The 72,089-nt window shown below is 37.0% G+C and overlaps 2 protein-coding genes across 3 annotated transcripts; one reads left to right on the top strand and one right to left on the bottom strand.

Moving 5' to 3' along the window:
* The first annotated feature begins 44,254 nt into the window (after window positions 1-44,254).
* Window positions 44,255-47,755, top strand: LOC134538243 (AP-2 complex subunit sigma). Its single transcript, XM_063379393.1, has 4 exons — window positions 44,255-44,379; window positions 44,644-44,793; window positions 45,644-45,817; window positions 47,456-47,755. Exons 1-4 carry the CDS (start codon window positions 44,377-44,379, stop codon window positions 47,555-47,557), a joined length of 429 nt encoding a protein of 142 aa, XP_063235463.1. The 5' UTR covers window positions 44,255-44,376; the 3' UTR covers window positions 47,558-47,755.
* A 2,487-nt stretch (window positions 47,756-50,242) lies between these two features.
* On the bottom strand, window positions 50,243-66,614 carry LOC134538242 (DNA-directed RNA polymerases I and III subunit RPAC1). 2 transcript variants are annotated; one of them, XM_063379391.1, is made up of 9 exons: window positions 66,477-66,614; window positions 63,799-63,867; window positions 60,689-60,796; window positions 59,639-59,771; window positions 58,075-58,194; window positions 55,793-55,975; window positions 54,353-54,472; window positions 52,911-53,027; window positions 50,243-50,361 (listed from the first exon to the last, which is right to left on the bottom strand). In XM_063379391.1, the coding sequence occupies exons 1-9, from the start codon at window positions 66,534-66,536 to the stop codon at window positions 50,249-50,251; spliced, it is 1,023 nt and encodes a 340-aa protein (XP_063235461.1). In that variant the 5' UTR covers window positions 66,537-66,614; the 3' UTR covers window positions 50,243-50,248. The 2 variants fall into 2 exon arrangements, with proteins under 2 accessions (XP_063235461.1, XP_063235462.1); XM_063379392.1 differs by lacking the exon at window positions 55,793-55,975.
* Window positions 66,615-72,089: the final 5,475 nt, after the last annotated feature.

Here is a 72,089-nt window from a genome sequence, read left to right as displayed (position 1 = left end):
TTTGGATGGGGATCATAGATATGCAGCTGCAACACCAATCTGTATCCCCCCGATTTTTGTTACCATTGTTTTGTTTTTTTAATTGCCTCCCACTATGGAAGCAATTTTAAAGACGCGTTCACGTCAAATAATCTTTCTCGTGAGTCGACTCGACGCTGCGGTTGACGAGGGTACAAAAAGGGTTGCACTCGGACCTCATGGCGGATGCTGGATCACTCGTCCGGTGGGATTCGGGTCGTTAGCTACCACAACGCCGAAATACCACAACGCCGAACGTACAATAACGCCGAATACCATAACAACGCCGAATGCCAAATTGACCGCAACGCCGACAGCTAGAAAACTGCTGTGTACCACAACGTGGGAATACAGTAACGCCGAAAAATGTTGCTGCGGGGAAGGAGGTCGGGGGGGGGGGGGCACAGGAGCAAAATGAAAAACAACTGAATGAATTTGTGTGCTAACCTTACATAACCTAACGTTTGTGGCAGTCCTGCAATGACATATTTCGGCGTTGTGGTACACAGAAGTTTTCTAGCTGTCGGCGTTGTAGTCAATTTGGCATTCGGCGTTGTGGTTTTTCGGCGTTATTGTACGTTCGGCGTTGTGGTGAGTCCCCGTGGGATTCTGCACTCCCGGGCCTCTGACGAACTCGCCGGCTCAGATTAATTGCTTAATGAAGCGACCCCAAGCAGACTCGCGTCCGACTGGCGGGGATTCCAATCATCGCCAGTGCGGGCCTAAAGGACCGAGTGCAGGAACTTGGTATCGACCCGGAGGCCCGTGTAGGAGTCCCGGGTCATCTCATGCAACTCCCTAACCTCCTGTTTCGGCTACTGAATTTTTATGTTTTGACGTGTTTGCTAGGATATTGCTGCGAGGCAGTGGTGAATGCAAACGGCCGATACAATTTAATTTAATTTCGTGGGATGAATTTACTTTTAAATCCGTGGTGTTTTCCAGCCTTCCCTTTAAGTGTAGAAGAAAAAGGGTTGGGGAGGGGGGTGAATTTAGTCTAAGCTGAGCAGCTGGCCTTAGCTGCTCAAGCAATCTTGATGATGTTATTAACTCGCCGAAACAAACCACCCGCTAACCAAAAGTCCCTTTTTGCAGACGTCGACATCTCTACTCAAGACCTACAGGCCTGCGACGTCGAAATCCCTCGGTTTCTGATCCGGTTAGGGCTTGCCCGACTCGGAGATAGGATGGATCTTTCACATGTCCCATTTCGGAGAATCAAATATATTGGGCGTGGGGTTCCGAGAACCGGGGAACAGTAAACGCCGTTTCCAATCGCGGCGTGGTTCTGACGACTGAGCAGCTACGTCGAGAGGTTGTGGGAGACCCATCCCAACAGCCGCTAGCCCGCCGTAACCATCCTTCTGTTTCCTGTAACCAACCTGCTTGTAATTAATGCATGAAATTTTGCATCCCGCATGTCAGTGCCCAGGATTTTCCCTTGTGTCTATGCAGGTTTCACCTGGGCCCCAACTTACCTAGTTTTTAAGTCTAGAATAGTCAGCGAGGGGAGTTAGTCATGGCTAAAACGTTGCCATGGCTGGCCAATCCCCCTCCTAGCACATGTTGCATGCTTCCTCTCCTGCATGGTTCATAACCTGCATGCTTAGAGCTTACAGGCTTCGGCCTGAGACGCGCTTAGAGTCTTTCCCTAACCCGGACCCCTCCCGAACACACTTAGTTTTAATTTAGGTTAGGGGGGGGGACGTGCTTGCCCCCACCGGGGTGCCAGGCAGTATACCGACACGGGACCAATACCTATCACATCCCTGGGACACCCTCGGTCATCCAGTTGCTCGTGGTACACCCGAGGACATCCGCCTCCACTATCTCTGCAGGCTAGTGCCCGAGCATTAAGGGGGTGCCTCCCATTTCAGGTCGAGATTTTATATTTACAATACTTACGGATAAACTTGTAGACTTATTCAATTGCTTAACTTTCACGAAATGAAAAATATATACAGCGCATACGTTTTGCATAATCAGCTGCCAAAGTTACATTTTTTAACGTTTTTTTTTTTTTTTTGGGGTTGTACAAACAAGGAGAATTTAACTTATTACCTCTATGCTTGTTGCAGGTGATTTCCTTCAAGCACATCCTTCAAGCACTGGTAAAGAAATGTGTCTACGTCCCACGTCACGGTTTAAGGAATAACATTCCATTTTTGACGTGCAACAACTTAGCTATCGGTTCTCGGCATTTGGTGTGAGTGATTTCGTGAATGCGACTTTCGTCAAAATACGTTTTTGATTCGACCAACCATAACTGCAAGAGGTGGAAAAAATTGGTTGTCTGTAAAGTCTGTTTACGGACGACAGTTTAACGTGACGTCATAACAAAACATTGATGAAATGATTGCATACTTTATGAATAAAATTGAATCATTTTAATTTTAATAATAAAAGAATAAATACTTGAAATTATACTAGTAATCAGATTTTTAAAATGCAAGAATAATTAACCTTTATTGCCGAAATTGTTGTTGTAATAAGCAATGAAAACCACATTAACTTTTCACTTCACTTTATAAACAGTCGATGAAACAGTTCACGTGTAGATAACTTATAATTAATTTTAAAAACTGGCGTTTAGCTATAAAGTTTAAATATAATTATGAACAAGTTTTCATATAAATGAACTATAATCAAATATCTATCATCAATTACATGAATCACCATAATATTTAGTCAATTGTAACATAACCTATTATTACTGCACTCGCCGACAGCGTAACGGAACAATGAGCGTAACGGGACACAGCGTAACGGAACAATGTGCGTAACGGAACAATGTGCGTAACGGAACAATGTGCGTAACGGAACAATGTGCGTAACGGAACAATGTGCGTAACGGGACACATTTTCGTGCGTGTAGCTGGCGTTCATCGATTTATTAGACGTCACGTCGAAAATAAAACAAGAGTTCGAGGACAAAAAAAAATTCATAATTCCCTTAGTAGGCACACTAACGAATCCGTTCAAATTATTTGTAAATGGTATAATTTTTATTTAAGACATTTGTTTGATAAAATATTTGATACAACGAAGCATTGCAGAAACTGGATTTAAAAAACAGGGATAGAATTTTTAAAAAATCATAAATTTCGTACTACGTAACTATTAAATCCATTTTGTTGGACCATAAATTTTTACCAACAACTTTCGTCTGAAATAATTTTTTATACGACCTACCATTACTGCAGGGGTGGAAATAACAACGTTCGAAAGTATACTATATAATCCGTTATAATTGTTTGTATGAATCCTAAACTTTATCTACAACTTTAGCTGAAACAATTATTGATGAAACGAATTATTTATGTAAAAACAAGGGTTTTAAATTAAAAAAAAATTAATAATTTTCTTAGTATCAGATCCGTTAGAATTTATTTTAAACCCTCTTAATATTATCTCCAACCTTGACGCAAATCAAATTGTAATACGTCCTCGTTATTACTGCAAGGGATGAAAAATAATTTTTGAAGGTCAAAACAATTGAATATTTTCCTAGTTGGAATAATATTTATATATTCAATGCTGGATGCATTGAATTAAAAACATTCATAATATTTTCGCTGCATGGAAAATATGAAAACGTTTAATCGATCATTTTGTAATTTTGGAGAACATAAATGTGTTATGTATATTAAGTTCTTAAAACAATACAGAATTTTATAGAAGTTTTCAAAATATTTTCAGAAGAAATCAGTAGGTACTTCAAAATCTACTACGCCTGTAGTTTGTGGCGAAATGGATTATTTACACTATATTTATTTTTTTAATTTGTTTTAAGGTTAAATTTATTTACTACTAGGTGAAGTACCCAGCGTGAAAAGTGAAGAGGTTCCCTTTAGGGAAATGGATTTAGACAGAGATTTTCCTCTTAATTTGAACTTCAATGTGCCAAATTTCGTTTTGTAGTACGATAATTCGGCTTCAAGTATTGATTTTTCGATAATTCATGTAGACAGTGACCTTCCTGGTATTTTGAAAGTCCAGTGAACACAATTTCATTAAACTCGGGTTATAACACTAGATTTGTATAAAATTAAACGAAGACAAACTCTTCTTGTGTATACATACATTTCTTAATTTCAATGTGGAGACATTAAGTAATTAGCAGGGCACTTGTTTCAAGATTATGCATTATCATTAACTTTGTTAATAAATGATTATCATTTTGTAGAGGTGTTTTAATATCGCAATGTATTGACATGAATGTGAGCGAGTATGACAATACTCGCCAGTAATGTGTAAAATCTAAACCTACGTATGTAACGAGCAAATTCGTGTGTTTTTCATGTTGCGAATACACTTAGGCTGTAATACGAAACTCGGACACGAAATTCAACGTAGAATTCTTTTAAAAAAGCTGAGAGTGATAAATATACGTAAATTATGTTTCCAACTACTTTTCTGGACGCGAACCACGCGTAGTTTTAGCGCCCGCCGCTAGAATTCGCTGCCGGAGCAGCTACTTACGTCGACTATCGAACCATTTGATTAGCAGTCGGAAATTTTAAACTATAGAATGAAACGGCTTCGATAAAAGCGAAAAAGACTTGAAAAAAAAATTACTAAAACTCTGTTCTGGACATGATTTTTAACAAAGAATTTTTATTAAAATACTGCCCGTCTTGTTAAAATTCATTAAACAGTTAATACTCTAGTTTCCGTTTGACTTCGTGAACTTTGGTTCGCGCGATTCGCCACAGATGGCAGCACGTGGTTGTTACACATTTCCGTTCCCTGACTTCCGTCGCATTCACGAAATTACTCCCACCAAGTGCCGTATACCGAGATCTGAGATGTTAACACATCGAAAACCTGCACCGACGCAGCAGTGACCCAAATGTGTGTTTCGAAAGAGAAGGGCAAAACTGGAAAACGCGATGGTGGTTTCAGATAATGCTGCTATTGCCGTTCCTCGGAAATTCTGCAGCGATGCATGTCTCTGCGATTACATTGAACCGCAAGCATGAAGTTCCGTTAACGAACTTCTCTTCAGACAGCGCTGGTGGTAATTACCAGTGTGGCGGGCGCAAAATCACGTTCGGTGCAACGAAATTCGCGTGCCGCTACACTCCCCGATGTACTATCTCCATTTCATCGCGGGCCCCGACGTTACACACATGTGTATAATTTAGTTTTCGAAATTTGAGTCGGCTGGTGCATTAATAATATTTACAGACAAAACTTTTTTTTTTGTATTTATTGAAGTGAAACGTCTTTGGTTGCGATGAGAGGCCAAATTTTAATGCAACTTTTTCGTGAAACATTTTTTTTTTGTGAAACGTTAAAGAGTTATAAATAGAGCACTATGCTATATACGTTGCTGGGCTCGTTTTAGTTTTCCTCTTTGTGCGATGATTTCGTCCCCCATCCAAAAAAAAACGAGAGGTAGATGAACGAAATAATAATACATTGTGCGCACGCGCTTGTTTCAGAAAATAGATATAGGTATCCTATACAGTCAGCTTTGAATGCCTTGAAATTTATATATTTGCTACCAGCGCGCTCGTGTTCCTCCTTCTTAACCAGCAGCACATTTTTAGTCCAATTTCTTTTTTAAAACAGAGAATTTCGGTGTTATTGTTTTAATTTTTATAAAAGCTGTTTTGTAATACTTACTTCTCCAAAATAAGAGTAAAATTTATACGCCGCATTTTAACGGTAAAATAAATTTCAATTAATTGGGTCTAAAAAGATACATTCAAAATAAAAGCGAGCATTTATTGTTTGAAATTGACGGAATAAGAGATGCACAATAAAACAAATTAAATTAATATATCTGATCCATGCAGTTTGGTTCAATATTTTGTCTGGAAATAACTACATTCTTTGAATTTGAAACATTATAACTTCATGATTTTTAGTTAAGTTTGGGTTAAATGCTTCTTGATGCTATGATATTACTTGCATTTTGGTGCTACATAGTGCATTAACTTCCATTTCGGTGTTATCCGATGCTTTTCGGTGTTATTTCGGTTTTATCGCAAATTCACCATGTAATATTGTCCCTAGTAATATTATTAATCGTGTAAGTTTTTTTTCAGACTTTGTGTAACCCACTTAATACATTTGTGAAATCTCTTAGTTATGTTCACGAACGGTGATATTCCAAATGAAAGTTAAATTTGAATAAAACATATATTTTTTTCTCAAACATGTCGATTAAAAAAAAGTCATTCAAGTGTTCTTGACTGCCGTGTGCATTAACACATTTAATGTCAAAATAAATATACAGAAATATATATTTTTTTTTTCGATCGTCGCGCGGGTGGATTCGCACGTTCTCAACAACGCGATATTTTGCTGGTTCATCGCGTCTTTCGCGTCGCGTCCGTCCAGCACTGAAGAAACAAAGACATTCCTGATCAATTGGAAACTATGGAGGCTTCTTCTGATGTGTTAACGTCTTAGCTCTCGGTGAACGGAATTTGGTTGGGGAAGCCTAAGATGTACATCAAGATCTGTCCCTGCCCGAACACGCCCGAATGTTCACCTTCGTCCAACCTCGGGTTTATTTATATTCATTTGTATTCCTCTGTTTATTTTAATGTAGCCATACTAACATAACTAACCATCCAAAGTGTTTTAAAGTGTTTTAATGTAGCTAACCTAACCGACCACTTTTAATATTTGAATTCATTTTTCCTGCGCAAAAATAAAACAAATCCCGAGGTTGGCCGAAGGTGAATATTCGTGCGTGTTCGGGCAGGGACAGAACTTGATGTACATCTTAGGCTTCTCACTTGGTTGGACTGATTACGTGAATGCGACGGAAGTGGAAGGACGGAGATGTGTACAGACGGTGCTGCTATCTATGGTGGATGTGTGCAAACCAAAGTTCACAAAGCTTAAAGGAAACCATATAGTACTAACCGTTTAACGAAATTTTAACGAGGTAGGCAGTATTTTAATAAAAATTCCTTGTCGAAAATCAGATCCAAAATCCGGGCTTAGGTTTTTTTTAAGTCTTTTTCGCTTTTATCGGACCACTTAAATTACATAGTTTAAAATTTCGGTCTGCAAATCGAATGATTCAACAGTCGACGTAGCTGCTCCGGCGGCGGGGGCGGAAACTACATGTGATTCGCGTCCGGAAACGTAGTTGAAAACACAATTTGCGTTTATTTACCACGGTCGATATTATTATTTTTTTTTAATTTCGCGTCCGAGTTTCGTATCACAAGCGTATTTGCAACATTGGAGAACGCACGTTAATTTGCTCGCTAACCAATGGCGGCTTCAGGATGACTTTTCGGGAGGGGCTATCGCACAAAGAAAGGTCGTTAATGCAAAAAATAAAAGTTGTCAGATATTAGCCTTGGAATATTATTTACAAATTACAGTTTTCAAATACAGAACCTTAGTAGCTCCATGCAATTTTAGATGAGATGAAAGTTTAACATATGAAATTAAATATTTAAGTAAACATGAATATGCACTAATCAATAAAATTGGTCTCGGGAGGGGCTATCGCCCCCACCGCCCCCCTTCTGGAGCCGCGCTTGTCGCTAACCGAGGTTCGATTGTTTACGCATCTTTTGAGAGTACCGAAATGTTCGCTTTTTTTTTTTTTTTTTTTTTTTTTTGCGGGTAAGACAGGTATAGCGGTTGAGATATCTTGTTCGGTGAATCTAAAAAGTCGCGGGTTCGATTCCCCCCGCGGGTTGAAAGTTTTTTTTTTTTTTTTTTTACTACAGAGACGAGTGGAAATATTTTTTTCCCGCTGGGCGCAGAGCCTAATGAAGGCAGTGGGACACAACAGCTGCAGGACACCAGCAGGGTGTCCACAAGGAAAAAATATTTCGTACCAACTTAGGCGAGAAAGTACTAGATTTGAAAAAAAAAAAAGTACTAAATTATAATTTTTTATGGTTTTAACAATTTAGGAAGTTATTATGGCATTGCAATGCTTGAAACTTAAATATCACACCACACATACACATAAACTCCATAGTTTTTAAAAATAATTACGCTTAATAATAAAACATATCGGAGTTACTGTAATATTATTATATTAAAGAAAAAAAGTACTAGATCTGAGCGTAAATGTACTAGACGACTAAAAAAACTTACAATAGTACTAGATCTAGTACGAAAGTACTAACTGTGGACACCATGGACACCAGAGCCCGGGAGCTCCAGCAAAAGGTGGGAGGGGGGGGAGGGGGGGGGAAAGACACTAACCGACAAGTCTCGACCCGAGTTCGAACAAGTCCCGTGGCACACGATGGCGCAGGTCCAATTCCACGCCGTATTAGCCCGCCTCGGATGTTTTCTTATGTCATCTCCCTTGCGACGCCGAGTGCACAGGTTCGATTATTTCCCCTTTTTGGTAACCGTTCGCGCAATCGATCGAAACATGCTCGACTCGTCTCGACTTTTTTTTTAATTTTTTTTTTTTGCCGTTGGCACGCTTCGGCTTTTCGAGTAACGAGTTCCGAAGGTTTCGATCAGACTGCCAAGGCGACATTGTAGATGACTGTTATCTTTCGGGAGTACGCGCGCTGTTTTTTTTTTTTATGAATACGTTTACATGTTGTACACACGTAATTATAATCACAATGTTGAAAAATTATTATTATCACTATGAATAAATTTTTAGAATCTACCCACACAAATATACATGTACCTACTCAAAAGCAAACAACTAATTGACCTTCAGGTGCTATCGCCTTTTTGACGTGACGTCTAATAATTCGATGAACGCCGGCTGCACGTACGAAAAAGGATGACTCGTCCCGTTACGCTCATTGTACGCTTGCGCCGCATCTATCACTCTTCCACTCGATTGGAACAACCATCGATTTGACTTTTTCGAGGCACATTAAACTTGAAACACTCCCATTCGTTTCCTACTTTTCCTATCATCGTCCTATCCTTAACAGAATAACACAGATTGGAAGAAGTTAAATAGCAAACATGTATAAAAGTTATAATTATAATAATCTCTTCGTTAATGTAATAAACATATTTGAATTAATGAGTGCAAATAAAAGTAAATTTATTAATTAAATTGTTGATTTAATTTCACTCCTTCTTTATATCCATACAAAATAGTGATAATTCAATAAAAATGATTCAATTTTATTCATAAAAGTATGCAATCATTTCATCAATGTTTTGTTATGACGTTGTCACGTTAAACTATCGTCCGTATACCGACTTTACAGACAACCAATTTTTTTTTTCCTTTAGCAATAGTTTTTTTTTTACTAGTTAAAAAACCATGTCGCATGTTAATGTAAAATACTGTGAAAAGGTTACTGTGAAATCCTGGAGAGGATACGTGAACAGCTGATGAATCCACCGTGCTCGTTTCTCTTTGCATTTACGTCGTGGACCCGAAAGTGTTGGCGAATGTTTTTAACTCATATCCCACGAGCGCGGGACCGCGAACGTAATTATTCCTTCGCCCTTAAAGAACTCCTCTGTTTTTGAGCAACGTGTGCCACTGCCTCGCGCGCGGCGGTCTGGCAGCTGCGCGCGGCTAAAGGGACGGCCCGGGGCGATGTCAATCAAAGCGCGAGTCATGCGTAAGACCGGTGTCACACGGTGGGGGAAGCCTACAACTCACGTAGTTTCGGTTCCCTGCCACGTTCGTGCAACTTCGGATTTCTCTCGAAAATTGAAATATTAAAAAAAAAAAATCAAAGGGTTAGGTTAGGTTAGGTCAGTCACAACATGCTTGTTTTCATTGGAAACTTCTGATTTTAGCGGCTGAAGTGGCGTTAGTTCCAAAACGCAAAACTTCGGAAATCTTCGGTAATTCTTGCAGGGAACCGAAACTACGTGAGTTGTAGGCTTCCCCACACGGTGCGCGGTCGAACCAGGGGCGGTTGGTAGTCTCTACTCCGTGATTCCTTCCCGGGAAGCCTTCATTTCACAGACGAGAGAGCCACACGTGAAGTTCCCCGAAGTTCATGCTCGCTTTATTTTTCCCGTTCTATCTCATTGTATAAACCGGTGTGGCATTAAATTTTGCGGTCGATTAGGATAGGTTAGCTACATTATAAATACTTTAAAACATTGTGGATGGTTGGCTATATTAGGTAAGTATAGCTACATTAAAAATACTGTAAAATCATTTTATGGTTGCTTAGCAAATAACTTTTTAATATGTAGCTATCCAGGGCTAGGGAACCGTTAACATGATTTCATAGTTTTTTTAATGTAGCTATCCTAACCAAATCAACCGTCCACAATGTTTTAAAGTAATTGTAATGTAGCTAACCTAACCTTATTGACCATTAGTACCTATCCTTTTATCAACACCGCCATATTTATTTACAATTACCAAAAAAAAAAAAACCCGAAGATGCACGATCGGGCGTTTGGCTCTCTCGTCTGTGAAATGAAGGCTAACCATCCAGGGCGGCGTAAGACGGTCAAATACTCGAGAGCCCCAGCCACTTTCTTTTTTCTTGGTCCTTTTTTTTTGTATAGTATTTTTTTTTCCTGTGAAAAAAAAATATATTACGACATTAACGGGGAAAGGAATAATTTCACTTTTTTTTTTTTTTAATATTCGCATCCAACTCAAAGTCAATACCAATTTCAATGGTGTTTTCATGATTTCATGTAAAATAAAAAAACCTTCAAGGATTTTATTGCCTCGTGTAAAGACGCGATTTCACAGCAATATTATCGTTGGCGTTAATAAAAACTAACCATAGTTATAACATTTCTGGAAAGAACATCAAAACTGCTTGAGGCGAAAAAAAAGTTGTTTTCAAGAGAGTTTTTTTTTTTAATTTTCCTTCTTTTTTTTATTAGGGAGTTATTCTATACCAACCAAACCTCCCGGTAAGGTGAAATGAAGAGAGTAATGGCCCGGAGCCCCTGAAAAAAACCTTGGACCGCCACTGTTTCTTCTAAATTGTTTACGTGGTTGGGTTTTGATAAATTTGCTCGGTGCATTCTGGAGAAAAACCTTCATCGTGCACTCGGAGAATAAACGGTCGAAAGACCATCCAGCCAAAACAACGCTGAGATAGTTTAAAACCCGCAGCGACAGAAACGCATAACGCAACAGACTTTAAGGCCCGTACCGAAATGACCCGGATGCGGGGACGGATCACGTAAACGGAGACGGATTCACACGGAACAAGAACTTTTACGACAGCACACAGACGGAATTAGCTCGGCAATGCTCAGCTCTTCCGTTTACGTTTCTCCGTGCGACCAATAGAACCCGAGTACTTGGCTGCGGTGGTAGCCATTTTTGATGATGTTCCAAATACGTTAAAAAAATTGGTTGTCTGTAAAGTCGGTTTACGGACGATAGTTTAACCTGACGTCATAACAAAACATTGATGAAATGATTGCATACTTTTATGAATAAAATTGAATCATTTTATTGAATTATCACTATTGTGCATGGATACAAAGAAGGAGTGAAATGAAATCTACAATATAATTGATCAATTTACTTTTATTTGCACTCGTTAATTCAAATATGTTTATTACTTTAACGAAGAGATTATTTTAACTATAACTTTTATACATGTTCTTCCAATCTGTGTTATTCTGTTAAGGATAGGACGATGATAGGAAAAGTAGGAAACGAATGGGAGTGTTTCAAGTTTAATGTGCCTCGAAAAAATCAAATCGATGGTTGTTCCAATCGAGTGGAAGAGATCTAGATGCGGCGCAAGCGTACAATGAGCATAACGGGACACAGCGTAACGGAACAATGTGGGTAACGGGACAATGAGTCATCCTTTTTCATGCGTGCAGCCGGCGTTCATCGATTTATTAGACGTTGTCACGTCAAAAATTGTTTCAAGTACAATTACATCTAGTGTTCTATTATATATTAATATTATTATTTTTGTTATCATAAATGTAAATTCTTCTTATGCTACTATCTCGTTGCATAATATATATATATATATATTTTTTTTAAAACTATCATTTCGTAACCTTGAAATGCAACATCTTTGGTTGTCATCTGTTACTGAGACGCGATAGTGCCATTGCATGATGGGCCCAACAACAGTCTAAAGCACGGCTCTTGTCTTGTCTGCAGCGCGTACATATAGCCATCTCACGTTGTTGGTTCCCAGTTTTACTTCCCCGAGCAAGGGCGAAGCATCAAAACCAGCGTTGTTTGACCGCCCATTATTCTCTCGGTCAGCAACTACACAGGATGATTCACGAGCAGTTACCGCCCCACTCTCCTCTCCTTGGCTAATTTCCTCTTCGCTGTTATCTTCGCTGTTCTTATCTTCGCTGTGTTCTCTTCTTGGCTGGTCTCCTCATGGCTGGTCTTCTCTTGGCTGGTCTTCTCTTGGCTGGTCTCCTCTTGGCTGGTCTCCTCTTGGCTGGTCTCCTCTTGGCTGGTCTCCTCTTGGCTGGTCTCCTCTTGGCTGGTCTCCTCTTGGCTGGTCTTCTCTTGGCTGGTCTTCTCTTGGCTGGTCTCCTCTTGGCTGGTCTCCTCTTGGCTGGTCTTCTCTTGGCTGGTCTCCTCATGGCTGGTCTTCTCTTGGCTGGTCTTCTCTTGGCTGGTCTCCTCTTGGCTGGTCTCCTCTTGGCTGGTCTCCTCTTGGCTGGTCTTCTCTTGGCTGGTCTTCTCTTGGCTGGTCTTCTCTTGGCTGGTCTTCTCTTGGCTGGTCTTCTCTTGGCTGGTCTTTTCTTGGCTGGTCTCCTCTTGGCTGGTCTCCTCTTGGCTGGTCTCCTCTTGGCTGGTCTCCTCTTGGCTGGTCTCCTCTTGGCTGGTCTTCTCTTGGCTGGTCTTCTCTTGGCTGGTCTTCTCTTGGCTGGTCTCCTCTTGGCTGGTCTTCTCTTGGCTGGTCTTCTCTTGGCTGGTCTTCTCTTGGCTGGTCTCCTCTTGGCTGGTCTTCTCTTGGCTGGTCTTCTCTTGGCTGGTCTTCTCTTGGCTGGTCTTCTCTTGGCTGGTCTCCTCATGGCTGGTCTTCTCTTGGCTGGTCTCCTCTTGGCTGGTCTCCTCTTGGCTGGTCTCCTCTTGGCTGGTCTCCTCTTGGCTGGTCTCCTCTTGGCTGGTCTTCTCTTGGCTGGTCTTCTCTTGGCTGGTCTTCTCTTGGCTGGTCTTCTCTTGGCTGGTCTTCTCTTGGCTGGTCTTCTCTTGGCTGGTCTTCTCTTCGCTGTTCTTATATTGCAATTATATTGCAATTGCAATGTTCTTATAATTGTGTCCGACCGACTCTGATCGATGGTCGAACCACGTGTCCCTCTGACGTCACGGGTTGGTGTGGGCTATGATCCTAATCTCCCTGGTCCGAATACAACGGTCAACTGAACTCTCTGTCAAAATCGGTGTCCTTCCGGTAGCTTAGACAAATGAACACTCGTGATATTTGCTGTTTCCGGTTTCCGTTTAAAAAAAAAATTGGTTGTCTGTAAAGACGGTTTACGGACGATAGTTTAACGTGACAACGTCATAACATAACATTGATGAAATGATTGCATATTTTTATGATTAAAATTGAATCATTTTTATTGAATTATCACTATTTTGTATGGATACAAAGAAAGAGTGAAATTAAATCTACAAATTAATTGATAAATTTACTTTTATTTGCACTCATTAAATCAAATATGTTTATTACTTTAACGAACAGATGATTTAAACTATAACTTTTATACATGTTTGCTATTTAACTTCTTCCAATATGTGTTATTCTGTTAAGGATAGGATGATGATAGGAAAAGTAGGAAACGAATGGGAGTGTTTCAAGTTTAATGTGCCTCGAAAAAGTCAAATCGATGGTTGTTCCAATCGAGTGAAAGAGAGATAGATGCGGCGCAAGCGTACAATGAGCGTAACGGGACACAGCGTAACGGGACAATGTGCGTTACGGGACACTTTTTAGTGCGTGCAGCCGGCGTTCATAGATTTATTAGACGTTGTCACGTCAAAAAGTTAAGATAAAATAACGGACTGTGATAGGAACAGAAAGCCAAGAAGACCGCCTAGACATAAACGTTAGGTAGTGCTGTCCGTTCGCGACCGGCGTTTTCCAAAGGTCAAACACACACAAAATTTGATTTGCGGCAGGGTGAATATAATTCATTTATTAGCATTTTAATTCTGCCCTGCCGAATAACAAAATATTACTGAACTCACGCAGCATTCACAAGTTAAAAATGAATACTAAAAACTGCTGCGTAATGCGCTCTGGTAACAACTTTTATAAATCACTGTAATCGGACATCGGACATCGCAATTGTAGACAGGGCAGTTTTCAGTGCAACGATGTGACGTCATTCACATTAGTAATAGGGAAACGGATCGCCCACAGGTTAAGAATGTTAAAGACGGGCCTTCATTCCTTACGTCGTTCGGGGCAAAATATGTCAAATTAATTTTGGACCTAATTCCGTGCAACACGTAAAGTTTATTTTATTACGTCCGTAACGATTTAACTAGCGTAAGCCATGAAAAACAGTCGATAATAACTTCCTTCTCCATTTTCAGTAACAAATATTGGTGTTAACTTACGAAAACATAATTTAAAAAATAATAAAACATAACTTATGTCCATATGTAATAATGCAGCTTCGTAAAAGTGACGGCATTATTTTTCTTTTTTAATCTGTCAAGTAGTTTATGAGTTTGCTTCTTACACACACAAAAAACTCACACATACGTGATTAAATGATGAACAGTAAATTTAGTTTTTTAAAAAATTAATACACGATCCTGTTTATTAATTCTTAACTGATTACCTTGAAATGTATTCATAATCAGTTACCATGGAGCTTGGCATATTACAGTTTCAACCAAAAGGAATTCTTATTAGGGTGGATCAATTTACTTGTTTTACCTTTTCGATAAATGACATTCGATAAATTCCTTTGAATAACTTACACCGAATTGATTATATGTGCTCTAAAAACCACATTATTTAACACCTGCCAAGGCACAATATCTATTTGGAGCCAGAATTTTACAGTTGAGATGATTAAAAAATCAAATTAATATGATAAATGACTTAATTATTATGTTTTAGACACGCGTATGTCTACGTGAACAAGATTGATCGTGAGACCAATTTTTATAAGTGCAAGTCAGAGACTTGGAAGATGCAACGACTAAGTATCAATTACGAAATAGATATAATTGATTTTGCTGTCAGAACGTTTAGTTGTTAAAATAAATTAATTAAAAAATAACACCCAATTGTCCATGCCGGTAGTGTACGAATTAAGTTCAGGTTTATAAACTACGTAAGGAAACAACGACGCAACGGCGTAACACGCCACCAAAGGTAGAAAATCATTCTCGTTTATAAAGCAAGCACGTCTAAAAACGTTACAGACCCTATAACTTAAAAACTGTAAAACATTAGAAAATTAATTCTACCCTGGGCTTCTGTTTATCATGAAAACAAAATAAACTGTCAATAAATTGATTTGAAAGTTTTTTTTTTATTTTCTTTCACTGTGAGAGAGTTCAACGAGTGTAAACATGATTTGATGTTATTAACGGAACATCGTGCACTTAAGGTCCGCGTTATTGAAAGTTTTCGGGAAACTTCTCTTCAAATACGGCCGTCGAAAATGCAAGCCAAAACACGTTGAAAGTTAACCGACGACTTGCTTTGCGTTATTGAGTTCATAAACCGTTAGGTACTCTTGAAACGTGTTTTCTGAAAATTTTGCTCCTTGCGTTCTTGCGTAGCAACCAGGCGTTAAGTACGTCGTGCCAATACCATGTTGCAAGACGCGCTCTTTCATTTTGGCAACTGGAAGATCGCGGGTTCGATTCTCCGCGGGAAAATATTTTTTAAAAAACCTGCTTCCACACGTATTAGAATAAGTTCATGTATTAAGAAAAAAATAAGGGGGAAAGGGGTGTAAATAACAAAATATATACGTAATCTTGGTTTTTAACAGTTTTCAGGCCATAATATATATTTTTTTTTATTTTAACTTTCAAAATTAGAGCTTCGTTAAAGCATAGTATCTAATTTATTAATTTAATACAGTATGTCCCAGTTACGATTATTAATAATATAAATTGTAAACGTTGTAGAATGTTGGAAACTCAGTTTTAGATAAGCGCATACGCGAGTAGGTACTAACTTCGCTGTTTTCTCGCTTGCAGCGCCACCGACGCAAAATTGCGACTCCTGAGCGTAAAGCGTGTTTTGTGTTCTGCAATTTGCTAATAGTGAAACTGTAATTTCAGTTCAACGTGCGTTCCCCATTGTAATCTCTTTTTGCACGAGAGTGGTTGAACGTCGAAGTCCCCTAACCGTTTGATTGGTCGTGATGGTCGAGACGACAGAGCTCTTTACCACTGGCCCCCACGTTCACCTAACATAAAGCTATGCGATTTATTTTTTTTCCTTTGGTGCTTTGTAAAAAAATCGTGGAAAGAACTGGACTTTAGGTTGAATGTCTGCCGTATAACTAAAAGGGCACACATTGAGCATTTGTAAGATAAACTAGGTTACCTTCAATTTGATGTATAATTTGTTTTTAAAAAAGTCTAAATTAAACTGCTATAATTTACCGTTGAAACTGGGACTTTCTTTCATGGGCATGCGGTATAATGCCTTAAGTTTATGTCATTGGCATTTAGTATTGAATTCATTTTCAGGAATGACTACAAACTGTGATAATACTTTGAAAATATCTTAACATATGATCTCTGCCTTAATGAAATATTAAAAATTAATTTTTTTATATAAAAAACTGGTGAAACCAAAATGCGTATGTCAGTACCTCTCTCTCTCTTAAAAAAAAAACTTTTGACGACATTATAGCTATCTAAGTTACGTAAAATCAAATTAAGAAATCCTTGTTTTTTTTACGATATCTAGCCTAAGTATGTTTAGTTATGGGACGGGTCGTTCGATAAAATCAGGGAGATAATTGAACATTATAAAAAAATGTCCAGCATAATTCGTGTGGCGCCTTTTTTATTAACAGAGATATTTTCCACAATGTTTATTGCAGTTATTTGCTGTGATCGCTGACCCATCGTGTTTGAATCACAATCACGCGATGAGACCAACGCCCAAAGACGCGATGCGACAGCCAAAATATCGCGTTATTGTGAAAAATGAAATTTCTTTCGCCGCGTGAAAAAACCAAAAATAAAATGTTTCTTGTCAATACGTACACGTCAAACATACCGCAGCCACGAATGATAATAGATTTTTTTTTATTTAATCGATATGTTTGAAAGAGAAAAAAATATTTAATTTAAATCTAATTTTCATTCGGAAAAAAAATAATTGGACGTATGTTTACATACAATTTCAAACATTTCGCATACAAATTAACTAAACAAAATCTTTAAAAAATATTAATGATAACTGTATTGCCAATGAAACAGTCTGATCATCTTTCTAATACACATAATCAGACCCCCGATGTAGCTGACTCGTTGAGCGCTAATTCATTCTTTCGTGCAAACATATTTGCAGCGTAAATTGCAAGTGTAGGTACTCTTTGTCTCACGTAACTTCACTCAAATTTGAAAGTAGTACCAATGGTCTTAGACATCCTTCTGCCACTGTTCTACCAACAGTGTCGGAGTTCGTAAACAAACTTCTCGCGTTGCTTTTACAAGTGACCGTTGGTAAATATGTACCACCACCACCACCAGGGAAAAAAAAATTGAGACAAGTTACATGACAAAAACTATATATGTATATATTTATTTTCTTAAAAGCCGATAGGTTGGGTAGAAGCGATGACGTGACGTAACGCACAGACGGCAACGATCGGGAGGGAGTTTCTCGATGGTATTTTTGAATGCTTACGTTGTGATCCCTGCGTCTGTGAAGTTTCGCGCGGGAAGCCTTCTTTTCACAGACGAGAGAGCCAAACGCCCGATCGTGCATCTTCGGTTTTTCTTTCGTTCATTGTAAATAAATATGGCGGTGTTGATAAAAGGATACTAATGGTCAATTAGGTTAGGTTAGCTACATTATAAATACTTTAAAACATTATGGACGGTTGATTTGGTTAGGATAACTACATTAAAGATACGGAAAAAAAAGCATGAACTTCGGGGAACTTCGGGTTTTGGCTCTCTCGTCTGTGAAAAGAAGGCTTCCCGTTTCGCACCCAGGGCGTGGGCGCGAGAGGGGAGAGGGGAACTCTATTTGGCAAAAAAAAAAAAAAAATAGTCTCCGAAAGATAATGGGGTTTGAGTAATAAGTCGGGACTGAAAAGTCTCCCGATACAGTTAGGGAATCCCAGCAAACAGTACATAAACTAATCGAGACATCCTCCAGGTTACGGTTAGCGTTTCACGCGGGGCATAGCTCATCCCACACCCTCCTTGAAACACAGTCCTCACTAAACATGCATCAGGCCACAGGTGTGTGTGTGTGTGGAGGGAGGGGGGAGGGGGAGGGTACTTCGACCCGGGCTCAGCACGAGTTCGGGACGGCCTCTGGCCTAACCCCCTCCTCAGCTACTCCTCTGCCTAGAGGGCCCTAGGTGGACCCCGGTGGCCAACACAGACCACTCCTGCTCGACTGCAAGACAACACAGGCGCAGACCCAACCACATCCATCCACACAAACCAGACACCCGGCATCCCACCACAGCCGAAAGGCCAAAAACAAGCCACCCCCTTACCACGGACTCCAGAATCATTCACACCCGAACACAACAAGAACGTGCGCACAGACATCACAAGACCAGAGGTGACGGGCGGGAAATAAGCGGCATGTGGGACTCTTGTCGCAAGTCCCCCTGGATCGACGCCACACCAGGGGCGTAGCCGGGGGGGGGGGGGGTTAGGGGTTAACCCCCCCCCCCTATTAGCAACAAATCTTTAATTAATTTCTTATTCATCACTCAAACAAATTTCATAATAAAATTAATAAAAATTTTACCATTACAATATTTAAATTTAAGTACCGAAAACTGCTAAAATAGCATTATTTTACACCTTAAAATCCAAATTTTCGCGGGAGAGGACCCCCGGATCGACCACTTTAATACGGGGGGGGGGGGGCGCATGCTTCTTAACACCCCCCATACATAAATCCTGGCTACGCCACTGCGCCACACTGACAGGCACGCGGACCTTGCAATGGCGACAGCTGAACAACGCACCACACAAGAGCTGCTGCGAACCTACCTCGAGCCCGCACGGCGCGGCGAAGTCGTCGTCGTCGCCTCCCAGGGCGTCCAGCAGGTTGTTGAGGCTGCGCGCGTCCTCCGGGTCCAGCGACGTCGGGCCGGCGTCGCGGCGCTCCTCGTCGCTGGACGCCCCCGAGCCGTCCACGTAGGGGATGCTGTCTGTGGACGAGCGCGGCTTGCAGTGGTGGCTCATGTCGCGGGCATGACCGGACCGAGGCCGGCTCCGGTAAAGACTTCCCACCTCCGCTGCAAGCCGGGGATTGGCCGCGGAGGGCCTTCACAGAAATAAACCCCACGTGTTTGAACGTAAAATATCACAGTTTTAAAATGACGTTCGAGGCTCGCTGCCCTCTTACACCTCGGAGCGTGGCGCTTGCCCCGACACGACACGACACACGACACACGACACACGAGAACACAGCAATGACGACCGTCGCTGGATCGTGCGCAGCCCGCGAATAAGATCGTTGCAGGGCCTTTTCCGACTATAAAAAAAACTGCCACCACGTTTTTCCCTCGAGGGAAAAAAAAAGCCTGCCACTAGGTTTCTATAGTCTAATTGTCCCAAAATTTCTAATAAATGTAAGGAAAAAAACATATGCGCATTAACTATGAAATTCGAAACCACACAAACGTTCCGCGCTAAAATAACTGTCGTTACAGACCAATTACAAGAGTTATCACGATAACAGTGTCACGAAGAAGGGCTAACATGCGATAAGCGGAAGCCCTGCGGGTCTTCCTTACAGACACCAGGGACACTTGACGACTCGGGCGCAGATTCCAGCGTCGAAGCTCATGAATTAACTTCGTTTTGAAAGCCGGTGGCTTGATTGTACTATGCGCGCACAGCCTGGGTAACGGAACCTTTTGACGCGGCGCATCTGTATGTGGTGTTTTCGTCGGCCCCGGTTTTAGAGGCCCATGTTTGGAGGCGTGACTTCCGGCGAGCGACGGGTCACGCGCGGCGTTTGAACAGACGATCTTCCACGTGCGCGGTGCTCCGGAAACTGCATTTCAAAAAAAAAACAGTGTCGGACGCCGGTCGATCACAGGCCTTTTAGTCCGCGGTCGGCGGGCGTCTGTTCCCCCCCGCCGCGCTTCCGTAGCCCGCGCGCGACGTACTACGAGAGACAGCGCAGCAACAACAGCGAGAGAGCCGCCGGCCAACTGAGCTCGAGGGAAAAAAAAAAAAAATGCTTTTCTCTTCTCTCCCGCCAAGCAACAACTTCTTGCCCCGTCGGTCGTCCGCCGTGTTCGTTTTGCCTTCGTGTTTTTATTTTTTTTTATTTTTTTTTTTATTTCCGTGCCTCTCTCCGTCTCTCTCTCTCTCCCTCCCTCCCCCTCTTCTCTTTCTCCTCCAGGAGGCGACCTTCACGCGAGAGAAACCCCCCACCCCCCTCCACAACGAAGAGTCAGCACCGCGACGGGTGTAAGTGTGGTAGCAGGCCGGTTCCCGCCAATCACGAGACACGGTTCTCTTCGACCACGTCACGTCTCCGAACCAAAAAAAAAAAAAAAAAGAAGAAGAAGAAGAATCGTTCTACCCGATTGTCAGTTATAGACAACGTACCGTCGCGGTAATAATGGTACATACTGTGGCTCGGAGCAGTGGTACGCAACGGGCCCGTTTAGCAACACTATACGAGTATTGTTACGTTTCAACAATGATTGCAAAAAAAAAAAAAACCTGGGTGAGGGAGTCTTTCAGTTCTCGCCAGAGATATGCAACGTCTAACCTGGGTTTAAGAGCAAATTCATGTACGTATTTTCATGCTGCAGATACACGTATAATACGAAAATCACACACGGAATTGAAAGTGGAATTCTTTAAAATATTGCCGAGCGTGATAAAAATATGCCAATTTCGATTTAAACTACATTTACGAACGCGAAACAATATCATTTTTTTTAAACTATGTAATGAAACAGCTCCGAAAGCGAAAACGACTTGGGGAAAATACTGAACCCCAGCTTTGGACCTGATTTTCGACGAGGGATTGAATTAAAACACTGCCCATCTTGTTCGAATTAATAAAACAGTTAATACCATAAAGTTTCCTTTTGGCTTAGTGAACTTTAGTTCGCAAAATCCTCAACAGATGGCAACACCGTCTGTTACACATTTCCGTTCCATGCGACTTCACGAAATTACTCCTACAAATAAAAACCATCTGAATATAAATAATGATAAGTTTTTACCTACCGTATGAAAATAATAAATATTAAGCTTAGAGGAAAACTAAAAATATGGAACATTTGTTTTTAAAATCGTTTGGAAAACTATTTTAAGGGGAGGTTTTAATGTACGAGTATATTTTTCAAGTTATACTTCTTTAGACGCGTTAACAAAAATTGATAGTGAATTTTTACAATGTGCACGCAACATGAAACGAAATTTTCACAGGGTAGAAAAAAGGCTACATAGAAATAAAAAATTATATATATGCTTCTAAATCTTATACTTTAGTGATTGATACTGGTCCATATCATTAAAAATTATATATTTATTGTGAATATTAGTGATAGAAACTGTGTTTATAAACTTTTTCAAGTGTATTTATATAAGTGAGGTTATGTTCTCGTGTGTATAATTAACTGGCATTATAAATTATTACATTATTAATGAATAAATAATTAAAATAAATATTCAGAATATTCATTGAATTTAATTATCAATCAAAATTAATCTTGATTATGTTTTCAATAAAATAATAATTTTGTACACGTGTTTCATTAATATTGAATACTAAGTATTTATTTATTTTTAATTTGATCCAATTTATACTTTACCAACCGTAATTATAATATCTATCACTACAGTCATTTTATTATAATATACGTTATTTACTTGCCGAATTAAAGTTAGTTATTTTTACTACACCAATTAAGTATAACTTCTAACGCGCGTACATATGCAGACGCGCTCTTTTTTTTCTGTGGAAACTGACAGGACATTTGCTTACCGTGTCGAATTTATCGTGGTAAATTGAATCAGTGGCTTAACAGCGGCACATGTGCCGTAACTATGGTACGTCTGACACCGCTGCCTGCTTGCAGCCCAGTACAAGGAAGGACAGGGAAAGGAAAAAAAAAACTTTTAAAAAAGGCGGGACTCGGATAGAAACCTTGCACCTGTCTGCAACGGGCGCGTTGGCGTGGGAAACCTAATATTCACAGACCCTGAATCATGCTCCACGGTAAAAGGCGGTTTTACGATTCAGTACATCGGAATTAATAGTCATAACTGAACCGATCTGTTGGAAAAGACCACATCTTCACTCGTTTTACTAACTGATATAATTGATATAATGTTCAACAAACTCTGCTTATTAATACTTATTTTAATTGTTTAACATAATATCCATTATTAGAAATTTTTATTATAACTTTTATGCTAGCTAACGTTTATTATGTACATATATTAGAAATAGTGTATGTAATCATATACATGTATTTCATAAAAATTGTAACCATGTTGACAAGCCCTATATTCAGAGAGCTACTGCTCATCAACTGAGTCTATTGCGTGCTAAGAAAATAAATAAATAAATAAAACTGCATGCATTCTAGTGATGCCGAATCGTGTTACTTGTGAAAATACCATTTCTATGACGCTTCTTAACCTTTCCGATATCACAGGAACGACCCCATCACCGGAGAAATGTTTTTTTTTTTTATGTGTAACATCTTAACTCTCGGTTTACGACATTTGGTAATTTCGTGAATGCGATGGAAGTCAAGGTACGAAAATGAGTATAACTACCTCAGTGCTGCCATCTGTAACATATGGCTCGAACCGAAATGCACAAAGACAAAGGAAAACTTTAGTCTCAACTGTTTAATGATTTTAAAAACATGGGAAGTATTTTAGTAAAATTGCATGTCGAAGAGTAGCTCCAAGCCCGGGTTAAGTATATTTTTTTTCTTTTCAAGTATTTTCGCATTTATAAAAGCAGTTTCAATATGTAGTTGAAAATTTCTGTCTGCAAATCGATTGATTCCATCGATAGTCGACGTAACTGCTCCTAATTCTAAAGGCGGGTGCGGAAACTATTAGTGTTTTGTGTCCAAAATTGTCGAAACTATTTGCGTACATGTTTATCAGGCTCGGCATTATTTTGAAGAAATCAACGTTAAATTTCGTGTCCGAATTTCGTATTATAAGTACATATTAAACATGAGAAATCATGAATTTGCTCTTTACCGAGGCTACAAGTTACACAATTCTAGCAAGTACTGAGAGACTCGCTAACTTTTTCTTTAAGTTATACTTCTTTAGGCGAGTTATGAAAAAATGATGAGTGAATTTTTACCATGCGCGCGCAGGATCTGTTTTTCGATATATGGAATTTTATTAAAATACTGCCCTTCTTGTTAAAAATTCACTGAACAAATTAACTTTGCATTTGGGATCTTTGGTTCACGCCATCCACCACAGATGGCAGCAATGGAGTTAGCCTACACATTTCCGTTCTGTACGACTTCCGTTCCATCCACGAAATCCACTCCTACCAAATGCCATATACCGAGAGCTAAGATGTTACACATCAAAAACACTAAAGAATTCGTTTGGTGATAAAGAATAAGATCAATGAGTAAATTTGAAATTGGACGGTTGGAAACCGAACGATACAGAAAGGAATTTTAAAAAAAAAGAAGAAAAAAACGAATGACGGATCTCGTTGTTTTTACTGGGGATCTAAAAGTTTGGCTATAGTATGTGCCATTTAACAAATTCTCAAATTTGGAAGTTCTCGTAGGTGGTGCACAATTGGCTAAGTATCCTTCCACCACTGTTGTTTATGTGAACGGTGTTTGTAAACAACTGCACGTGATTGTTCGGTGTTTGTGAAAAATCTTGCACAGGGGTCCGCAACTGTACAGTTGGAATATAGACACTAAAATAACTTTGCGGATGATAAATGTCAACATAAAAGATTTAAACACGAGGAAAACATAAACTTTTTTTAAAAAATAATAACACAAATAAAAAATAATATTTAACGAACATTCTTTGTTCTGAATTTACAGAATGATGTGTTAACGAAGTGTCGTATTGATTATAATAGCAAAATATTATACTTTGATTAATTTTTTTCCATGTTAAATTATATTGGTAGCAATACAATAACCATGGTAACAATACAATAACCATGGCTGCAAAACAAAATCTTCTTTGCTTTGCTTGTGCTCGTGTGTATTTTTTTTTGCAACAGAAACTGAGGTTACGATTTTCACTACTCAAACTTTGTGGCCATGCAGTTTTTTTTTTATATTTTACATAAAATATAAAAAACATTTTAACAGTTTTGTTTTCACGTTTCGAAAAATAAATAATACCAAACTTAATACGTTAATATTCCCAGCAACGAACGACCACAAAAAGAAAATCATGTTTGCCAACATTTACTTTCGACAAGTTAACGCCTTTCATGTTGTTAGGTTGCCTCAAAGTTCCGTACAGTTCCCAGAAGTTCCAAAGAAAATAAGATCTTTGATTATTAAAGCTTTTAGTTGTTAATGCAATTTTGGGAAATGGGTACCCAACTGCGGTTGCGTTTGATTACTGTTCAAATTTGAAACGAGTTACATCAGAGAGAAAATCCCAGTGTCTATCACCTCACCGCGACACGAGAAAGGAAAAAGAAAGGGGAATAATTCTTTCCAGCCGTAGATGCGATGGCTCGTGGTGGTTAGTTGAATGGGAGAAGTGCCGTTAGAAAGTGGTTTCGTGATGCTACGAGTCATTTGATTACACGCGCATTGAAAGTGACGTGGGGGTTTTTAGATTTGGAAAGGGAACCTCAAGGTGTTATTTACGGGGAGAGGGAGAGGGAGGGGGAGAGGGAGGGGGAGAGGGAGGGGGAGAGGGAGGAAGAGGGGGAGGAATAGGGGGAGGAAGAGGGGGGAAGAGGGTTGGAGGAGGAGGGGGAGGAAGAGGAAGAGTCTACGTCACGCTGCCACTGCGTCACGTTTTTTTTTTGACGTGATAACGTCTTATAAATCGATGAACGCCGGCTGCACGCACGAAAAATTGTCACGTTCCGCCTGAGCCGAGCGTGCAAGAACCGGCCGACCACCGTGCGCGAAAATCTTCTACATATATCAAACAGGTTAAGGCGGGCTTTTTAACCAATTGTTCGTGATTATTTTAAAACAAATTATTTAAATTAAATTTGCAAAAACTGTAAATAATATTTGAAAATTAAAAAGTATGCAATTTTTCATCAATGTTTTCTTATGACGTTATCACGTAAAATTATTGTTCCTTAAACCGACTTTACAGACAACCCCCTTTTTTTTAACCGACTTAAAAAAAAAGGAGGAGGTTCTCAATTCGTATGGTTATTTTTTTTCTGTTACGTGGAGGCGTCACTGAAATCACGATGCGTGCTAGCCATGGGGCAGAAATTGTAATTGCCGAAACTGAGACCTAGTTTTTTGAAGCAGTTTTGGGCCCGTCAGCTAGATGGTGGCTTTCATAATACATTGCTAACATAACTACATTGATTGTGAGAAGAAATGCATATGCGATTATCAGGCCAACAAACCAGTGAAAATTAATTCACTCTATTTTTGTAGCTACATATTTTGTGGTGTGGCAAACCAGAAATGTTTGCAACACCTACTCATTTCTACGTAACATCACCTTTTTTTAATACAAAACAGGATTACGTGTTCTTCGCACAGTTGAAATCACTTTTACTAAGTAATTAGTCATCAAGTAGATAAATTAACATTACTAACATAAACCTTTGTACTAGAACCTCTATCTCGAGTTTTTTTGACGTGACAACGTCTAATAAATCGATGAACACCGGCTGCACGCACGAAAAAGGATGATTCATTGTCCCGTTGCGCACATTGTCTCGTTACGCTCATTGTTCGCTTGCGCCGCATATATCACTCTTCCACTCGATTGGAACAACCATCGATTTGACTTTTTCGAGGCACATTAAATTTTAAACACTCCCATTCGTTTCCTACTTTTCCTATCATCGTCCTATCCTTAACAGAATAACACAGATTGGAAGAAGTTAAATAGCAAACATGTATAAAAGTTATAGTTAAAATAATCTCTTCGTTAAAGTAATAAACATATTTGAATTAATGAGTGCAAATAAAAGTAAATTTATCAATTAAATTGTAGATTTCAATTCACTCCTTCTTTGTATCCATACAAAATAGTGTTAATTCAATAAAATGATTCAATCTTATTCATAAAAGTATGCAATCATTTCATCAATGTTTTGTTATGACATTGTCACGTTAAACTATCGTCCGTAAACCGACTTTACAGACAACCAATTTTTTTTTTTTTGCTAGTAGTTATGGGCCCACTCAACAGATAGCGTCACATGTCGCGCGAAACATGGTTTCAGTTTCCATTGTAAAAGTAGCACTTTTGTGTCTCTCTCCTTGTTCTGTAGTGCTAGCAGCAAACCGTCTAAGACCTCCGCACCTGCCACCAGCTATAACATGGAAACACCCACTTCCGACAATTTGCGGAAATATACAGCGTGTACCATAACTCAGTGTCAAGCCGAGAAACGGTGAATAGGCCAATGATTCGCGGTTCTACATGAAAAAAAAAAACAACTCAAAATGTGTCGTTAATTTTTTGAGGTATAGGTGTTTTTTTTATTAGTTTTTAGTCCCCACCCTGCACCAAATTATTAAGTAGTGTAACTAAAAAAAAATTTCTGCGTAATTATAAACAACACTAATATTGATAAAAATTCATAAAATCAAGCATGTTATAAGTTTAATGAAAAAGGGGGGGGGGGAGAGAGAGTGATATTTGGAAGACTTACACGGCAAAAATTAGTTAATCGGACAAATTTGACTAGTCTTACTGTAAAAAAAAATTAACTCAGCAAGTTATTTTAAAGTATGGTTAATTAAATCAATTAATTTGCAAAGTTTGCAAAGTAATTTTTTTTTACAGTGTGAATAGTCAAAGTTACCTGATAAAAAAAATTGTTGTCAAATAAGTCGTGCAAAGAATACTTTCTCCCAAAAGCATAGCATGTTTGATTTTTATTATGGATTTTCTTTAATAATAGCGTTATTTATGATAGCATAGCAACAATTTTTAGTCACATTATCTTATAATTTGGTTCAGGGCGAGGTTTTGAAAAAATGTTTGAAAATATCTCATTCAATCGATAAATACGACACTTTTTTGAATTTTGATTTTGTTTGACTCAGAACCAAGAATAATGGCCTGACAACTGTTATCGGCTTGACGCTGAGTTACGGAACACACTGTATTTGAAACGCATACAGTCCGAGTGCTACCTTTGAATAAATATATATATATATATATATACTGTATAGAAGTCGCCAGCCCAGGTTAAAATTTCTAATACGGGTTTGAGGTAGTTGGTTAATTCACCGCCGCAATCGCCACCATATCTAGGGCATCGACTTGTGGTGGTCCCTGTCGGACAAGTGTCGAACTCTTCAAACACCCCTTCCCCCTCCCGCTGAACGACCTTGAGCTGCAGTCAGGGTTGCCATCCAGCTGGACCTCCAAAAATAGGGTGTTTTAGGGACTGACAGAATAAGAAAAGGGACCTTTTAGGGTCTTTTTAGGGACTGAAATTTTGCGGAAACCTTAATATTGCTAGAATTTTTCATACAATTTTATGGTCGAGTACAACAAATAACACAGTATTAACTCAGCATACCAAGTAATCCAGTATATAAAACTTGAGTCCCTGTTTTGCTACAACCAAAACCACATTATATAATGTGTTCAATACCGTCGTTAAAAGAATGGTCACCCTTCTCCCCAATGAGCAAAAATACAATGTGTGTATGTCATTCCATAATATTATACTTTATAGTTGAATTTACCTTGAAGTTTTGCGGTAAGAAATGTCAATTTCTTATTTTTCTTTTAAAGTCTTGCAATCTTCAGTGTTAGAAAATATTTAAGAAACATTTTGTCAAAAAATACTAACAAGTAATGCAAATAAATGCTGTTTTTGATTATAAATTAATTTAGGGGAAAAAAACATTATTTATTTTGCTCATATCCCTTTCCACCATAACTTTTATTCTCGACTTTCATAACCCCTTCAATCATTGCCTGTGCAGGACTTGCTTCTTCTTTTAAAGCAGCAATATCATTTGACTTAAGTGCCTCTTTAAGTCTTTTATTAGCTTCTGAAAATAACCTTTCAGCAGTTTTCATTTTTTTCTCTTTTTTATTTCTCAAATCTTTCAACTTCTCTTCAGCTTGGAAAATAGACATCTTTTTTTTCTCCAACATTATAGTATGCTGCTTTTCTTCAACCTTTTTCCTCTGTTCTTCCAGTTTTTTTGCTTCCAATCCTTTTTTGCTTTCTGCTCCTCTAAATAAGCACAACATTTCTGTTGAGCACACCTTGCAAGATTCAGGAGCTCTCTTGTCACAGGTACCAAATGTGGCTTGTTGTCATATATTTTTAAGGCTGACTTTACAATTAACACAGCACTGAGAGTGCGTTTTGACAACAAAGACCTGTCTTCTGTTAAAATTCTCACTGAAGTTGAAAACCCTCTCTCTAAATCTGAATTTCCATGTGATACTGCCAATGGAGCTCGACTACAGTTGAAACTGTTGGATACTTTGGAGACCCTAAAGCATTTTTTAATGTCATGAAATGATACCAGTATTTGTCAATTCTTACTTCACATTTGTCAATTATGTCTTGATCTGGTTCTGACTGCAATAACTTCCACTCATCAAAAAGCAGGTTTGTATTTATGTTCAATGGAAGAGTTTTGCTGATGGTAACAATATCAAGTGAACTCTGGTCTAACACTCTCTTGTTAGGCTGAAGACACTGAAAACATTTCAGTATTGGTTTAAGTAATGACGACTTTGTCATTATATGTTCTGCAACTAGATTATAAGCTATATAGAAGGTACCTGAAATAAAATGCTACAAACAACTTGTGTTATACCAAGTTGGAGCATGTGTGCCCCTCAGTACATCTTCATTGGGGCTTAAGAATGTTATCTCCCCCATAAAATTTTAATTTGTTCACACAATATTTTTTAATAAAAACATTGAAAGAATAATAAAACATTATCAATACTGTAAAACTTACATGTAGTAAGATGCAGGAAAATGTAGCTCGACAGATGCAAAACTTTATGGATGTGTGGAAGCGTGTTGATGGCCACTGTTCATGACATTCATAAAAAATTAAATAAATATGCTAATTTTCCAATGAATCCATTTCAAAATTTAAAAAAAAAGGGACTTTAGGGACCTATCAAAAAATAGGGACTTTTAAGGGACCTACGGAAAAATAGGGACTTTTAGGGACTTTAGGGACCAGTGGCAACCCTGTGCAGTGAATAATGGGTGGGGGGTGCGGGGGAATGACAGCGGGCGACAGCGCTGCGCTCTAACGTGTAAATAACAACTAAGACGATACAGGGCGTTACGGCAAGCGCACTGCAGCGGTGAAGTTCCCAAGCTGCTCATCATACGCTTCTGAAAAACGTAGAGTAAATCCTATCCACTCGCGACTTCTATACAGTATATATATTCAAAGGTGCTACCCAGCTAAATCGAAATGAAATAAAAAGTAACAGCTCGTAGGCTTCATGAAGATAAAAAAAAAATGGGTGCGTGTACTCAGGTACGCGCGTGAGAAGTTATACTTCTTTGGCATCATTAAAAAAATAGTTTTTAATTGCATGCAAATAATTCTCCATGGTAGCGTTATTCTCCATTGTAGCGTTAAACGTTTAACGCAACCTTGTTTGAAGTCGCATTAGAAGTATAACTTCAAAAAAAAAATCACAGATAACAAGGCTGAATCAGCTGATGTCGGACAATCGGAACCAGCGATGAAACTAAACAAGTATTATGAACAACACAACGACGACAGCACGGGCAAAAAAAAAATGTTCGACCTCTAAATATCAGACAGCACGGGAATTCCGTTGAAGGAACTTAGTCATGAAAAATAATACAACAACACGGACGAACACGGTGGGCTAGCAACGACGAGACAGATTAAACGCAGGCAGATAACAAATCTTGACAACGCAGCAAACATATAAACACAGCGATGAAGATAAACAAGTAGTGTGTACAACACAACTACGATAGCACTGACGAACACAGGTGTCCAATGACAACAGTTGCAATGCAAAACTGCAATGGCGTACGTCCAAAAAAAACCTGCATTAAATAACTAACTAACATGTTTGTGTTACTTCGTACGAGAGCTGTGTGAATAAATTAATATTTAAAAAAAAAATGAAACCAACCTCAAACACAGAAATGCACAAAATAAAAATAAAAAAATTATATACTGGCATAACCTGTAGGAAAAAAATTCCTAAAATCCCAAATATGAAAATAATGTTGCGATTATGCACAGTTACATAATAAAACCTACCTAGTTCACAAATACGCGGACAAAGTGTGTGTGTGTGTGTGTGTATATATATATATATGATAAAATTAATTTACAGACTTAAACATTAGGCGTTCGGAATTGTTCAGGGCGTGTGCATACAATGGAGTGAATCTTAGACGGAATTGTTCGGGGCGGGTGCACACGACGAAGTGAATCTTATACTTCATGGCACAGACACGGAAATCCTTTTCATAGACGAGAGAGCCAAACGCTCGATCCTGCATCTTCGGTTTTTTTTTATTTTATTTTTTCATTGTAAATAAATATGACGGTGTTGATAAAAGGATAATAATGGTCAATAAGGTTTGATTAGCTACATTATAAATACTTTAAAACATTGTGGACGGTTGATTTGGTTAGGATAGCTACATTAAAGATACGGGGAAAAAAACATTAACTTCGGGGAACTTCGGGTTTTGGCTCTCTCGTCTGTGAAAAGAAGGCTTCCCCCACAGACACTGATCGGGCTGCGCGGGCGTAACGAATAGCGTCGTGATTGACGAGGGAGTTTGGGGGGGGGGGGGGGGAAGAATGGGGAAAGGAATATTATGTGAGGGCTGGTGGGGGAAGGAGAAGGGGGTTGAAGGCAAAACTCGAAGACAAGAGGGACTCATGTTTTACGTCACAGTTTATGGGCCCGATGTCACCGACCCTCACAACACTTGTCAACGACCAATTTTTCACTCTGCCGCGGGAGAACGAGAGAGAGAGAGAGATAGAGAGAAAGAGAGAGAGAAGAAAAAAAGTGTGTGCTTAGAGTTCACGGGCGACAGAAATGAAACCTCTTGCTCACTAGGTATAGAGAGAGATAAATTATTCGTTTTTTTTATATGAACAAGAGATAATAATTGAGAAAAGTAAGTATGCGGTTATTATCTAAAAAAAACATAAACTGAGGAGTAGACAAACAAAAGCAACGTTACCAGATGGACGTAGAATCACTGCTGCGTCATTTATTCCTCTCCCCTGCAGTCTACCCGTCCGGTCGTTAACAACTAACATACAGCATGCTCCGCTACATACTTATAACACCCCCCCCCCCCTCCTTTTCTTCATTCTACGTCTTCCCATTCGACCGCTAGCGCATGCGTTGGAGTGGCATCGCCGCTGACGCACTCTCCTCCTACACGTACCTAACTATTCCCCTCATGCGATTGTAATTTCCGTAACACTAGAAAATTGTAACCCTCTCATAGAAGAAAAAAAAAACATTATATCTTACGATCGCGTTTTTTAAAACAAACATATTTATTTTAATACTAAGTAAACCACTGGGTAAGTGTAAATATCTGGTATGTGATTGAGAGTCAGTGGGCAAATGATGTTACTCAAAATAATAAGTCATATTATTTAGACAAATAAATAAATTCTCTATGCATTGATTTTGGTAGAATATTTTACGAATTTTGTTGGATCATTTAAGGGCCACACCTACCCGGGCACACATACTGCTTGCATAGCTTAAAAAATAATAATAAATACATAAATGCAATTTGAAAACTGCTCGAGATATCCGAGTGGTGTCTGTTTACGAAAAGCATTTTGTAATGCGCCGATGGCAGGTGAGTCATTACGTTACCATATTTCGTTTTTGACGTGACAAGGTCTAATAAATCGATGAACGCCGGCTGCACGCACGAAAACGTATCCCGTTACGCACATTGTCCCGTTACGCTCATTGTACGCTTGCGCCGCATCTATCTCTCTTCCACTCGATTGGAACAACAACCATAGATTTGACTTTTTCGAGGCACATTAAACTTGAAACACTCCCATTCGTTTCCTACTCTTCCTATCATCGTCCTATCCTTAACAGAATAACACAGATTGGAAGAAGTTAAATAGCAAACATGTGTATAAAAGTTACAGTTAAAATAATCTGTTCGTTAAAGTAATAAATATATTTGAATTAATGAGTGCAAATAAAAGTAAATTTATCAATTGAATTGTAGATTTCATTTCACTCCTTCTTTGTATCCATACGAAATAGTGATAATTCAATTTTTGTTCATAAAAGTATGCAATCATTTCATCAATGTTTTGTTATGACGTTGTCACGTTAAACTATCGTCCGTAAACCGACTTTACAGACAACCAATTTTTTTTTCAACTGCATTTTTAGGACAGTGATAAAAGACTAAAACGATTTTTTTCCATTCAGAATAATGTTTTAAGCACGAAACATCCGGTACAGATTCTTGAAAGCACTCCAAGGGGCCTTGCATTACACCTTTATAATTTCCACTGTCATTTATAATGTTAAAAGGTCGCCGCTCAAATATCGTAGTTGCCCTATGCAGAGGTGCCCACAAGGGGGGGGGGGGGGGTAACAACGCAGACTGCGTCATTAAAATTTCAGGGGGGGGGGGTGTTAAAAGACGAGAAAAATGTATATATTATTTACATAATTATAGCTTCTAATGTAAAAATACGTTTCTGGTGCTTTGATAATTGAAAGGGATCTTGTAAATCAAATTGGCAACCCCGCACTTTCCTTAACAAAAGCAGTTTGGAATCTGTCGGTTCAGGATGGAAATATTACCTGATATGACCAAAATTATTATTAGAAAATCAGTTTTAATTAATGTAAAATGTGATAAAATATCATACTAAAAAAGTATAATATTATAAAATCATTGAGTAAATCATTGAGAAAATGGCATTACAAATTTCGGGGGGGAGGGCCATCATAAGGTTAGGGGGGGGGTGAATCATAGTGTTTGGGGGGGGGGGGGGGCACCTCTGCCCTATGCACGACGAGAAGAGTGCGCTTAGAGGCGATACCGTGCTTAGAAGCACCAGCGAGCGTCGCGCTTAACATCCCGCCTCACTGACACAAATACCTACACCCCTGACTAGACGGGCCCCTGAAATAAAGCACAACACTGAGCTATGCAGAGAAAACTAAAAACAAACAAAAAAAACAGGGAATTAAAAATATCAGGAAGTGTAAAATAATTATCTACCAAAAAATAAGCAATTATGAAAATTTCGCCAGGTTGCGAATATCACCCCGTTTATATTGAATTAATATTTGTGAGATAAACAGGAGTACCCGGAGAACACCCACCTTCTTACGGCATCATCTACCACGTGTTACCCCTTGCGAAAATAAATCTTGGTTTTATCCCGATCGTCTCAGCGGGAGGCAAATAATCCGACACTTAGTTCGTTATTTAATTATCTTAGGGTTACTATCAATCAACGGGTCCGCCCATCCAGGCGATTCATTTGTGTTAGGCGGAACGGTAAGTGCGACGCTCGCTGGTGCTTTTAGCGCGGTGTCGCCTCTAAGCGCAATGCTGTGGACTGGCGCGCGAACTTCACGTCGATCTGAGCGGTGGCCATAACTTTAAATGGCGGATAAATAAAGATAAAGGCGTAATGCTGTGTGCTTCCGAGAATTTATACCGGATGTTTCATACCTGAACGCTATTCTAGAAACACGCCCTTTTTTTTTTTTTAGCCATCTTCACTCTCCAAATAAAAAAAAAAATACAGTTTGAAAACTAATTACGGAAGCAGTACAACCATCCCGACCTCAGCCTAATCTAAAATTCTTTTAAGTGGATATACTCCTTCGTATATCTTTATCAGTTTTTAAATCGTGTGAATTATTCTGAGGATTTGGCACACCGCCTGTGCGTCAAGTACAGGCGGGGCCCCTTAAGAATTTTATTTTTTTTTAATATTTCGCGATTTAAATTCAACGGCGACAAGATGCTTAGACGACATTCACACTTTATCAGATCTTCGCATTTCGTACTCTACGACAAATACGATGCTCGCGTAACGCAAGTCCGCGTGTGGCACACTTGGGCGGCACATGTGGCTTCTCGTCATGCTGGAAGGAGCAATTGCCAGAGATGCTTCTTGGTTTTTTCTCCTCCTCCCCCCCCCCCCCCCACCCCCCGGTTCGTCAAAATGACGTCTTCGCTTACGCACTATAAATAGCACGCATCTGACAATCCAACCACGTAAAAATGTATGATCACTAACATTTTCTGTAATTAGTATTTTCTTCTTTTGCATCACTTTAAAATGTATGATCACTAACAAGTAGTTTAGAGGAATTCCAAAAAAAAAAAAAAAATTTGTTCTCACCGCAAATAGTTTACTGAGTGAGTACTTACTGCACTGTTGCAGTGTTGTACTGTCAAACTTTTGATTCAAACACATTCCAAAAGATTTGGTCAAATTATGTTGGAGCATTAGGACAACACTGAAAACGTCATGTTTGTTTAAAATGTTGAATGATTTGATTTTCCATATTATGTTCTAAAATTTATTGGATGTCTGATGGAATCAGCCACTCAAAATCGTAACTAGCGAAAAAAAAAAATGGTGGGCATTTCTTCCCAACACATAACGAAGTTATGAAGCTAAAATAACAAATATTCACATGAATGTCATACGTAAAGTAATTCATCTGTAAAAAGCTAATTATATGTCTGTAATTTTTTGAAGATAGCATAACACTCGTTGTCTTATGCAACGAGTATTTTTTACCATTAAAAACTACAGTTATTCATATAGCCATGTAACTCATTATTTTAATTTTAACATGAAATTAAAATTGAAAACATTTTTCAGTTGGAATTTAAAAAAAAAAATATGTTTGAGGTTATCTGTCGAACCTAATTTCATGGAGAAAATTGGAAGCGATATTTCGTCTAATATTAGCCATCCAACCTCGGTGTAAAATGTAGTGGGAGACGAAAATTTTAGTGTGACCTGACCAATGGCGTATCCAGGAAATTACAAGGGGGCAACTCCCCCCCCCCCCCAACCCACCCACAAGTTAATTTCTAAAATGAAAAAAATAATAATAAATATACAAACAATAAGTTTCCGAAAAAATATAACAGATGGCGTTCATTATAAATTTCAATGAGTCTATGAGTCTTCACAAACAAAGAGCAAGGAGATATATAGGTGCATATAGACAGATTTTTATACATAGAGAAATATAATGATATTTATTTATAGAGGGACATATAGCGAGATAGAGGTGTTTTGTATCTGTGTACCTACTTCAAACAAATTACAAAATAATAATAATAATAATAATAATTGATAAACGCACAACAACGCGTGTTGCGCATTAGCTAGTGAACAATAATTTAATGAGGACACGAAAGAATTAATGACAATAATAAACAATAAGAACTGTTGTATACACAAGGACCGATAAAGACACTTTGTGAAGATTCACTGAATCACTGCGGCACTTTCCAAGTCGGACACGTCATTGACCTTGGTCTTCACCGAATGTTTCCTGGCCATCCCAGCCGAGCGAAGTCAGCCATTCCGAACTTGGAATAGCTGCACTAATTTTAGGTGTGATGACAGCGAGCGCTTCAAGTGTGTCGGCCGAGACCAAACGATACATGGCTTCACAGCTGAAGCACGCTTCCATCCAGTAGCGAGTTCAGTATCCGTTCAAAGGAAGGGGGCAAGAAATAATTGTGTTCGTAGCTTTTCCTCCACGACCAACAACAAACCAGTTATAATTTTTTTTTTCGGAAATGTATTGTTTATGTTTATTTTTAATTTTTTTTTAATTTAGAAATAAATGGAGGGAGTTTCCTTTTGTACTTACCTGGATACGTCCTTGGCCAAGGTCACGCTGTCAAATTTTCGTATCCCACTACATTTTACAGCAAAGTTGGACGGGTAATATTATATGAAAAATCGCTCCCAATTTTCTCCATCACATTAAGTTGGACAGAAAACCTCGAACGTGTTTTTCATTGAAGTATTAATTGGTGAGGAATGGGATGCGAAAGATGCATCACAATGATTTCAAATGTTTTCAGGCCACATAATTATTTTTTATATTTACGTTTGATATTTATGTTATGGTATCGTTCAAGCATAGCAAATAATTTAATAGTGACCAAATGATTCAATTATTTACTCTGCGAAGTAATTGGCGTTTACCAAAGAATTCGTTTTTGAGTTTGAGAATCGTGGTGGACGAAGCCATCTTTGTGTTTCTCCTGAATTCTCACAATGGATACGGATGCATTCCTACTTGCGAGATTTCTCGGTATGCGACACTCGCATCAACTGATGCGTCCCTAAGTCCAATAACTTCGGAATTGTGTTTTATTTTGTTTGTATATAATCAGGGCCGCAACTAGGGGGGGGGGGGGGCAAGCGGGGCATACGCCCCGGGCGCAAAGCTGTGGGGGCGCCGAAATCGCTTGCATTGTAATTCCTACTACAACTGGTAACTGGTAAAAAGTTTTTTTTACTTGCATGCCAGGAATGTCTAATCTGATTTACAATATAACGTCTCAACATATATTTAATGAACAAGTCTAGTGATTATACGGACTACTTTATGGACATAGTGATTTCATGCATGGAAGGTACAGTAGCACAGAAACTGTTACATGTAGGTATGGAAAATGCTTAAATAGCACCATTTTTCTGTGAGAAGGGCCCCCGGACCCCCCGCTTTATTGGTGTGGTATGTGCAAAAAAGAGAGAAGGGGGGGGGGGGCCGCATGAATCCATTCATGCCCCGGGTGCCAGAGACTCTAGTTGCGGCCCTGTATATAATATTACTTCAGATTTTCGGCATAATATTTGTTTAAAACGTAATAATCGTAAATGATAACTCAAATAGAGACGTTAATAAAAATCATCGAAAGGCAAACTTAAACTTTTAAGGATATTTAATGCTCAATTTAAATTTACGTTTTACAAAATTGGTTATCTGTAAAGTCGGTTTACGGACGATAGTTTAACGTGACGTCATAACAAAACATTGATGAAATTATTGCATACTTTTATGAATAAAATTGAATCATTTTAAATTGAATTATCACTATTTTTTTATGGATACAAAGAAGGGGTGAAATGAAATCTACAATTTAATTCATAAATTTACTTTTATTTGCAACTCATTAATTCAAATATGTTTATTACTTTAACGAAGAGATTATTTTAACGATAACTTTTATACATGTTTGCTATTTAACTTCTTCCAATCTGTGTTATTCTGTTAAGGATAGGACGATGATAGGAAAAGTAGGAAACGAATGTGAGTGTTTGAAGTTTAATGTGCCTCGAAAAAGTCAAATCGATGGTTGTACCAATAGAGTGGAAGAGAGATAGATGTGGCGCAAGCGTACTATGAGCGTAACGGGACACCGCGTAACGGTACAAGGTGCGTAACGGGACACTTTTACGTGCGTGCATCTCTGAAACCTTGAAGTGGGGGCAAACAGGGGCAAAGAATATGCTGTGTAATCAATTTTTAGATAATTAAACTGCTTAAATAGCACCATTTTCCACCTTGAAATACAAATTTTCCCGGGGGAGGACCCCCGGACCCCCCGCTTCAATAGGGGGATCGATGATTCTTCATAAAAAGGTATATTGCCCCCCTTTGGAAATTTAGTTGTTGCGCCCCTGGTTAAATTGATTAATTTGTTTGGGCGCCACTTTTATATATGTATTCACCTTGTTAGCAGAAAACAAATAAATTAAAGACATATTACTCTAAATCTAATATTCAGGTTAAGTGAAAGACAAGGGTAATAGCCTAATAGGTTTACTGAACACACACAAGATTTAATAATAATATAATAAAATATAGTTAACTGATAGTCTTTAATAAAATAATAATGTTGAAAATTCTGGTTTGGTCAGTGGTACAAAATTATGTATTTAAAACAAACAGGAAATACGTTGCACACATGTGTCTCTAACAAGAGTTCATATGATTGAGTTTATAGTGTCCGTTGTTCTCACACTCATAGATCGTAGAATAGATAAAATTTATAGTTTATTATTACAAATATTTAATCCAGGAAAAATTACCTCGGCTTAGCTTTATGTTTGGGTCGGTAGAAAAATAAGAGATTCCGTTCTCATTTTACCTCTGGGTATGGACTGTGACGTGTATACGTAACGATTAATTAAATTATAATGTATGTCTTTGAATGACGTTAATTAGTTCTCAATATTCACAATGTTTTCATTCGTAGATAAAATAAAAGGACATTTAGCTTATGAGATTATCTCTTACGACGGGAATTGAGATCAGTTTTTACTCACGTCATATATGCACTCCTAATTACATATCTTTCCAGATATGCCCGTCCAGTAACACAAATAATTATTATGACGTTGATTTAAAACATCCTTACACTCGGATGACTTATTTTAGCTCGAAGATTGATGAATATCAAAGGGATTAATCCCCTGGCGATTTCAATACCGCCGCCACAATTACATAACTCTCTTTCATTTAGAAGTTCTGAAAACTATTAACTATTGTAACTCGGCCTCCCATTGGCCGGAACAATAAAACCGTTAACGGAAATTTACACATTAAAATAATTACCGACTTTCAACAAAACGTCTGAAGATACCAAAATATGTTAAAATTAAAATAATAATTTCCAACAATGAACACACTGTTATATAAATTACGCGGAAAAAGTTTCTTATAACGTTAAAGTCAATTCTGCCCTAGAGGGGTCTAGCACTCTAGCCTATTGTTGCTCAAATGTCAGTTCGTGCTACGTCATAGAGTATAGCACACGTAGATACGCCAAAATATCAATATAGAGCGTTCATAACGGGGAAATAAACCAATAACACTAAATATAATTAAAATTTTATTTAAAATAATAATAATTCACTTTCTGTGCGCGGAAACGATAGTCATATAACGGCACAATGGTGTTAAGATAATTCCTTATAACTATAAATTAATCAAACTAAAGAAAAGATAGCCTATTCGGCGCAAATAATTAACATAAAAAACATCCAACCAACAATTTTTAATTTTGTGAACAAGAACAATAACAAAGAAACAATAATACACATACTCATATAAACAAAAAACATATATATTAAAAATAAATAATTTTAAACTATCTTAGTAAGCATAATATATAATTAATACTGGATGTATTTAGTAAAAAGCATTCAAAATATGTACGCTTCATGGAATATGAGTAAATGTTTAATTTAGCTTTTTTAAATATTAGCTAACGTCAAAAAGAATTAAAAAAAAACACTAAAACTTCAAATTCAATTAGAATAAATAATTAGTAACTAAAAAAACTTGTATATCTATAACAACATTTTTTTTGTGGAGAATGGGGAGGGTGTTAATTAAAATTCGTATTTTAATGAGAGTGAAAACGGGATAAGTATTCATGTACTATTAAAAAAAATATTATACCCGAAACTAATTAAGTAAGATGTAAATTAATGTTAAAAATATACACTATTAAATTTTATTTTACTATGCGGAAGATTCTGTCCCTAATGAGTGTAAATAGGTTAAGTTTGGTTTAAAAGAAAAAAAATTCATATTTGTGAAGCTACTACATCTAAGCGTTAGAAATTAAGAATGACCATTAAACAAGGTTTTTATTTATTTATTATTATTATTATTATTTTTTAAGTTTTCCACCTGTCCCTCAGTGGTCGTCGATGTGCGTCGGGACTCGGCTCGTCTGAATTAAATTAACCGAATACAATATTTCTAAACACTAAAAAATGTTACTTTAATAACTAAGTATATAACGGCAGAAAAAAAAGTTGACTTCATCAAATAGCCAAGCCACATTAAATCAAATAATTTAGCATGGAAACTTTACAAGAGGCATCAAAAGATGATGAGGCCTAATCCTCCTTAAATAGTTACATAAGTTGACCTCCTGACATGAACTACATGGTTACCTTGGTGAGTGATACGAGGAAACTTCTTACAATAGTTCCATGAACTGGTCTTCTCTATTCCAAGAAGGAATCACTGCACCTGATGAGAATTTCCTCCTCCAAGCTGTTTATTTTCATGCCTACACACTTTTATAATTTTTATTTATGTTTTTTCGGGTACTTCATTTTCCATTTCAAAACAACTTAAGAAGGAGAGAACGCAACCAAATGGTGCCCAACATGAAATTATAAAAAAGTCTGAAATAAAAATGTTTGATCGGGAATTATTATTTTCGCGCTAACTTTCCCTTTGTCTTCATCATGCTTCTTATTAGCGAATACGGTTCATGATGTCAGATACAGATTGTGCAGGCTGACCTTGGAAGTTCAAGTTGGCCAGCTCCCGTCATCGCTACTGCACCAACAGCACCTGCCATAATAGGTCATGTGGACCAATCAGATATCATATTCACATCTGTACCATCAGCTCCGACTCATCATACAGACACGACTGCGTGAATGTAACAGGCCCTTTAACATTATGATGCTAGTAACACCTGTTCCTCAGTGGTCGTCGATGTGGGTTGAGGCTCGGCTCGATCTCAGGGGTAGGTTTGGGCCTTAGTGGTGGGGGGAAGGGGATGGCTTGGCTGATGAGGCTGTTCTCATCCTATAGCTGCTTCTCCCAGTCGATGCGAGCCAGCAGCTCTCGACGACGCCTCCTCTCGTCCTCCAGGTGGTCAGCTGCCCGCAGTTCTGCCTCTCGCAACTGCTCCCCTGGCCACAGAACTCTGGTCTGTAGAACGACATCTCTCTCGACGTGGGTGTAGCGGTCGTCAGGGCTGCTCCGGTTGTCGGCCAGCACTCTCACCACTTGCTCGCGTACTTCCACTCTCTAGAGCCGGCGCGAGCTCAGTGGCGGGCCCTAATCTCCCTCCACTGTCAGAGGGGTGGAACCACATCAGACGTGCTCCACTGTCGCTGTGAGTCAGTTGAGAGAACCTAGTTGCTGAATCTTGTAAACAGACGATTGTCACTTATCTGCACACACACACACACACACACACACACTGGGCCACTGCACTTACACTTGCTCTCGCTCACTTCTGGAGCATAGGGACAAAAGGGATGGCGATGGGCAACAGCGACCTTAGCGACTGAGGAAGGTACGATGGATGACAGCAAATGCCCTCCCTTCTCCGAGGCCGCCTTGTCCATCGACGCCCCTTAGACGCACTAATGCTTGTGATACAGGGGCCCAGATTTTCTGGTGTGCACTGGACAGGACTCTGTAAGTTCACCTCCTGAGCGACCCCCGGGGCAGGAGCTGTAAGACACAGCAACGAGACTTGATAGTCGGACGGGTAGGTTTCCCCGGGGTGACTCGAATTGAAATTTGCCCCGCCCACTCGTAGTCACGCAGGTATCCTGGGGCTTCATGGTGATGTGAGGATTGGCACACCGCCATCGGGGACCTAGGTGGGTCGGAACTCTGTTCCTCTCAGTCCATGCTAATAGCGACAGGCTGCGCCCGATCTTTGTCCCCTTCCCCACCGAGAAGCTAGATGGTAAGTTCCCCCGTATCGTCGTGTCCGCACCGATATAATAGCAGATGCCGGGTGTGATGGGGCATGGCGCTATCACCACTACCAGCTTCCCCGAATTCACGTCCACTGCTGTGGCTGCCTCCTTGCCCAGTTTGGTCGTCGGGAGGAAACACCAATGGCTCATTTCCGGCGACTGGAGTACCTGGTTCGTCGCTCTCCGATACCTCGGTAATTTCCGGTCCCTTGTCGATGATCGGAGCGTTCGAGAGGCCCGGGTTGGGACACAGGCCCTTGTGGGGCTACGGGATGTTGTCCTCTGGAAACAGTCTGTTCATGAGCTGCTCGAGGATGACCACTAGAGCTGGTGCAAACCGTACCAGTTCCAGCCCAGAAAGACTATGAAATATTATTAGAGGTCCTTGAGCTGAGGTATGGCAACCGACACATGGGCGAGGTGTATAGAACAACCATGAAGACATGTCAACAGTCATCTTCAGAAACACTCGAAGAATTCGAAGCCGACATTGGGCGACTCATGCACCTCGCCTACCCAGAAGCACCAATAGAGTTTCGCCAGTAGTAGCCACCAGTGTGTTTATAGATGGACTCAGAGATGCGGAGGTTTAGCAAACTCTTTGTTTGGTCCAGCACAAGCAGAGCTGTGATGACTTGGTCCATGCCCCGGAAATTGAGGCAGCATGCAGTGCCTCAAGAAACACCAGCATCAGGACAAGGAGAGCTGAACTGGAGACCTACAATGGAGCAAATGCCAGAAACACCATTAATGAATTAGATATTCTCATAGAATTTGAGAAGCTGCTAAATGACACTCCAGGTAACCAGATCAGAAGAGCAGAAGGATGCCCACAGTGTTTCGTCTGCAATGAGCTAGGACAAATTCAGTGGGACTGTCCGACATGCAGGAAAACATCGCAGCAGGATGAGAAATAAAAAGATCAATGGGGAAATAAGCAATAGCTGGTGTGAGGGGGCGCATGCCAGCTCTACAGAAAATAGTAGCTCCTTGGGTTTTTCCTGTATCCATAATTTGTACAGGCCATGACAGTTTGTTGCTTAATGGATGGATCAATGGAAGACAGTAATTACTTACTGTTGACACAGGGGCAACAGCATCTATATTTCGCACAGACATTGTAAGTTGGTAAAAGCTGAAGAGAACACCCTCACATACAAACTCAAAACTGCTACCGGAGACACCTGTACATGGACCACTGAATTTGGAGGTAAGGATTGCAACTTGGACATTAACAAAGACCTTTTTTGTTGCTGATATCACCGATGAGGTAATTCTAGGAGTGGACACCATGAATCGATACAGAATCGTTATTGACATGGAAGGACAGGCACTGTACGTGTATTAAAGATGAGATGGCCTTGTTCACTCCCGACCAATTAGAAGTTCCTGTATTGCAAGTGGTAGTTAGCGAATCTGTCTCAATTCCAGCAAAACCATGAGCAGATAATAACAGCTAGTATTATGGGAAACTCTGGGGGCAACCTGATTGATTCATATATGACATTAGAATTGAAGATGCTCCTGGTCACCCAAATAATTGCAAGGTTTTGCGAGGTTGTACCAGTCAAGGTGGCCAACCTGATTCGCGAACAAGGATTCTGAAACAGGGAGACCAAATAGCTAGCTATGAACCAGTCTCCTGGGTAGGTCAGTGTGAGTCTTCATCACCTATTAGACCTGCCGAGCAACCACTAACCTCAAACCTAGAAAATTTTATAATCCCTAGTACTTAAATAACTACAATTTAGATTGCATCTTATGATTATTTATTAAATACACATCTGTCTCAATAACATCTCTCAAATGTTTGTTCTACGAAAAACATCTTGTCTGCAAGATATTTTCGTTTCACTATCTGCTGCTTTTAAAATGCTCGAAAAGGTAACTATTGGCAATCAATAAGGGTTAGGACAGTTGATTAGAATTAAAATTTCGAGCTACGAGAACATAATGACATGTTCAGCATTGGTGGGCTAATCCGTGCGGGTCCATGTTGCATGCATGCCATTGTAGATATGTCTCTGCTTCCGTGTCATATTGTGAAATGGGCCTGTTGTAGAAATTCTTTGTTGAATCTGGAGTATTAGGTTCCCATTTTATCTATGTTGTATTACTGAGAAATAACTTAACGATGACAACAAAATCAAATTTTTTGGTAATAAAACTGATAGTAATAGTATAACCTTAATAGTGTGATTGAATTCGCACTTTGAATTCGTGGAATTTGCAATTAAAATTTTTTTTACAATATCTATAACATACAATCAGTTAAAGGGGCTCAAAATAATGGATATTTAGTAAACATTATTTTAAGTGTTTTTAAAGTTGAACATTGAATTGATTTTTATTGTTGAGGTTGTATGCACTGTAACGGCCCGTTAAATTGGTTTATGATCGGCACGGAATTGTTTTTCTATGGTTACATACTCTTTGGATTCGTGTGGGGGAGGGTCGAGCAAAGTTTTGGAAGGAGGGAACACGATATAATAATTAGTTTGTTAGCCCGGGAATCCGAAAGCGTTTGCTTCTGCTTACATAGCTTCGGCTAGGAGTGTTAGAATGGTGTGTTGTATCGTATTATTTAGTCCACCTTGGGGAAAAAAATTGTTTAAATTATGCGTTAAGACATTTAATTTCAACTTCATGTTCGTCTAAGCAGACCACATTTTGTCTGTTATTTATGTTTTGAGCTAGTAGTGCAGGTTATATATTATTAATACATTGGAGTTTGCAGGGATTGATATTTATTTGTTGTATTCTTTGACAGGTTATGTGTCAGAAATTGTTAATTATGAAGCTTAGTACATATGTTGTATTCCTTTTCAGATTCGGTTTATTCTGATTCAAAATAGAGCCGGAAAAACTCGCCTGGCAAAATGGTACATGAATTTTGACGACGACGAAAAGCAGAAGTTAATTGAAGAAGTTCATGCTGTGGTAACTGTCAGGGATGCCAAACACACTAATTTCGTTGAGGTAGGTTTTAGCAAGTGTGATTTTTCCGTATCACGTATAAAAGTTTATAGCTTGATTTTGTATATATTGATCCAGTGGTACATGATGCTTGCTGTTTTAATTTATTTCGTCAAAATATCCAGGACACACCAGAAACTCAAATATAATACAAACAAATTACATTAGGTCTTGTGGAAATTTTTGCTTGCATTTTTTTATTGATATATAACAATAATTTAGCTTGTCACAGGTGGAGGCCATAGCACTCATTTATTTTTTATTTATATCCTATAAGGGTAAAAACAAGAATTGACAAAACATGTACCGCTAATTTATTGAAAGTAAACATTACACGAGCATAATTTATTTTGGATTTTTACCATTTACGTCCAGCAGAAATGTCGCACAAAAAGATGCCCAGCGACTCAATTGTTTCCTTGTTTGAACTTGCCTATTAGAAATACAGAATTTATTTTGGATTTTTACCATTTACGTCCAGCAGAAATGTTGCACAAAAAGATGCCCAGCGACTCAATTGTTTCCTTGTTTGAACTTGCCTATTAGAAATACAGCATTCTTCCTACCTTAAAAGTCAAGTAACCTTACTGTGCACATATATCTACAAAGTAGTTTTCTCTCAGATTTAATTATATGATTCCAAGTTCTAGACAGGTGACGGATCAAAGATATGATGTTGACAGATTCTTGTCTTCTGTGCCTGAAGCTATCTCGGGCTTTGAATCATCAGAACTATCGTAATCACATATTTCAAACATTGACATGTGCATTAGTTAACAAATTATTGTGCTCCAATTTTTTTTTCGGTGTCTTGCAATCATTTCCTAATGGCCGCGACAATTTTTTGTTTCAGTTCCGCAACTTCAAGATCATTTACAGGCGTTACGCCGGCCTGTATTTCTGTATTTGTGTGGACGTGAATGACAACAATCTCTGCTACCTGGAGGCCATTCATAACTTTGTGGAGGTGCTGAACGAATACTTCCATAATGTTTGCGAACTGGATTTGGTGTTCAATTTTTACAAGGTAAGCACCACTGTAAAATCTTTGTCCACACATACTAGATGTCTTATTTTCATGCACAAAGCAAGATCAGTGTTCGTATGCCTCCTTGTAATATCCTTAAAATGTCCTTAAATTTTTCACCAAGAATCTTTGAAAACTCTTTAATAAAGACTGATAGGCCCCTAGCATGTAAGTAATAGATAAATCCGTGTATTTGATTTTGATTTTTTGTATAAAAATGTTTAAAATGTTTTTTATCTCACCTTTAAGCCAGAGGTGTTTTTTGCTGTCTTAATTTGAACTCATAAAGTGATCAATTTAAATGTTAGGGCTACAAAGTTCAGATAGACACTATGTTTGAGTTATGCTTGTATGTGTTCCAAAGATAATCTGGACTAAGTGGCTTACCTGTAAGAAATGACTAAGCAGTAAAATTATTTTTAGTGCATTAACTTTTTAACATTGTTTTATCCTCGAGGTATTTTGTGATACAAATAGTTTTCTACCTCTTGATCTGTGGTGAAGGCGATGAAGTTAATGGATTCTTAAAAACTCATAAATTTTTTGATTGCATGAGAGGATACAAACCATGAAGTTGGCTGGACTCACATTTTGCTGGGTGCAGGCCTCAATCTCAGTCCGGCCACTACTATTTTCTATTTCCCATGGTCTTCCGAAACTACATTAGGACAAACCTTTTAATCAAGACACTAACTCCCGTTAAAATCAATTTACAGTACTAATATATTTTCTAATACATTTGTAGTACATTTAAATAAATGTTTAGTAACATTTTGAGACTTAATAACTTAAAATTTAAATTACAGACAGCATTGTTTACATAATAGGGCTTGGGCATTGCATTACTAAGTTACAAAATAATGTTATTAATATAGGATATATATTTCCACTCTAATAAGATTTAAAGAATCAACTAAATATTTTCTATTATTAGAAAGATTATTTAACCTGTTAAACGCAATTCCAGACTCTGTTTACTAAATTGTGTGTGCTAATATTTTCCACGGGCACATCCCAGTAGGCACGAGGTAAATTAGCTCTGAAAGTTTCCGGCTTGTATCCTATTCGCTGTTGATGATTTATGGGATGGTGTAATACAAACGTTAGCTGAACACTCGGACAGTCGTCTGAGATAAATGCGCAATGAAAGAAGCGAGTAGCTATTAAGGAAAAAGAAAAATACTGTTTGTTGATTCGTCACAATTCGTTGCATTGTATTTAATGCTACACAAGTGTTGTTGCAACTGGGCATGCAGACTTTACGTAGAATAAAAATTAGCTACTTTGAATCAATGATCGCGCTACTTCAAAACCGAGCAAATCAAAGAGCGTTACTTCGAAAGGCGGGTGTATGAAAAAATGAAAAATAAGTGGAAAATAGAACTTGGCTGGTATGGGGATGGAGGAGACTGGATTTTCTGTTCCTTTCTGATAAATTTCAAATTAGTATGTTATTATTAAAAGCAAGTCAGGGAAATTTGAAATTTTGGTTAGGGAAAGCCAGGAAATATTAGTTAAAGATTTCTGTGGACATCCTGTAAGAAGTAAATTAGTATGTAAGTGATAATTATTTGACATATTTTTTGAGCAAGTCTTAAGTATTTATGCTCTCATGGTGTTTTGTTTTTATCATTTCAGGTGTACACTGTTGTAGACGAGATGTTTTTGGCGGGTGAGATACGGGAGACAAGCCAAACCAAAGTTCTCAAACAGCTTCTGATGTTGAACTCTCTAGAATGATTGTTTTCATGTCTATGGTATCCAATACTCAAATTTTCAGCATAAACCATGCTGATTCGTGTATACTTTACATTGTTATTTTGTGTGAATGATTATGATCAAAGCATTTTTTTGTATAGCTATAAATGTATGATTATGTGCATAAATGTAAAATATTATGAATGTCCTTTGTTACGATACATAATAAAGCATTCCAAATAGTTTTTTTTTTCTCTTAACATGTGCTGGTTATTTTGATATTATTGCAGGAGTGTGGTATACACAAAGTTTAAATAAAATATGTGTTAAGAAAGCAATATAACTTGTTAATGTTAAGATGCATTTATTTGGTTTAAAATTGTTCATTATATGAGTTTAGTACTTTTGACATTTACTGTATGGGAAAAAATGAAGAGTGCAGCTATGATTGACACATAATAACGCTAGCTAATTTTGAAACAATGTTTGGATCACATCTAATGTAAAATGTTATATTTCTGTTTGAAATCATTGTATTATAAGTACTTCTGTAGAACAGACAAATTTCAAATTACAGCAACGATAAAAAAAAGTTTTTAGGGTGGCACTGCATGTAAAATTCCACAAAAGGCCAGGAAAAGTTCTAACTAATGCAATTCATTGCTGCTCTGTCCCAAATTTTGCTGACCTCATCAATGACATGTTAAACTACAATGTAGTCATTTATTGAACTGACAGTGTGCCTGTGCGAATATTCAAATATGAATAATTTCTTATTTTCACTCTATTCGACCTCAAATACTAATGACTATTCGTTTGCATACAACCTTTGAAAATATATATACTGTATAGAAGTCGCGAGTGGATAGGATTTACTCTACATTTTTCAGAAGCGTATGATGAGCAGCTTGGGAACTTCACCGCTGCAGTGCGCTGCCGTAACGCTGTGTGTCGTCTTAGTTGTTATTTACACGTTAGAGCGCAGCACTGTCGCCCGCTGTCATTCCCCGCACCCCCCACCCATCATTCACTGCCAATGTTTTGAAGAATTTTTAATGTAGTTAACCTAACGTAATTGACCAGTCTCATGATTTAACTCATGTTCTCTAAATCATACACACATGCCCAGACCCACAAGGGAAAGTGAAAAATGGGGGCAGCCATGTCAATGCACACACATTGTAAGGTTATATAAACTGTCATTTCTTAGAAACCATTAGGAATTCAGAAACACTGTTTTCAGGGTAAATACAGGAACGTGCCAAGTGTTTGAAAAAAATATTTTCAGAATTTTACTATTACTTAACGGAAAAGCCACGCTGTAAGAATATTACCTTAACTTTATTATTATTCCCCAGAGGTCACTACACAATAATTTTTTTTCTTTCCCTACTGATTTGTTGAATTATGTAAAAAAAAAATATTCTTATGGGATTCTAATTACACAGACCAACAAGATTTTTTTTTTGGTGCCTATGATTTTGGAACTGATTTTAGCTATACTTGGGGTGCTGAATCTAAATATGAAATTAGTTTTTTTCCTATCAGCTCTACTTTTTGAGATAAGTGAAGCTTGAAATGCGTTCTACGCTATGGGAACAAATATGGTTCAATACCAATTGCTCACTTAACGACAATGAAAGAAACATATAGCACCATAGCTTTGGTCTTGGAGAAGATAAGGTATCGTGAACATCAATGGGCGATTTGTGTGGACTTAAAAAACAGTAAACTTTCTCCTTGGAAAACAAAGTGCCCACACCAAATGTCCTTGTTTCTTGTGCATGTGGGATAGCAGAGACAAAAAACACACCACTGGGTTAGACAAGAGTTGGCTTATGAGAAAAGACATTATTAATGAACCCTTAGTTGGATGAGAGAAAATCATCTATCATCTTTCCTCCACTGGGTCTAGTGAAGCTGTTTGTAAAGGTTCTTGATACGGACGGATCATGCTTTGCATTTATAGGGGAAAAAAATGCCTCACTTGAATATTCAACGGCCCAGAAATAAGAACATTCATTAAAGAACCAAGCCTAAATTCTAAGAATGAGGCTGAGCGAAAATCCTGGACTTCATTTGTTGCAGTTGTAAGAAATTTTCTGGGCGAACAAACAGCAGAAAAACCATGTTGAACTGGTAAACGATATGCTTAAGAATTTCAAATCCCTTGGGTGCAACATGAATATTATGATGCACTATTTACACAGCCACCTTGATCATTTTCCTGAAAATTTAGACAGGAGTGTGGAGCAAGGTGAAAGATTACCTGAAGATATTAAAATTATGGAAGACTGCTATATTGGTATATATAATAATATTTGTGTAATTTAATTTAAGAATTTCATGTTAAATTTTTAGATTTGATTTATGGATTTGACCTAAAATAACATAAAACATACATTTCACTAAAACGTTATATCTTAGAAATTTTACCTCCTATGCAAAAACTAATGCCTTATTTGAATTCAGGGCACAAAATTCATATGTAATTAGCTCCAAATACCCTGGCACCTAAACTATTGTTGGCCAGTGTTATCCTTATCATTCTTATTACTCAAATTCTATATTCATGTTTGAGAATAATTTAGTATTCATTCGCACAGACCTAGAGGTGGGTGTTAATTATTTTTTTATGATAAAGCAATTAACCCCTGGTGAGATAAATTTTATTTGAAATACAAAATGCCTATAATACAAAACAGACTGAAAAAAAAAAAAAAACAATTTGGATTAAATGTTTTTATTGAGTTCTTCTAAAAATGTACGACACTTATTCTTCAAAATTTTCACTGCTTCAACAAACAGCACATCTGGAGGTATTGCACCAACTGACTCGATGGTAACTGGAAAAAATAAAAAAATAAAAAAAAATTAATTTTTATTATAACTAAAGCATTTTTTTAAATTAATGAAATCAAAGAAAGTATCTTGGCAATTCATTAACTTACAAAGTCCTTGATTTGCTGCATGATGCAATATGTCAGGAATCTCTACTACAAAAATGTGTATCATAGATAATAGCCAACATCTGAATGATAAAACATTCAAAACAAATTGAAAAAATAAACTTTATTCCATGCAATTTCATGTTAAGCAATAAAATTGTATTTGTTAGCCATTCAAATATGGCCTTAAATTTTAAATACTACTACTTTTCACTTGGGGTTTCTAGAATACAGTTTAACATTTGACATCCCACAATATTTATGATTTTTTGTTCAGTCACAAGAACCCATAAACCCAACACCCATTGTAATAAATGCCATTCCACAAAGCAAACAAACAAAATTAATTTTTTTTCCTACCGGTTTCCACCAGTGATATTAGGGATGATTATGTATAGGCAAGTTAGTAAAAAATATTTAGATGTTTGAGTGGCATCTAAAATGTAGTTAAGTGTATGGGGTCCTATTCTTCTACGGGGTTGGACAATAGTTTTGACACCTACAATTAAAAGGACAAAAGAGGGATATGGGATTGGAGAGTAAGCCTGTGCGAAGCTTGAACAACACGAATCAATCAAAACTCATTTTAATATTTAATTTGACTTTGCCAGGAAATTTGCTGTTCATTTTATTTAAATATTCGGCTGTGATGCAAAGCTTTAAAACATCGGAAGCCTAAGATTTGCTCCTGAAAATATTTGTTTTATATGTTTTGCTTAAATAAAGTTAATTACTTACAATAATCAAAAGGTGACACTGTTTGCTTTTATGAATGCTCAATATTAATATTATGCATAGTTTTTTTATAATTCTTATTGAATAATGTTATATTTAGGGCTCGATTGGTTAATCACATAATCAGTTGAAACATAACAAATGTTAAATTATTACTTTTTTTTTTTACTTCAATCCTGTATTTTAAAGTAAGTTTAATACAACTTCTTAGAGAACTACATTCACCTTTCAATTATACTTTGGGAATATTGAAAAAATTTAATTTGATATTCGCTTTGCAAAAAACTAATATTCGTACAGGGCTGTTGGATAGTGTTGAGAGGGGTGGAGGGTGTTTGCGCTAGGTTCGTAATTTCCACACTTATCGTTTACTTTTCATGTCGTTCGGGAAGTAGACACGGGTGGTTCGAATTAATAAACCAAATTAACCTTCAATGAACCTCCCGGTTCGACCCTGTAAATGTCCTGGCCACTCTGTGCACCCACTCTTCCAGAGACTCGATATGGGGCTCTGCTAGCGAGTGGTCTCCTAGACTCTACTCCCTAGTTACTCCTCAGCGCAGTCCCGCCGTTGGCATAACCATTAATTACTGGCCTCAGACAACCAACTCTCGCCTTGCAAAACACGGCTGAACTCCGACGAACCCTCCTGCAGAGGTCGTAACGAGTCGGCAACACTCAGCGGAACAACAGCACAAAGGAAATGACTGCGTAAAGCTGCGATTCTTGGCTGCGAGCAACAAACTGGGAGATGGCGCGGCAATTTCGCAACTCCAACAACCTTCACAATATTTTACTAAATAAATAAATAAATCTTCCAATCTTTAAGTTCTGTTACATAACATTAGAACTATTTAGTATTTTATATCACCATTTAAATATATATCTATTTTTAAAGTTTTATATAGTTGTGCAAATAGTAATAGTATTAATATGTACAAATTCAAAAAATTGGTTATTTAATTTTGATACAAAAAGTTCTTTCAATGAAAGTCAGTGAAACAAATTTTTTAGGGTACAATAAATATTTCAGTGCCTAACAAACATTTGTTTGGTTTATAACACTTTAATGTTTCAGTTGATAAAAAATTGTATGCTTCTCTAAAAAAAAAAAAATACTATGTTCAGTATCAATTTTAATTCTTAAATATTAAGCATCACATCTCATATCCATTAAAGCATCCGTCATATAGAATGTCATTGAGTTTAGGACGTCCTTAAAATTAGGATGATCTCTAATATAACACAAACTTAAATGTACGCAAGATCATAACTTTAAGAAACCTCAATTATATAGTACTACGTATCTACCTAACCCTAAATCAACTGTAAATTATAGTGAAACACAATTCAAATGACTTTAAAAGAAGTAACATTTTAGTGGGGCATCGCTCTCATAGTGAAAACATGTTAACGTTTGATTTAAATCTTGTAAATTTCATAATTATAAAACCGGTTTCAGATGTGAAAACTGTAATATAATTCTATAAATAATGCAATTTTATTTTCCATTTCAATTACCTATTTTCTACAAGTATTATGTGATGGGTCCATAATGAAGAATGGTTGTTTTTGTTTTATTTAAATAATAATCCTCTATCACTTAGTTTTCATCTCGAAGGGTGAAAATAACATTTGTACAAAAAATGTTTGGAACACATGTAGAATAAACTACAACAAAAATTAAGAAAGTTGTTAAATGTTGTACTCACATATAAAATGATCTTTCACTCTTGTTAGTTTGGCACTGTCTTTCAAGTCGTCATATCGAAACACATTTCTACTGCATGTGTCATACCTGGCATTGATGACTTTTGCAACCTTCCTTCCTGTAAAACATTAACACACTGTCACTTTATGTTAAAGAAAAAAATCATGTGACCATAAACAAGAGTACATTTCTGATGTTTTCACAGCTAATAATTTCTACTTAGGAAAACGTCTGAAAAAAGCGAAGAAGGTTGAATACATCTCGAATGCTATATGCTTAAGAAAATTTATTTCTTTTTAATGCAACACTGAACATGAACAAATTCTAAATACTTATTGATGTGTAACATCCTAGCTCTCTGTATACAACATTTGGTAAGAGTAATTTTGTGAATGGAATAGAAATCATATGGAACGTAAATGTTTAACCATGGTTGCTGCCATCTGTGGCAGATGGCGCGAATCAAAGTTCACAAAGCCAAAGGGAAACTTTTTAGTATTAACTGTTTAGTGAATTTTAACAAGATGGGCAGTGTTTTAATACAATTCTGTTCTCGAAAATCAGGACCAAAGCCGAGGTTTAGTGTTTTTTCAAAAACTTTTTCGCTTTTATTGGAGATGTTTCATTATATAGTTTAACCTTTCGCTCTGCAAATCAAATGATTAAATAGTCGACATAGCTGCTCCGCCAATGAAATCTAGCAGCAGGCGCAGAAAATACGTGTCATTCGGGTCAAGAAATTTAGTTGAAACACGATACTTATCACGCTCGGCATTATTTTAAAGAATCCTACATTAAATTCTGTGTCAGAATATTGTATTATGTGTCTGCAACATGAGAACACATGAATTTGCTCGTTATCAAGGTTAGATGTTGCACATCTCTCGCGAGTACTGAAAGACTCGTTCAAATTTTCTCTCTCTTCTGTTTTCGACTGAAGGATATGTTCAGAGGGCCTTACATAATATTTTTACACACAGGATCAGTCTCACTCGCCAAGCTGGTTACCTAGTTTATTTTCTCATCACTATTGCGCAAGAGATTTTTACTGTAAATTTATTCCGATCGCACTCTTGCATATGTTGTTGGGTTGCAAATTTACTCACCGGATGTTTACTAAACATTATTTTTTAACTATAAAAAATTCACTCAAGTGTGTGATCATAAATAAACATTTGCATGACTTTTCACGGCTACCGCATGATATTTAGTCAAATTAGTCGAGAAGATTTTAGACGAAACATAAAAGGCAAGAACACTATTGTGGTAAATTTACAGGTAAAAATTCTCAAAAAATTGAAATGTAAAAAAAAAATCAACCAACACTGTGTATGGGACCAAGCCATCAGTTGCAATTGTTTCCTCCGTAAGAGCATTTCTGCCCATCGCTTACTTCCCATTAGAGAACTGTTCCAGGAACTAACACACACGGAGTCAACTCACCATTCCGCTCCTCCAGCCCAATGACTCCCGGGGAAAAGCAAGTCTGCAACCGCTCTGCCTGTTCCCCGGACACTTCACGCGTCAACGTGATCTCTGGCAGCAGACGATAGTACGCAGTGCCTAAACACACGGTGAAAAATTTTAACAGGGTGACTAGCAAAGGCGACAGAAAAAAAAATTTCCTCACTTCTTCAGGTCTCTCATACACACATGCCTAATTTTAAAATATAATATTTAAACGAAAACCAATATAAATTAGAGCTGGGTAGGAATTTTTTTTTTTTGGGGGGGATAATATTGAGCAGGAAATTAAATTCCCACGGTAAACTGGATGTGATCGGGAATTGCTATACTTACAAACAAGCAAAATACAAAAACAAATATTTCCAAATTTTATTATGTAGGCCCAAATCTATAGATAGCGGCATGTATTTGTAGTAATTGTGTACAGATTGATTTCAGTCTTTTAAGCAAAAACAAACATACAAAAATATATTTGGTATTATAATATGTGTTTAAAAATGTCACAAGTAAATATTTTAGTAATTCCATAGAAGTATAACTTCTAATTTGTGCGGTAACGTTAATGTATTTACCGTACTGCTTAGTGGATTTTAAAAAGATGGGTAGTATTTTAATAAAAATTCTTGTAGAAAATCAGGACGAAAGCCAGGGTTTATAAGATTTTCAAGTGTTTTTTTTTTTTTTTTCTTTTATAGCAGCCGTTTATAACAGTTTTACAATTGTTTCGTGCTGCCCTCTGCGGGTGATGGTGACAAGCAACGTTTTAAGATTCAGGCTACAGAATTCAAGCGGTGGGTGCAGAAAGTGTGTGATTCGCGTCTAGAAATTTTGGCATGTACGTACTTGATCAGTATATTTGAGGAGCTTTCGTGCAAAAACTCGACATGTCCATCACCAGTAAAAAATGTATGTTTCACATGTGTTTGAGATCCTTTTTTTCTGAGGTGAAGAACACTAAGATCTCACGACGATAACAAAAACCCAACACGTCCACATCATTCACAAGTACGAAGTATGGGTTTTTGTGCAAAAAATGGTCTCAATAACACGCGTAAACACACATCTTTACCGGTGATGGACATGTCGAGTTATGCACGAAAGCTCCTCATTTATCGAGCGGCATTATTTTGAAGAGTTCTACATACTTTAAATCTTGTGTCCGAATTTTTGTATTACAAGTTTATTCGCAGCACGAACGAAACAAGGACGCACGAATTTGCTCGTTATCAGAGGTTAGACGTTCACGCATCGCTGGCGAGTACTCGAAAGACTCGCTCACTACCCTAGATGTGCTCCGACTAGCAGGAAGGATTTTCGGATGAGCCAGACTCTCCTGCCCGTGCGAACAAAGGACGGCTAACACACGGCAGCGTGCCTGAAAGGCGAGGCAGGTGGGGGGAGGGCAGGGGAACTCACAGACGGGCGAGAACTTGGCGTGGTCCTTTCCGACGCCCTTGACGGCGTGCAGCTTCAGGTCCAGCTCGTGTCCGGGCCTCATCTTGGCCACGAGGATGTCCCCGTGGACGGGCCCCACGTCGCCGGCCTTGAACATCGAGCCCTGGTCGCCCCTCGGCAGCCACCTCATGTGCTTCGTGTACACTGCGCAGGACGGGAGGAATCGTTAGCCGGCAAGAACCGAGCACGCAGTGGGGAAACTTCCAATGGGCCCATCAAGCCAGGGGCGTACCTCTGTCCGCGACGAGGCGGGATTATGAGTCCGAAGCTCGTTATCAACTCCCGAGCGCAAGGCTTTGAACCTGCGTGCAGTCTCCTTGCCATGGCGTAGGCCGACTACAGAATTTGAACGGTAGCCACAAAATTACATGGAAAAAGGGGGGGGGGGGGGATGAAGATAAATGTGTAATGAAAGTCCCTCATCTCACACAGGGCCGGTGCAAGGTAAATTGGCGCCCTAGGCGAAAAACCTTAATGCCCCCCTCCACCCCCCCCCCGGCCGGACACCCCAAAAAAAAAAATTTCCTTGCCTCAAAATACATCACGTAAGCCTAAGATTTTGTCAACAATCAAATGTAAGCAGGCTTGTGTTTTTTTTTTTACGGTTTTACTTATTACAAATCATAAACAGGTCACCGTGGACTTTAAATAATTACTTACAGTATATCAATATAAACATTCCAAACTGTTACAAAAATCCATTTTGATCTAGTTTCAATAATCGTTAAACATATGATATCAGCTGTTATGTGTCGTGCTGCGCCGCCCTCAGCTACTTGGCGCCCTGGGCGGTTGCCTGGTTCGCCTATATGGACGCACCGGCCCTGATCTCACAATGACTCAATGAGTGAAGTGCAGAACAGTTATATGGATCATATAGGAGTTCTACGATTTTAATTAATGCATATTATTTTGTTCGTTTTAGAGGTTATCGTTATTGTCGATAATAATTATTGTAGTTTATGCTTAATGCATAAAGGTATTTTATTAAAAAATAGATATTTTTTTGAATTTAATTGACTACAGAAATTAATGAAGGGAAATATTTAAGTTTTAAAGGTTTTTTTGTCGAGTAACCCAGTCATGTATGGGCTTTTTTTTACATAAACACAAAACACAGAAATCCTTAATTTTTAAAACGAAATCAACAAAAATATAAAACCATATTTTCCTGTCCCTACTCATCTGTATCGACCGTTTCATGTCTGAAAATTATTCTGAAATCACAAAACTTTAGCTCTTTCCACTCTCCCAAAAAATACAGTTTACAAAAACGTAATATGGAAACAAGACTACTCATATCCGCCCTCAGCGCATTCGTAAATGGACAGCACTTGAAAGTCTCGAGCAGTTTTTAAATTGCAATGGTTTCTCTCGAAGCCCTGCACACAGCGTGTGCCCAAATAGGTATGCCCTTAATGAACTTTCCTGTGTACAAGTTTAGTAAGTTTTCCTGGTGAAGAAGTATCAATTTATAAGGTTTTAAATGAATCTGTTTCTACGGTGAAACATGTTTAATCTGACATTAAATATAACAAAATCATTCAATCTGGCTTAGTATGTTCTAATGCAATACAAATAGTCATACGAAGGGGTCAGCTAATATGATAACTTGCTTTGCTTGGGTAGGAAAAGATCATTCGGAAACAATGAGGTGAATATTTATTATGATGATTGTAAAGCCAATTATTTTTAAGTCATTTAAATCTTGGGATTAGTTTTTACTATTACTATTTTAGTTTACCTAATATATTCCATGGTAGTTTTACGATAATAAAGTTTCATTTGGCACACCAATACGTTTGGTATGTACCCTAACATTTACCAAAGTGACGATACACGGGTTTATGTTGCTACGCGTGCGAACGCTATCGTTTCGAGGTTTCTGAGACTTCTGTGGAGACACAGCACCTTTGTCTCGCATTTCCGTTCCATTTCCACAAAATTACTCCTACCAAATTCTTTATAAAGCGAGCTAAGATGTTGACACATCAAAAATAAAATGTAGCTTACGTCTATCTCTGGAATAATACAACTTTATAACAGTAAAATAATTTTTGAAATAGGTCTGAACTTTTTGAGTTCACTTCACTCGAACAAACAAGCAAAAAAAACTCTCACTTCCTCTTTTTATATATTAGTACAGCTATTTTTCTGGCAATCATTCAGTGATGGTACAACAAACCACTTTTTTTTTTATTTATTAAAATTTTAAAATGTGTTTTTAATGTAAGACTACATACCATTTGCATTCTTGTAAATATCATCTGGGTTCTTTGAGTCCTTTGGAGCATTTGGATTTTTTGTACACTTTATTTTAAGCTCAAATTCTAGAGTATCTTGTTCTGTTCCATCTTCATCATCTAAAATAATAAAATAATATATAAACAAATTTATGATAAAAAAATATTTACATACTTTAAATTATAACTGTAGGTAATATGCCAAAGAATAAACATAAATGTTTACAGTTCTGAAGTTAAAAATTTTTAATAATCACAAAAAACTACAATCTAAAAAAACTGAAAATATAGACTTTCAGATTGAGAAAATTAAATAAAAATTAATAAACCTAAGTGGGAGGGATAATAAATGCCCTACTGGTTTCAACAGTATTCAAGCAATAACAATATTTTATTTTTTGATATTGAAAAGTTGCCTTCCCTAAGGCAGACATCACACATTAAGATATTTATTACAAAGCCCATCATAATGTTTGATTGACAGCATTATTACATTTGTAGTCACATACAGTTTCCTTACTTTTTTGTGACTTTTGTGTAGGTACCTGTAAACAGGGTATGCAGACAAGAATTGGACAAGGGACATCTTTATTTTATTTATTTGTTTTATTTTATACACGAACAAAATTCAGCACTAGGCCGGTTTGCAATTTACTTGTGTTATTACACTACACTATAAAAATAAAACACTTTTACACTGAACATTGGGACCACACTAATGAATACAATAAATTGAAGCTTAATGAATAATTTATTTATTTATTTATTTATTTATTAAATTTGTGACATGCACACCAACAGCCGAAGCTTTGGAGGTGTGCACAGAACAAGTAATAAAAACACGACACATACAAACGAATAAATACAACATAAACAGGATAATAAAAGACGACACATACAAGCGAATAAATACAACATACACAGGATAATAAAAGACGACACAATAACAAACAAAACAAAACAGCAACTGAGATAATCTTAACTAAATGATCTAGAATGGGAAGAATAAACAGGATTATAAAATTACTCAAAATATTAGGGTAATCATAAAAATTAAAATTTAAAGTTTTTAATAAAATTTTCATATTTATTGAAATTTGAGATAAGTCTGTAAATTAAATCATTATTATTGTGTAAGGAACATAATAGGGATCGAAGGCGGCTTTTGAACTGCGGGACTCGAATACCAGAGTTATCAAGTAAGTATAAGCAATTAATTTTTGAACTATAGCACTTAAACACAAACAGGGCATCCAGATGGATAATATAAATTAAGAAAAAAAACACTAAAAACTATTCCAAAAAATCACTTGGAAAAATAAAACATAAATGTAAGGGTTCGTAGCTATACAATACAATATGCCACATCTGTAAAAAATAGTGTGTATGTATTTTGGGAAATGACAAAATATCAATAGAAAATAATATGCACAGCCATGGGATGAAGTAGGAAAGCCCTCTGCTTGAGATCAAGACTAACAGCAGTAACAAAAAAGTAACAAAGGTGATTAAAATCATTACTGCGCATGTAAAGCCAAGGTGGCTCAGAAACAAATGGACTTACCTTTCTGCCTGTACTCAAAACGACGCGCATCTGCTTTCAGCGGAATCAGCCCCAGTCTGTGAGCTAACACTTCGTCCTGGATTATGGAGGTGTTGTTATACACGAACACTTTTTCAATGGCCATGCTTGGAACCTAAGAAATAACAACATAACACAACATAACGTAAAGAGCTTCTCACACAATCAAATTGTGATTGAAAACAAGCCATTTAATTCAATCCATTACACATGGGAGTACATTTATAAGATTGGGACTATTCTAGAATGTGATATCATACAAATTTTCATGGCACCACCAATATGGTGTTGCGTATGTCATTACCACCCCTACTTTCTTTCAGGACAAGCGAGGGAATTCAGCAGTTTCAAGTAGGAAACATTCTATTCATTATTTTTTACTTATGTTGTTATCTTATAATTTATTGTTTTCTGGTATCAATAACTAGATTCTATATTACAATACGTAACACATTTACTTGAAACTGTGAAACTGAGAATTTTTTTACCAACTAAATACTGGCATCGCCATATTTCACATTTTTAACATAACTAAACAATGGTATTGCGAAATAGAGTAGACTGGGTGGGACTGTACTCTACTTCACAATACCAAGGAAAAATATTTTCTACATATTTTCTGGTAACATGCAAAGCTCACATATTTCTACATAGTATAGCTAAATAATAATACCCTTCTTTTAAGAACATGGTCAAACAAAATCCTTACCTGCTTATAAAGGTAGGCTACTTTTCTAAGAATGTCACTAAACTAACACTAATATTCACTTGTGTAAGCACAATTATGTTGCCCAAGCCAATTAAATAAAATTGCATATAAATTCAAAAATATGAAATGCATAGAGAAGTTTTAAAAATAAATATTTAAATCACCCATACATTAGTTGCATACAATAACAATGTTCTAAGTAAAAAGTGTAAAGCAAAGTATTGAATTTTATTCAAAAAATTAATACAAACAATTTAAAATGGGAGCCTTTAAATTACTACTTCTTTTTTACATAATGGAGAATTTTAACCACAGATACATACCTCGGACAAAAGCAGTCTTCTAAATGCATTTGCTATAGCTTCATGAACTCCTATGATGTCAAATTCCATTTCAGTTGCATTGTGTTTCACAACATTTATTTTCAGTTTCTGCAAAAAAAAAAAAATTCTTTTATCTAAGAACTCTGTAAATGCATTAGGTATATAAAATATTTAAATTTATAGCCAACATACATTGGTACTAAAATGTTTGTACTTTAGTACATAGTATTTTAAATTTTATGTTAGAAAACATAAGGCTATGGAGTAAGATATTTTTACTAAGATTCATTGAAGTATGTATATACACATACAAAAATACATAGAAAATAAATAGGTACCACCACTAACAGTAAGACATCAACAAACTGAGATAATCATTTGAAAGAAATTAATATTTAGGTCTGAATAAATTAGAACAGATCACCAGGTTCAGAAATTTTCACATTAAGTTCATAAAGCTCATTTAAATAATTTTACGATAAGTACATATTATGCTGTTCTAAAACATAAGTTCACTTTTACTCATGCAGGATAATATCTACTAACTTGCAGTTTCTATACACTACTTTTAGCTGGATACACCTATTAGCATGGCTTATATTCAGTTATAAATATATTCCACCAGATTCATACAAAAAAAATGTGTGCGTAGAGTCCATGCGTGACTGAAGTGCAACTTCTTGCTTATTATATTATTAAATATAGGAAACTTAATTCTCTTTGGCTGAGAACGCAGATCAAAACAAATATATGCAAGGATGCGAGAGCGAAATTATGCAAATACGCAAGTGAACAAGCATGCAAGTTTGTAAGTATGCTGCGTCATTTCTACCCCTTCCGTCTCCTGCTCTACCGGTTCCCCCGCCACGTACCTAACTATTCCCCTCGTGCTTTCGGAATTTTTGTAACGCTCAAATATTGTAACCCCTTCATGCAAACAAGTTTCACTTTTAAAAAAAGTTCAGTCTGAATGGCAATTATTCCCGCGAAGTTATACAATGCGCTGTCTTTAATCCAGCATTCTTTAGTTCGGCACATACTGTACTCTAGTACCAATCAAAATGCTTGTTGTATTAGTATTTTTTCAAGTAGGTCCCATCTGTCAACCTTGACCCCAGGTGGCATTACTGCGCAGACTGCATTTTTAGTTCGCTCAGAGTTTATTGCTACCGTCTGTTTTTCATTTCAGTACTGTTTTTCCTGTTTCCTATCAGCTTGCATTTCACAAGTAATAAGTCTACATTTCCACAGCAATTTTTTTAAGAAGTGTTGATCTAAGTTTTTCTTTTCAGCTTGTCACAACTTGTTTTAAATACCATCAAACTTAATATTAATTGTTCTTTGGTATTCTAGTTAAAACCTAATTAATGTTTAATTATCCGAAAAAATTGCTAATCCAACATGGCCCTGGTTTCAAACATGTTGAATCAAAGATCTACACTGTACATACTAACAAAATAAATAGGCCCTCATTTCATCACTAATTATTTCCATTGAAATACTTGGCAGCAAAATTTTTTAAGGTAAGTATTGCACAGTTAGCTGAAATGTATAATATTAATTTTCATAGAAGCACATAACTTATGAGTTCAAACTAAGTATGCAATTTTATTTTAAAGGTTAAAACCAACACGAAGAAAACAAGATGTTTTTTTTGTAATTTTTTGTTTTGTTAGATACAAAATATTAAAATAATATGCCATGATATTTTATACAAAAATGGAACATGCAATTTTTTTTATTTTTATAAAATGCACTAAATCTTACACTGCCTCAATGACTTCCTGAACGTGCCAAGTTCAAAATGGCTGGCTACTGAAACGTGTTTCTTTTTGTTCCAGAAAATTAGAATAAGATTTGGTTGCAAAAGTAATACATTTATGAGTGAGACAATCTGTCACTTTAGTGTGACTAATACATGCATACAAGTGAAGTCAGGTGCATGGAAATGTTGAATTCTCTCTTGGAGTTGGGATATTTAAAAAAAAAAAGATCTTAAGCAAGGATTCCAAAAAATTTCAATTCTAGGTGAACTATCTACACACTGACATACACTCAAAAATGTACACATCAGTTTGAGACTGTATTTTTCAAGATTGTATAATGAAGCTAATTTTCATAAGACAAAAAAAAATGAATGATAAAAACTAGAAAAATTTCTTAGAATATGGTTACCAACCTGAAACCTATTTATACTACAGCAGTGTTGTATCCATTTTATGATTAATCCATTTCCCTTTTTTTTAAAAAATAAAAACATGTACAATTTTATTCATCCTGAGTCTTCCAACACAATATTTTTCAAATTTGTAAAAAAAAAAATTCATAATCACAATACAATAAAGCAATAAAAATTGTAATTTTTTTTAAGTTTGTGTTTCTTATTTATATTAAAGAAGATTTTAAAGAAAAAAATTGTATAATTAGGTATTTTAAGGTTAAATCTATGTATCATAATATAACATATTATTTTATTGAATGTATATCAGATGGAGCACAGTGTTTTTTTCCTCTTTTATTTTTATTGAAATTGTAATGGAATTTATATTTTGTGTTTCTTATTTATGTATATTTATTTTATACAGTGTACTATGTTTGACATGTGATGTATCACACCAAATGTCAATGGGGTCAAATGATATGTAAAAAATAAATAAAAAATAAAACAATTTACAAACCTCCCTTTGTAAACTGAACTTTGCAACATTTCATGTCCAAAATAATGTTATTAATCAATATTCCACTGCAAGAATAATTCAAACTAAAAACAATTTTTTTTTCTTACTGGAAAGCATACTGTATGAGAAACTGTCTCGAGATTTACCAAAAACATCCTCCTCAACCTTTTAAAGAACATATGAAAGACGTCTATCAAATATTTGTAATGCAATCAATTAAAACACAAATGTATTTGTGAATGCAGTGTTTAGAGCATCTTTCACCCCCCCCCCCCCCCCTTTCAGAGCTGGTCACATTTTTTGGAAAAAAGCAGATAAAGAATAAATGTTATTGTATTTCTGTATAATGACAATTGACCAAAAGAAAAATAATCTAAACTAAAACCCTAGAAAAAATATCCTTGCCTACTTCTAGTACTAAAAAAAACTTACTTTTTTGAAATTTTCATGTGACCAATATCCTCCAGGGCCATATGTACCAGGATAGTCAGATGACGATGTCTGTGAACATAAAATAAAAAGTTATGAAATAACAAGAAAATCATGGTATTTCATTTAACAGCTATTTTACCACATCAAATCAAACTCAAATACATATATCAGCAGTCAGTATTGTGTTGTGTTGTCCTGAAACCACTTCTGATTATTCCCAGATCTTCCCAAACAAAAATGTAATCTTCTGACATTCTGCATAACTAGGGACAAGATTATACGGTGGATTGTGATAAAGCCGAAAAAACACCGAAAAGCATGTCAAACACCATAAAGAACTAAAATCATGAAATTAATAACTATTTTTAATCACACAATAATTAACTTAAATCACAAAATGTTGCAATCTTTAAATATTGTTTTAAATTCATGAACACAATTTATTTAGTAAGAAGATTGTACTGAAGTGAACAAACTAAATATGTACATTGAAATATATTTTACTTTTTTTTTATCTTGCAACTGTTATTAAAACTCCTTTTTACTTTATGACGGTTCTTTTTTTAAACACAAAAATACTTATATATTTTTTTACTGTCACAAATAGTTAACACATTTTATTACAAATTATTAAATTGTAAAAGTGCATCATTTATCGTTAAAGATTGCACTGTTTTGCTGAAATAACTATCAAGAAACATTTAAGTGTCTTTTTATGTTGAATAAAAAGCTATGTTTGCAAATGAACAGAATTCATAAAAAAAAATTTCTAAATATCCTTTTACACTGAATTTTTTTTGGTGAACCTTTAATGGAATTACATTCACAAAAGCTCAATTTAGGTTCGGTTGAAATTCTTTCAACAAGTAGAACCTACAGCAGATGGGGAGCAATAATTTACGAGGGATGAGAAAAAAAATTGACAATGCCAGATGACAAATGGGATTGAAAACGGCAGCCAGGACAGTGGTGGAAAACCTGAATAATAGGAGTACCACTCTGTGTTTATACAAAACCTGGTGAAACAATTTTAGTTTTTTTTTCAGGATTTAAAAATAGTAATATCTTGCCGGGATGTACCAAATTTAAGTTACACTGCTGAAACTTTTTTTTTTGGAAACAACTTCTACACAATTTAAGCGGGCAGTTTTCAACTATTGGTGAGACGTTGAAAAACATCATGCAAGCTAGCAAAAGGCTGCTGGAATTTATAGATTCGCAACTTCTCGGACAGTCACTGTTTATTTCAGGATTTTTTTTGTGACATTTGTGGCGAGTCGTATAGTTTTCTCGCTTTTTCAAGACTTTCGTGATTTTTGTGACCTACAGACACCCTGTTATAAAAAGTGTGCATTAAAACTTATTAGTGCTGCTACCACGTTCCGGAAAGCTTGCCAGGAATGAGTAGCTGCGACTTTTGGGAAGAGGAGTCCTGTAGTTGGATTTTTAAAAATGTGCGCACAAATAGGTTGTACTAATCTGTTTCTCACTCCAGCAAATAAGTAATACAGATTTACTATTGAAAATGGAGGGGGGGAGAGGAAGGGGGGAAAGTGGAAAAAAGGGGGGGGGGGGGTGAGATTTGTATCTGTGCCCCAATTACATAAGAATTTACATAGAAAAACAATAACTAGGCCTATTCAAAAACTTGATGGCTACAACTACAAAAATAACAGTGTTATCACCAATCCGAAATGATCAATAAATAACGGCACACTGAGTGAAATTCTTGTATATTAGAATACCTGTAATTGCAAAACTGGTTTTACTTAGGTATAATTTCTTTATGGCATATGGACTGAAAGTCTATTATACAAACTTAATCCATATTATTTCTAATGCAAAAAAAACACAAACAGAACTACAATTAAAAAAAAAATAGAATTGTGACAATATAAAGTAGAATTTTTATTTGATGATGTAATTTTGCATACTACTCTATGTTGCTAACATAGGCCTAGTTGATACAAACCTGCAGTGATTTGTTCTTATAGGTTATGGTATAAGAAAATATAAAATTTTCAAATCTCTATATGCACTTATTGCAGATACCGTAATATGTGTGCCAATGTTATAAGTATTGTAACAACACTCTAATAAGATGAATTGAAGTGAAGTTTATCTTATGATTGATACAGAGTTTGATACTGGGATTGTTGCAAGGTCTCAATTACTGAAGTTAGTAGGGCCCCAAAATCCAATTTTACTATTTATTTTTTACAATAAAGTCATTGAATTTAACACTTAACCAGTAGAGCCTAAACAAATGAAGGTACAGTGCACTTCAGCTTATCTGAATATACTTAATTTGAATTGACTGCCAACAAATACTCAAAAATTGTAGTTAACATAACCTACTAAAACCTGTTCTACTTGCACAATTTCTTTCGACTTCATCGCCCTACTCACAATTGAATGTTTATTTTAGAATCGTTTAGGAAATTGCCAATAAGGATAATTTCTAATACTCTTAAGTATTATTTTATGAATTTTGTTTTAAAAGGAAAAGCTACTTTCATAGATAACTTCATCTTTCTAATTTCCACAACCAATTTATGAAATAGTAGGATTTATGAAAAGATTGTTTACACATTTTCAAGCAATAATGTTACACTGATTTCAGAAATGATTTTTGCCAAGAGTTACTTAAGACATACTTAGAACACATAAGAACTTACATTCAAAACACTATACTCTGTTAACACTATTCGTGATTTCCCTTCATTTATCGCGTCCATTTTTAACCTCAAAATGATCAGCCGCTACAGAATCATCAAAACATCAACACGTGCTCATCATAGACTATATGATAAACATAGAACCTTAGATATCTATACGTCATTGCTTGGAACAGAAGAAAGCGGAGGCGTGTACGCCATAGAGTGAATATAGATAAGATACAGAGCGTGTATGATTACGGTACACCATGCCAAGATTTTGGTGTAAGTAAAACAACTTGGTTTTAGTGAAATTTCTATACAGACAGAAGTGTAAGTCAATGTGATTAGTCATAAAGTTTAGTGTAAAAGTGCAACACTCAAGAGAGTGATTATTGGATGGCCGGGAAGGGGAGGGGGAATATTGAATGCCCCATTCCTCACTCTCGGGCAAGCGTTATTGAAACGATACCACATACAGTTTTGCATTTACTGTTACCATTATGCTGCTGACCACCATTCCTCTCATCACATGGACACAGATCACTTACACACACACACTCAGGCCTCCTCCCAGCTGCACATTTCTTAGACATGATGTTATTTACTATGTTATTACATATTTTTATTTTTTTAGTCTTTTTCGTTGAAGTGAATTAATAAATATTTTGATTCGTCATCCAGTGGATTATTAAAATAGGAATTTTCGTCTTTAATATATATAACTACACACCTAATTTAATAATTAATGTTAATTAATTTTGTTTGTTTTATAGTTTTTGACGTGATAACGTCTTATAAATCGATGAACGCTGGCTGCACGCACGAAAAAGCATGACTCATTGTCACGTTCTGCCTGAGCCAAATGTGCAAGAACCGGCCAACTACCGTGTGAGAAAATCTTCTATAATATCAAACAGGTTAAGGCGGGCTTTTTAACTAATTGTTTCAGATTATATTTAAACAAATTATTTAAATTACATTTGCAGAAACTGTAAATAATATTTGAAAATTAAAAAGTAGGTAGGTATGCAATTTTTAATCAATGTTTTTTATTACATTATTATGTAAAATTATTGTCCGTAAACCGACTTTACAGACAACAGCTTTTTTTTTATAGATAGATAAAAGTGGTTTGTATTCACAATATGTATGATATTAAACTATAGTTTGGTTTATTCTATGTTTGACAATTCTTTGGCGGGAGGTTTAAAACAGGGGGTAGCAATGTTTGCAGATTAAATGGTAATTGTATGAAGCCATTATTTTTCTTCAACTAATTGCTGGGCCATATTGGTTAGACCCTCAAAAACATTGGCTGAAGTGTAGTGTTTGCATTTTAGAAACAGTTTTAAATGACTTTTTTTATGAAAGTGTTTTTAACAACGGATATTCTAATTCATACAAACATAACATAAAACGTTATAAAGTACCATTTCCGCAATGATTGAGCGAAAACAAAATGGCAATGGTGGGGTTAAAAAATAAGCCATAGCATGCTGTCTGCTGACAATTACTAACTCCATGGTTTAATATTCCCCTAAGTGTATTTAAAGAAATTTAGAATCTTGACAAGGAACTTATTTAAACTATGCTACAAAAAATAATTGTTTTGAACTAATTAGGAATCCATGCATGCTAGAGGTAATAATATTATTGTATGTTTCACAAACTTTAAAAGCAACTGCACTTTCAGGGGCGTAGCCAAGGGGGGGGGGGGGTTAGGGGTTCAATTCCCCCCCCCCCTTAGCACCAAATCTTTAATTAATTTCTTTTTCATCGCTCAAACAAATTTCATATTAAAATTAATAAAATTTTTACCATTACAATATTTTAATTTAAGTACCGAAAACTGCTAAAATAGCACTATTTTACACCTTAAAATCCAAATTTTCCCGGGGGAGGACCCCTGGACCCCCCACTTTAATACAGGGGGTGAGGTCGGCATGCTTCTAAACACCCCCCATACATAAATCCTGGCTACGCCACTGTGCACTTTATTGCAAATATTTTATATCAGTGTAATTAGATACTAAGTTGATTCCTATAAGATATTAGGGGCTTTCTGCTTTTCTTTTGAAGACATCAAGATGCTGAAGATATTACTGAAATTATTTCCCCAAAAATCCAGCCTCAGAAATTTAGCTGGAAGAAGGAAAAAGTTATGGTTCAATGCAGGCACACAGTTAGGTTGGTATTTAGACAGTCAGGCAGTGGCGGATACAGAAAAATCTCAAGGGGGGTGGGGGGGCAGGTATACATCTTCCACACACTCCCTTGTTACGTCACCTTGGTTGCTTGGATGCATCCAGAGATCTTTTTCCAAGCTCTATCCGTTTCATTTACGTCTCGCCTGAATATTAAAGGTAAGTGTATGAATGTGTATTGTATAACATCGGCGGCCGGGTGCGCGCCCTCCCCTTGCCATGAACCATGCTTGGTGCTGGGCTGCCCTGGTCAAGGGGGGGGCGCGCGCCCCCTGCGCCCCCCCTATGAATCCGCCACTGCTGTCAGGCGAGCTTTAATAAGGATAAGTATTGTACTTATTGGCATGTAAAGTTTCTCCATATTGTGTGTGTTGGAAATACAAGTCAACTGGAATCTAGTCAAATAGCTAGTTCCTATTAGTGGGCTTACCTATAAACAGAGCCGTTGAGGAAGAAAAAAGGGGGGGGGGGGGGGAAAGGGGGACATCGTAGACTAAATTCCTGGGAACCAGTTGTGTTCCACGATATTTTTTTTTTATGCAAAATTTTACATTTATAGTACAAAGAAAATTGCATGCAAGTTTATTGAAAATATAATTTTCTTGAAACCTTACAATTTATGTGATACACACAAATAATGTTAACAGTTATGGCCATGGTAATATTTAGGTTTTTTTTTTTAATTGTGTGATTTGAAAAGTAAAGTAATATGCCACTGGGCCCTTAGCTTCTCTCGACAGTCCTGCCTATAAATAATAATATTCATATGTTACACAATATTTTGTCATGTAATATAGTTAAATTTAATTTACATTAGCTTATAAACCTGCTGCTTCGCTCGTGGCAACTTCATGTTATTGCTGATATTGCACCATTGTGAGACAATTTTTGTGAATAATTCCAATACTTTTAATTTAAAAAAATTTCACATAGAATATCTGTTATATTTAAAATTCAATTCATATCAAAACTATGTATAGTTGAAATTTGTATTGTTGTAATAAGTACCTCGAGAATCGAAGCATTATGTCCCGCCTGAGGCGAGGGTCTACATGAATGGATTGGGGCTGACACTCATGGGAGCTGGCTGCCCTATCCGAGGGAGAATGCATGAAGGGAGATGAGATGGGGTATGAATTGTTTCAGAAAATGTGAGTACCCCAAGAAAACCCACAGTCCATGGCATCGTCCGCCACATTTCCCCCTTGCGAAAATCTGGGTTCGACTCCGCCAGGAATCGAACCCTGGTCGCCTTGAGGGAGGGAAGGGGGTGAATATTCTAACCATTTGACCACCGGGCCTCTTACTGTTGCAAAAAGTAATATTGATCAATTTTAAATATAGTTTAAATACACCAATTTTATAACTCATTTTAGTGTGTTCAGAGTTATATTACCTTTAGGAAATGTTATATAAAATTTCCTAAAGGTAATATAACTCTGAACACACTAAAATTGGCGTATCATATGTATATATGTATATTTCATTTTCTAAGCTAGCTTATTTTAAAATTTGTGAAACACACGTTTCTATTTAACTTTATTTTATATTTTGTCATCTTTGACATTTACACTTCCATTTAATTTGATTAAATGCACAGAATGATTAAAATTAATCTTCTCTTTTTTTCAATTCATTAAATACACCTACATTATTTAAAGATTTTTGAAACAATTGCATCTTAATTTGAAATATAATAATACTGGAATCAATTTTCTTATTGTACGTGTGAGATGATTAATATTTATGCTTAGTACTAATAAATCAATTTGAAAAAAAAAAAAAAAATTCACCCTTCCACTTGATTAGATTCATTTATATTATTTGTTTTACAAACAAAACTAATAACTAATGAATATTTTCTTTTTCTCACTGATGTGGGTATTTTTAAAGAAAACTACACACAATGAAAATAATAATGAAATGGCCGGTCACATATAAACTATTCTGAAAACATGTATCATCTTGATTATGCTGGTGCTGACAGCTTCGCTTACAGACGCGTGATTCAAAGCTTGTTTATAATCGGCATGGCACCCAAGGAGATTTCTCAACCTCCTTGGCCGGGCCCTACTTACCCTTCGCTCCAAATCCCTCTCAACGCTCCTCAACACCCATCACGACAGCTCGGAAGACGTTCGTCACTCACGAAAGCAGAAGAAGAGGGCAGTCCTACTGGCTGCTTCCCGAGAGAAGGAAGGCTGCTGCTTACGTACACATAAGTCACGGGGTCCCGCCAAGAGCATCCGGGGTACAGTGACACTTTGTACACTACACCCCATCAGCACAGTAACGGACCAAGCTATGAATTTAGGGTGGGGCGGATGACCGGAGAGATTTGAATCGTATTGGAATAGTTCCCAGTTGAATGCAAAGTCTTAAATAAAAAAATAAAATAAATAATAGCCACTTGAAAGTCTACTTCAACACATTTCTGATTTCTTGAAAAGTTTCAAGAAAATTGTACGCAGTACAGTAGCACTAAGAAAAACAAAAGTTAGTGTTACGCTTAACAAAACAAATTAAAAAAAAAACTAATTTCAGAGGTTAGGTGTGGTCTGAAGTAAATCATTTTTTGTTATCACTTCAGTTTTGTTTAGTTGATAGGGATTATTTTGGGCGGTAAAAGGGAGGGGGGAGTGATCTCCTCCATAAACCACCCCTCCCCCTTCCCACAGGACCGCCACTGTATAAGTGACCGGCATGTTTCAATTCAGTACTCTTCAGTTCCGCACGTTCTGTAGTCCGGCGCTGATCACGTTAACATTCTTACAGATGCCTCGTGTGATTGTCATCCTTGTCCACCAGGTGGCAGCACTGTACCTCCCACGTTTACAGTTCACTCAGTTTTTATTGCGACTGTCAGTTTTCATTTCAGTACAGTGTTTCTCTGTTTTCTATCTGATATAACATTTCTTTTTTTCTTTTTTTTTTAAACAGAACTGCTCTCATGTGTATTGTTTCTTGCCATAGAGTAAATAATAGTTGTACTGTATGTTAATTTTTCTTTGGTATCCCCCATGAAAACTATACTGGCGTTCGATAATCCTGCAAAATTGCTAATCCTGTAATCCGGTATAGTTGCTGTCCCGAACGTGACCTTCATTGTGCTAGGCAATGAACATCATGGCATCAAAGTACGTGGAAGACAAAGATGAATTAACAAGTGTTCGAAGAGTGTGTTGCTGGTTTGGCTATAAATATATCATTTAGTTGTACTATTAAAAGTTTTTTCTGTGATGCTAGCACTTAACGGCAGCAAAACTTACAGCCTGACTGAATATAACCAATCTATCATTGTTGAAATAACTTTAGGTTTAAATGTTAACGACACCAGTATTTCTCTGTAAGGAAAGTAATTTTACTGAGATTTTACAGGATGAAAAATTGTTTTGTTTTACACATTTTTTTAGTTCTAGCCACCAGT

The sequence above is a fragment of the Bacillus rossius genome, chromosome 13 (genome assembly GCF_032445375.1).
Source record: "Bacillus rossius redtenbacheri isolate Brsri chromosome 13, Brsri_v3, whole genome shotgun sequence".
In the NCBI taxonomy this organism is placed as follows: domain Eukaryota; kingdom Metazoa; phylum Arthropoda; class Insecta; order Phasmatodea; family Bacillidae; genus Bacillus; species Bacillus rossius.
Note: the sequence above shows the minus strand (reverse complement) of the source record. Positions and strands in the feature narration are given on the sequence as shown.

Bases quoted from the DNA above. Each gene is read 5' to 3' on its own strand.
- LOC134538243 (XM_063379393.1), top strand. The intron at 44,794-45,643 runs GTAGGTTTTAGC...TTTTTGTTTCAG, and splicing joins AACACACTAATTTCGTTGAG to TTCCGCAACTTCAAGATCAT. The intron at 45,818-47,455 runs GTAAGCACCACT...TTATCATTTCAG, and splicing joins TGGTGTTCAATTTTTACAAG to GTGTACACTGTTGTAGACGA.
- LOC134538242 (XM_063379391.1), bottom strand. From the start codon at position 66,536: ATGGACGCGATAAATGAAGGGAAATCACGAATAGTGTTAACAGAGTAT. The intron at 63,868-66,476 runs GTAAGTTCTTAT...TTATGTTCACAG, and splicing joins CAGAGTATAGTGTTTTGAAT to ACATCGTCATCTGACTATCC. The intron at 60,797-63,798 runs GTAAGTTTTTTT...TTTTTTTTGCAG, and splicing joins CACATGAAAATTTCAAAAAA to AAACTGAAAATAAATGTTGT.